The sequence below is a fragment of the Miniopterus natalensis genome, chromosome 13 (assembly GCF_054644295.1).
Source record: "Miniopterus natalensis isolate mMinNat1 chromosome 13, mMinNat1.hap1, whole genome shotgun sequence".
In the NCBI taxonomy this organism is placed as follows: domain Eukaryota; kingdom Metazoa; phylum Chordata; class Mammalia; order Chiroptera; family Miniopteridae; genus Miniopterus; species Miniopterus natalensis.
The window spans coordinates 37,812,626-37,884,524 of NC_142093.1; the positions used below are offsets into that span (position 1 = coordinate 37,812,626).

Consider the following 71,899-nt stretch of genomic DNA (forward strand, 5'->3'; position numbering starts at 1 on the left):
AGGTCTCGGGTTTGATTCTGGTTAAGGGGCATGTACCTCGTGTTGGTTGCAGGCACGATCCCCGCGCGGGAGGCAACCGGTCGATGTGTCTCTCACATCGCTGTTTCTCTCTCTCTGTCTCTGTTTCCCTTCCCCTCTCTCTGAAAAGCAATGGAAAAAATATCCTCGGGTAAGGATTGAAAACAAAAAAGAAGAATGACTTTCTTCTAGTTCTTCTAGGGGCAACAAGAGAGTGGTGTGAAGGCTGTGACAACTGTCAGGGAGTGGTCGCCACAGAAAGGCACCTTCGGGCAGGCCTGCGTCTCACCAGGAAAGCCCGGATCAGACAGAGGCGCTTGGGATGCTCACAGATGCCTGCAGACGAAATCCTAATGTTTTTGTGAGAACCTTGGGTGATAAAAGGGAAACCCCCTAAACCAATTTCCCCCCCAGACAGCTGATAAAGTTTGACAGCGCAGAAGAGGAGGCAGGATGTCCGTGGCAGGCTCACAGGGGAAGGTCTGCGTTCTGCAGGCCTCACCCGAGTGCTGTGAAACGGCCTGAGATGAACAGAAACGCCGGTGGAGGACATGATTTTATGACAGAGTAAATTCTCAATAATTTCCCACAAGTCAGCAGTTCTAAACAAGACATTGACATTGATTTTTTTTTTTCCATTTATGTGTCATAAATTTTAGAATCATTTCTTTTGTCAAACCATACACATTTTAACAGCGTTGCAAAATGTCACAGCAATGGAAATTTTCATATATTCCACTACTCTCAATTATATGACATAGGAGAAATGTCATAAATGTTTTGCTGTGTCATTTTTTGTTTCTTTGCAGTGTTTCACCTGCACATAATTTCCCCTTGCGCTGCTAAGATACCAAACACTTGGCCGATTCCTAAGAACTTACGATTCTTCTTATTTTCGGTAGTTGAATTTTCAGGTCATAGTCTCTCAATTCCCTCCTACTGGTTAGAGCTAGAGATTCTTTACCACCTAAGAAAGTATTCTTCTATTCTGATAATTAATTTTCTAATATAAAACAATGTTGAACTTTATCAAATATAAGTTCACAATCTTTTGAAAATGTATGGCCTTTAGTACTTTTACCTATTGATGCCACATCATTTACTATTTTTCCTAATATTAAAGTATCCTTGCAGCCCTGCAGTATCCTAGACACTTGGGGCGTACACGAGTAACAAAACGGGCAAGTCTCAAATTTCATGTAGTATGTAACAAAACGGGCAAGACTCAAATTTCATTTTAAATATGGTCTATTTAAAATGATCTTTATAAAATGACTTAGGAATTATTCCTCATTTTCCTACGCAGACTGTTCAGCACCTCACTGCTTCCATTATGGGTTTCTTTTGTGTGCATGGCAGCTAAATATATATAGTTCCTGTCTTTCTTATTATTACTTTATTGAGGTATAATTTATATGCCATAAATTATTTTATGGTATGTGTACAATTCAATAATTTTTAGTAAATTCATAACACTATACAGCAATGCCGGCCGGGCGTGGCTCAGAGGTTGAGCATTGACCTGGGATCCAGGCGATCAGGGTTCGATTCCCGGTCAGGGCACATTCCCCGGTTGCGGGCTGCAGCCGATCAATGACTCTCTCATCATTGATGTTTCTATCTCTCTCTCCCTCTCCTTCCCTCTTTCTGAAATCAATAAAGATATATATTTTAAAAAAAATAACATTATACAACAATCAGTACAATGCAGTTTTCAAACACACGCTGCCCATTTCCAGTCAATCCCTGCTCTCACCCTCAGCCCCAGGCAACCTCTGCTTTCTGTCTCGAGGGGATTGCCATTTGTGGGTATTTTTTATACGTGGGCTCATAACACGCTGTCTTTTGCCTTCATCTTCTTTCACGTAGCATGTTTTTGAGGTTCATCATGCTGTGGCCGTGTCCGCCCTTCATTCCTTTTTATTTTTAGGCAGTGTTGCGCGGCCTAGCTATCTGTCGTCGTGCTTGCCCACCCACCAGTTGCTGGAGTCTGGACTGCTCCGTCACGTTTGACCTCTGTGAGTCCCGCTGCGGGGGACATCAGCATAGACGTCACGCGGACCCGTGTCTCACTTCTCACGGATAGGTTCCTGGATGCGGGATTGCTGGGCGGAGCGGTCAGCTTTTACATGGAACGTTTAAGAAGCGTCCAGTTTAGGGAGAGTAGCTCCCTCTCTGCTCAGGGAGCTTCTTTTTTCTTTTTGGGATAGCCCCAGGTTAATTGGAAATGTCCCCCCACCTCATAGGTACAGCCAGTCACTCGGTGTGGGAGCCAGGAGGACAGGGCCACCTCTGTCTCTGGCTGGACTCTCAGCACCTGGGGTAAGCTGGCAGTCACCTGACCCCGCCAAGCCCCTGTTCTGTGAGCTCTTCCAGAAGTGGCTCTTGGGATCTCCATCTGTCCCCCGACTTCAGCACCGATGCTCCTTTCTAGATGTTGGTGCAGATTCTTTCTGGAACATTCCACCCCCCGCCTCTGGGGCAGCTGTTCCCAGTATACACTGAATTGTAAGTTGGTCAGCTCCTCTCTCAGGTCAGCCTGCCACCTGAGATCTTCCCAGCAAATAGCACACAGACAGCATCCTTCTGTACTTTTACTTTTATTTCCCCTTTTCTTTCATTATCCTGATGTAATTCTTTGGTTATTTCCATGGAAATTTGGAAGTGGAGCTGTTACACATTGAGGTGAAACCGTGTGGAGCTCCAGGTGGCTCTGCCTCCCTAGGCATCCTCAGAGCAACCCCCGCGTGCTCCCTCTGGCATCCCCACCATCCCTCCCTCTTAGCCCCCAAGACAAGGCCAACATTTCCATGGTCCTGTTTCCTTGGCCCCGAAGAATGTGGTCAGGCTCTATGGTTTCTGTGATGTCTTGGTTGACAGCTCCAAGCTATACTAGTCTTTTCCTTCCCTGAGCACTTTCTCTTATATTTTCTTTCCCAAATAATGAACCCTACATTTCTGTTGCCCCTTCTCTACTCGTATACTCTGCATACATTATGGAACAAGTAGAAACTGTTAGTATGCAGAGAGAGAAGAATCGGGGGACTGAGAGGGCCTTAGCAAGCATCTTCTTCAACAACCTCATTTTATATCTGTAGAAACTAAGCTCTGCAGAAGTTACTCTTGTTAATGACAATAATAATAGTAATAAGCAAATCTGTACCCACTTTACATTTCATAAAATATGTTGTATCCAATATATTGTATACACTATATTGACGCTTATATATTGTATCCTGCTGGCGCCCTGTCCCATCAGGCACAGAAGGGTGATTTGCCCAAGGTGACAGAGCCAGCTCTCGAAATGCTCTATTTCAAAACTTTTGGAATTTGCTTTGGTTTAGATTCTGCAAAATCTTCCTAACATTGGGATAGATTCCTCTCAGTGATGTCCTCTTTCCTGACTCACTTTAAGTCAAAATGTTTAGATTGGGAGACTCAGACTTCAGGTTGTTGAAGAGAAAACTGACATAGAGCTTTTACAAGTAACTATTTTTAAAAAATGACAGCAAATAGAAGATGGAAAAATTAGCCATAATCCCACATCTCTGGAAAATAACCAGTCGGGTGTGAATCTTGCCATTGTGTTGTTCTGTGCCACACCGCATATGTATCTACACTTTTCCGACGCTGTAATATTTGTGTATATGTGTATATTTTTAATAAAATGAAGTCACCCTGTATATACTATTTTGGAAGAAGCATTTCTATATCTTACTCATAAATTCAATGTGTTCTTATGTCACTGTAAGCCAATGAAGAGTCATTTTTAAGGGTACACGGTATTTTACTTTATGGGTATAGCATACTTCATTTGACTGACTCCGTGTTATTGGACATTTAGTTGTTTACATTTTTTTACACAATGGTACTGCAGTGAATACCCTTGTAAATAAATTTAATATGCATGTATTATTGCCTTAACTAAATTGCTAGGAGACTTTCTTGTTAAAAGGGCATGGATGTGTTTGTAATTTTGATATATAAAGTCTGGTTTAGAGTTGGAGAGATATACCCAGAAGATGATGGATCTGTAATATTTGAGACCTAAGATCTTATGCCAGAATAAATCAGCCATACAGCCTGTTGAGCTGTCGGTTATAGTGGCTTTTGTCTTTCTACCTCTCACCCTGTGTTATTACTGAGACTGCTCAGGGGATCTTCTTTAGCCTAATATGAAAATTCATAAACACTCTAACCAAGAACTTATCAAATCATCTTGTTTAATTAAAGTCACCTAGAGTATGTCTTTTGCCAAATCTGTTTTTTAAAATCAATTAAATGAATGCATCTCTAGAGGTGTATGCTCTTGGTATAGAACTGGAGTCCTGCGTGAGCTGGCAAATTAAACTTGACATGTGGCACCTAAAGAAGGGTTAGTATACAAAGCAGTTAGCTGAAAGATATTTTATAGGTCAATCAAAAAATTTAGAGTTGAAAATGCATTCAAGATGATTTATTTCCATCCCTTCATTTTACAAATGAGGAAATAAAGGCTCAGAAAGACCAAGGGAATTCCTCATCTGGCTTGTGTCTGAGCAAGAACTTGAACCTGAGTCTCTTGATGCCCGATCAGATACACCTTTCAAGGCACCATACTACCTGCCTCTACCACTGGGCCAGGGCAGCTGTCATCAAGTGCTGCAATGGTGGGTTGTGGGCTATCACCTCCTCCAATTTTGTCATTGCAAACACTGATAATCAGTCACTCCATTCTCCCAGTGAGCCCGTATGGGCCCCAGATGTCCCAGACGTTGTTCCCAGTCAAAAGGAAATGTCATGGGAGACAAATCCTCTTTGCCTTCCTTGTAACTGCTATTTTTCAAGGTGGGGCTGTCCACTCCTCCTTTCCTTACCCCGAGGAATCTCTCTCTCTCACTCTCTCTCTCTCTCTCTCTCTCTCTCTCTCACACACACACACACACACACACACACACACACATCAACACCACTGTTTGAAGAAAAGTTGACTTTACAGGAAATACTATCCATAACTGGAAACATCAGGAGTTCCTCGGTTCTTCCCCTTCATTAACTGATAAAATGACAGTGGAGGGGGAATGGAGGGGCAGGATCTGTCCCGGAGCGAATGTGTACGTGTGTGGAACAGCATCTGCACAGTATCATTTCACTGTGTTCAGAGGAGTCACTAACAGGTCTGGAAATGCAAGCCTGGGAAAACAGGCAAGTTGAAGTTCAGGGCGATAGCTGATGTGTGAAAAAAAAGCCTAGTAGAATCTTGAAAAAGAGTGTTTTTATTATACACATATTTCAAACCACAATACGGAGAATAAGTGTAATGAACCCTCATGTATATCTATTTCTGAAATTCAACATTATCAAGGTTTTGTCACATTTGCTTTATCTATCACTTTCTTTTCCATTTTTTAACTTTTCTTTGCTGAGATATTTTGAAGTAAATCCCAGCCACTATGTAAATTTATTCTATGAAGAAGTATGCATCTTTAAAAATACGAAAATTTTATTTTTTTAATTGTTATTGGTGGAGAGAGTTCCACATATTCACTGGTTGCTAGTGTGAGTGGGCTTCTTTTGATATCCTGAGAAAAGGAATCTTCTGAGATTCCTATGGCAGGATGAGATATTGTGGGAAACGTTATTTCTGTGGAATCAAACCCCTAAGTTTTCAAGTTCCCAGTTCCCTCAGCCCCACCGTAGAAGAAGCCCCATTTTGCTTTCAGAAGAACTAAAATCAAAGCCAGTGTCCAGAGTCTCCGTTCCATGTTAAGGCGTAGTCCAACCCAGCATCAGGCTAGCTTAATTGGAGTTTCCGGCTGCAGTTTCATCAGTCTGTTGCAGGTGGGGTCCACAGGGCCACATGGCTATGGAGGTGACACAGGCAAATGCAAGGAAGCAGGAACAAAACCAAAGTAGCCAGGGAGCCAAGAGTCACAAGAGAGTTCCTTTGGGGGATTATGTAGTCCCAAGTTTTTGTGCATTTGCAGTGGCCATGCCTACTCTAGCCAATCTATGGCTTCCCAGGCTGACTGACAAGCAAGTACCTTCCCTATGTTATCCCAACTCACTACTCATGTGCCCATCTTCCCCTTTGTCCAGTCTCTTCCCCCAGTAACCTGCAGGGAATGGGTTGGCGGTTCCCTGGGGAGTATGAAATTGCAGTTTCCTGGTAAAGCTGCCCAAATCACATGCTTAAATACCTGGCCTTCTCTTTGCTCCTTTCTTATTATTAATAACTAGTTAATTATAATGGTATCATAACCACATTGCCTGATCACACTTAACACAACTAATTAATAATTTATTGGTATCATCTATCCTCTACCCATAATCTAATTACCTCAATATTTAATAGAATCTTTTTTAACAGATTGTAGAATAAGAGAATCATATTATGAAGCATGATAGGCCCATCCCATTGAAAAAATTATTCCTGGTTCACGCTCTTAATAGAATTACAAGGTTAAAGATCACTATTTCTGAAAACCAGTGAAAACCCTAGGAGTAATGTCTGTAGGAAGGGTAATGGCTTGTAGCCTCGTCAAGGCCAAGGGCTTGATCATGGGTGCAGTCCCCTGTGCATTGCCCTACCTAGATTGCCGCTGTGAAATACTGGGGCCACAGAATTCATCTGAGGGTATAAAATACAAATACTTTAAGTATTCTTTAAGTATGAATGTTAGTGCCTAAGATAAACCTCTGACCTAGAACAAATGACTAGCTTTGACAATGGAAAGGTCAATGCTTCAAATGCCCTCTTGCTTTAGCACACCACATTACCACAGAGATAGCACCCTGGAGTCCTCTGTGATGCCACATCCTTCCGTAGTTGGATGCTGGGAAGGCAGCTGGCTCAATCCACAGTTAAACAGCCACATCGTCTACCAGTTGCCAAATCTCCACTTCACCTTGTGCTGAGGAATAGGCAGACCCAGCAGTGTTCAGGAGGAAGCAGTCACAATTCTGTAAGCTTCTTGTTATTATGCTTGGCTTCCTGTTATGCAAAGATAGGCAGAGGGGGCCAGTGAAGTGTTGCAACTGAGAGACACACACCCACAAGAAGCAACCGTGCTGGAAATTCCTGAGGAACACACAAGCTCCGAACTGTGCCCACTAGAGGGGTGGCCCTGGAAGGCACCCTAGGTTGATTGAATTTGCAAGGGTGCAGAAGACCTTGCAAACCTAAGAAGAAACGGAAAGCCAATTCTTTCTCTCTCCCTTCCTTCCTTTCTCTACCCCCACCTTCTCTCTCTCTCTCCTTCATATTGCTACTGAGACCACACTTTTACCTCTTCCTGCAAAAGACATAGCTATGTATACTAAGTCCCTTTCCAAAGCAGAATTTGCTCTTTGAGGTTGAAATATTTGTCAAACAATGAAGGACATTTCTACTAGCTAGAGAACACAGGAACATTAAACCTGCTTAATTCCTGTGAATGGAAGCAAGCAGCCAAGGAACAACTTTCAAATCTTTCTTTCAAATCTTTCCCCTGAGAGTCCCGGGGAAGCCTGTGTGGTTGACTTGCCGGTGCACAGAGCAAGCCCTCTGCTGTCCTCAGTCACACACAGCTTGTTGCCTTTGGCAGGGGGTAAAATTTTTCCTACCAAAATTAAAAATGAAACTTAGAATTAACAAAAAATCCAGGACAGTAATCACAGGATAAACTTATCCTCAAGTCAAAATGCCAGGTTTTGAAAGTGCAAAGACGTTAAAAGTTCCCTGCCCTCCTGAATGATGGGTAAATTAACACGGAGGGTAGTTTGTCCTGGAGAGGGGGAAAATGGCATAAAGAAAGCCAGACTGGAGATTCTGAAGTTAAACGACCTAGTTTTCTCCTGTGCGGCCCATCTTCCCAGTGCGGTAACTGGACGGAGTGAGCTTCTGTATGTGAGTGGTGTGTGGGGGACGCCGAGTGTGGGGATTGTGTGCGTGTGTGTGTGTGCGTGTGTGTGTGTGTGTGTGCACAGGGGTAGGCAAGGGCGTAGGAATCCCTGTTTATCAGGGAGGCAGTGATGACGGACGGGCCTGCCGATTTTCGAGTCCCCTCGCAGCTCCCTCCTCAGCTGGGGCGGGGCGCTGGCTGCGAGTGCTGGGCCCACCTCGGGTTAGTTCCACATCCCACCCTCCCACGCCTCGGCCACATTGGGCTTCAGTCAGAATCCTTAGATTTCTTTAAATGAGCTCAGGCAGAGAGCTGGTGAGACATCGCGGGTCCGCCTAACATGTCCACTTTCCTGTTGGGGTGTCAGCACAGCCTCTGCGATGCACTTGAGGTTTCAGTGCTGTTGTGTCACTGTTTTTTTCAAGGCCTGCTGAGCATAAGTTGGATGAAAAAAATAGCACAAAGTTTTTTACATATAATATTAACGCAAAATGGGTGGAGGCTGAGGCAGGTGCCTCAGGTGATGGATTAAGAAGTGGCTTTGTTCCTTCCCCAGAGGACAAAGGGTGCCGTCTCTCCTTCACCTCACTCCTACTGTCTAACCCCGTGAATGAGCACAAAGGGCACATACCTGGGCTGCAGGTTCACTCCCCGCCCCAGCAGGGCCCCTGTGAGAGGCAACCAGTCCATATGTCTCTCTCACATCAATGTTTCTCTCTCTCCTCCCCTCTTCCTCCCTTCCACACTCTCTGAAAAGCAATGGAAAAAAATATCCTCATGTGAGGATTAACAAAAAAAACAAAAAAGTCCCAAGGGAAATAGTAACTTTTTATGACTTGTATCTAAGCTCGTCTCCAAAGCCTCAGGTTAAAAATGCTTCCCTCTGTGCTTCCCTCTTTGGTTTCAGAACATCTATTGTTACATCTATTGTTACCTTTCAGATCTGAGATTTTCATGGCACTCACATTGCCTGGCTTTCCCTTGCACCTCCCCCCGCAAACCTCTTTCTTAATTCACAGGCTTTACTGTCAAAACCAGAACTCTGGGGAAGTCTAAAGCGCTCCGTGCAACCTCACATTTCATCATGACCAGAACTGGACTCCCTACCTGTTCAGGCCCACCTTGTTCTCTGGCTTCCTTCCCAGCTTCCATGAACAGGTCTCCCGGGTCTCTGAGCTGCTCGGAGGCAGGGCTGTGCCTGGTTGGTCTTATATCCCAGAACCTGGCACGGATCCTGGTCCATGCCAAGTGCTTAGCCAATGTGCGTCCAGTGAGTGGTCAGAGAAAGCTACCTTACCTGAGCCGCTCAACCCCTACATCTCACAAAAGCCTTTGCCTCCCGGTCCTCCTTGTTCAGCCAGTTGCTGAGGTCGGGTGGTCGGCCTCACTGCTGCTGCTCCCGTTCTTTCCTTTCCCACTGCCAACACCCCACTTCAGGCCTCTGGAGTTGCACCTGGACTATTGTACAGTGTCCAGCTAGTCTTCCCTTTTTCCGTTTCTTCCTCTCTCCCTTCTTCATCCTGTCTCTCTTTCATCTCTTCTTTCTTTTCTCTCATTTAACATAAAATCAAGTCCGACCTATAATAATAGTGCTAATAATAATAGCTTAATGTAGAACGGTTATGTTTTTAAAAGCAGACATTGGCTGGAGCCCATCCACTTATCATTACTAATCCTTACAGATTAGCCACACATTGTTATCACAATTTCACAGAGGAGGAAACGAACCCTCAGAGGTAGAACACGACTCCCTGAGGCCGCGTATGTAAAAGCCGGTGCCCTCTTTCGCCTGCCGCCTGTCTGTCAGGAGCTGTGTTAGGTGCTGGGGACACAGGATGAGCAAGGCCAAGCATCAAGGCAGAACCCCTGTCGTCTTAGAGTGTGGTGGGGAAGGAAGACTGTAAGAAAAAAGGCCGGGCAGGAAGATAAGTGTTTTGATGGACATTTGATCCCAGTTAAGAAGGAACAGAGCCCAGGGAGTAACTGAGTCTGGCTGGGCTGAGAAATCTTCCATAGGAGGTGTGGCCTAGAAGGAGATCTTGAAGGATGAAGGAGAGCTTTCCAAGGGGTCAAATTAGGGGTGGATGGGCCTGGATGGGGAGAATATTCCAGAAAGGGAATGGCATACTGTCATGGATGAAGTTCAGGATGGGTATGGAGAAAGCAGGGAATGCAGAAGGAAAACCACAGAGGACTCTGAACCTCATGGCAGGGAACTCAGCCTTTTAAGACAAAGATGTTGGAAGGTCATCAGAGGCTTCTACAGGCTCCTGCAGGCAATTGGATGGATGAGTCTGCAGCTCAGGAGAGGGTTTGTGGGGAGACGCCAATCGATTCTACTCCCTTTTCACATTTACTTAAATGTGGTTCCCAGACTAAGGCACTGCTCATAGTAGACGTTCATCCAGCTTTGGATGAACTATTCCCATCTCACCCACAATTTCAGAGCTATCTAAAATAGAATCTAAACTGAGGCAAAGTTGAGAGCAGAACAAAGAAATATCTCAAAAGTAAGCCTTAGAAGATGTGATTGATTGTTTTTGGGGTTAGAGGTCAGAAGACGGGAAGATAAAGAAAGGAAGTGATAGCGCTTCCCAAGCTGACCTCTCTGTCTATACTTCCTTAATTGTCTCTTGCTCCAACTTGAGGCAAAAACAACTAACTTCTGCAGAAACCACATTCCTGGGAATGTGCTCTTCTTCTATTTCTCTTCCTTCCTTTCTGGTGCTCTTGCTCGCCTGCACGTTAAAATTTAGCCTATGACTTGTCTATATTTTATCATGGGCCTCCCTTGCTGAGGTACATGAAATGGCTCCCTATTATCTCCTGTTAGATCGAGCTTGAACTGCTCACTCTGCCACTTGAAGCTACTTTTTCTCTGGGCCTTCCAGCTTGATTTCTCTATTTGATGAAATGCTGCCCAACCTTTGTGGCCTATTTTGTCCTGTGTTTAGTAACGATAACACTCAGATACTGGGAAGTGCTGACCAACAGAACTTTCTCTGATGATGGATCGCTCTCTGTCTGTGTTGTCTACCACTCTAGCCATGAGCGACGTGGGGCTACTGAGCACTTGAAATGTGACTGGTGTGACCAAGGAACTGAATTTAATTTTTTAAATTCATTTTCATGTACATAGCCACTCACGGCAAGTGGCTACTGTATTGGACAGCACAATGCTAGGGGCTGTTCTTTCTCTCTCTACTAGAGGAAGGGTGAATTTCTGACTTCATGAGGCCTTCATTTACCCCCTGTCCAGAGTGTTCTGTAAACACCGAGCAACTGTCTTTGAACTTCCCACCTTGCCTCCCTGGTCTGCCTGCAGCCCCCTCTCCAGCCCACAGCCTGGTTCAGAAATCCTTCCCCAAAAGCTGGGAGCGTGCAGTCAGTGTGCAATGACTGGATCACAAACGGAGCTTATCACAGTTATTATTTTCATTATGAGAAATAGCTCCATAAATAGTAACAGATTTCTTTGTTTACTTTATTTGGGAACAAGTCACACCCACAAAGAGAGACTGTTTACAGGAACTAATAAGGAAGGTTAGTCAAAATCAAGTCACACTCAAGGCCAAACAGGCTTTCGTCCTTGATGTGTCCATCACCTCATGATAGGCCTAGCTGATGAGCAACACTGATGGCTGAGGTGGCTGATGGCCTTGACATAGGACAGAAAGTTCCCCGGCTTAGTCATTAGTTCCCTGGAGCCCCAGCTGCCATCTCCCCCGTGTCTGGGCCTAATTTTAGCCGTGCAGATGTTTTCACTGAGCCATCCACACTCTAACTTGTAACACAGTGACCACAGTCCTACCACTTATGCTGGGGATTGTCACAGGCACTCAGGAAACACGGGGTGGATATATGGGCAGACCGCATCATAGCTAGAATAGAAAAGATGGTGAGTCAAAGGTCTTGACAATGTGCGGGCAGACAGGTGGTCGCCTACTTGTCACACGGGCATCTAGACCCCTCTTGGCTGGGCCTAAGAACCTCAGATCCCCTCCCACCCCTGCCTTTACCAGGCCATTCTGCAATGTACAGACTCATCTAGAGGGAGGTTTTGGTTTTGAGGTGTTTGTTTTTGTCATTGTTGTGTTTGCCACAACAGAGCATAACACATTTCTCAGGGTTAACTGTAGAATAATATCCCAGCAACTGAGTTCTTTGCTGAGTTAATTCTCTTCAATCTACAGTGTCTTTTTGGCTCCTGCTCCCCCCATCCCACTTCTTCAGTGCTGTTGGAGACCTTTAGTTTCTCCTGTCTCCTGTAGTGGTTCTAACAATTTCTGTGGATCCCTGGGTATAGTCCCTGAAGCCTGAGTCCTCATAGTAACCAGGTGGCACCTGTCTGTTTTCCAATTCCCTTGAGCTGTCTCCATATGGTGATATGATCACCCAGAGCCAAGTGAAGACTCCACATTATGCCCCTGCTGGGAGGGGTCACTCCCTACCAAGTCTAACGTTGCTTCAGCTGCATGGTGACAAAAGTGATACTGGGCTGGGTCACACTGAGGCTACTGAGGTGGGGAGAATCTCCCAGCATCTGCTACAATGCCTCACTCTTCCATTGTGTATGTGTGATCCACTTTTCATCTCTCCCTACTATTTGCCCTCTTTCTAGGACAGATATTAGTCTTTGTAAGTTACAGTCTCAGATATAGAGAGACACAGAACTGTATGCAGTTCTTCAAGTTCCTTCCTCCCCATTGAATTCCTGCTGAAACCCTCCTATGGTTCCTTCAGATCACTTATACAGCCTAAGAGTAAGTAATCAGCCCCATGTCTGTCCTGTGGGTTACAGATGAAAGATCTGGAAGATAGCAGTTCACTAAGGAGCAAGATCTGAGAAGAATTTTAACTGGGGTTCCAGGACACACAGATGTAAAGCAAATCCTTTGTAACCATGCTGCCAAATTGTCATCAAAATGTCAAATTTCTTTTTACTACAGTTGAGTATATGCACTTTTATGTTAATGTCTGTCCCATAGGTGGTTGTTGAATCAAATACATATGGTCCCTTGTGTACAACATAGTAAAACCTCTCCAGTCCCTGGTGGGAGGTAAGGGGGGTCTGCAAGCTGGCACCTGGGAATGAAGGAATGAGATAAGGTGACAGATTCCTTGTGAGGGTTAAGGGAGCCCAGTGAGGGCAGAGTCCTCATCAGACAGAACTATGGGATTGAAAGACGACACATGTAAACAGGGTGATTACTACAGATACAATTAGAGCCAGTGGGAGAAAAATTCTCTAACACCATACACAATTTTGGTATTTGAAAGTATGCCATGAACATAGATAAAGGTTGAAAACCATAGGCCTAGAATGAGATAGAAAGAAAGGAATCAAAAGCAATGGGGAAAGTTGTCAATTCAATGCACTAGAAATAGGAATGAAGGAAGGGAGAAAGCTTGATGATGGAGCGACATTTTGAAATGAAGAGGGAAGTCTGGGGAGCTCTCAAAGCTGATCTCCACCCTCGAGTAGGAAGCAAAGTCACCTGTTGGTAAAAAAGACTAACATTGCTATCTTAGACCAGGGACTGTGCTAAGTGGTTTACATACATAAGCTTGTTTAATCTCCACAACTCCATAGAGTAGGGACTAGAATTATCCTAGTTTAACCAGAAAGGCATGGAGAAGCTGCGTGATGGACTCAGGGCGAAAGGGCTGGGAAAGGAAGAGCTGGTGTCTGACCAGGTGAGAGGCACGCGGGGAGGGTGGAGTGGCTTAGGTCAGTCGTGGATGTTCTGGAAACCGAGGAGAGCTGAATATGGGCATCGTAAGATGGTGACTTTCTCCAGCAAGCGGAGGAATGCAGGCACTAGGGACTGGCGAGTGTGGCGCACAGTTCAAGGTCGGGGAGACGAGGCGCTCCAGCGTGGTTTCAAGGGCACTGTCGAACTGTCTGGGAAAGGAGGAAGCTGAGGCTCAGGGGACAGGTTGAATTGGGGCCACGGACAGGGTGATCCCTCTCTGTGGCGGAAAGAAAGGACAGAGTTGTTCTGGATGGGAGTCACTGTGAAGATAAGCAGTGGACACCTGGCCCTGGTCCAATGACAGGCAGAGCTCTTGTGTAAAAACAAAAGCCAACAATACGATGCAGTGGGTTGGGGGGAGAGGGGGTGTCTGGATTCAAATTCTGCCTCTGTGTTCAGCTGGCAGATCCATTTTCCTTTCAAACGCTTGTGTGCTGTCAGTCACATAGGAGGGACAACCTGACCGAACAGGGAGCAGGAAAGCAGCTACAGGAGCCCTTGGTCCAGTAGAAAAGTAGAAAAGTCTGTAAACACTCTCAGTGGGCAGGGGACAGAACGGCGCTCGGTGGCACTGGTCAGGAAAATGCGGGAGGTGCCAGCTTCCTGCATGCCAGCTGTGTGGACAGGGCCGGGCTTGGGGCGTCCGGGTTTGGGGGTGGGCTGGGGAAGGGCTCTATCTGGCAGTGAGGCCGGAGGGGCGCACGGGCCCCTCCCGGGTGGAGGACGGCCGGCAGCCTCGGGGCCTCTGCAGCTGCGTGGGACTCACCCCGCACCCTCAGAGCAGGCACCGTCCCCTCCTCTCTTGTCAGATACCGACTCCCACGCAGGAAAAAGGAAGCACCTTTTGTCAGATGCTGCGGCCACTTCCTCTTCAGAAGGCTCCAGCCAGCCTTTCGCTTTGCAGAATGAGGGGGCCGACCCCAGCTGCCGGGCGGCGACCTTCCAGGGCTCGCAGCGGCCTGGGCGGCAGGCGGCCCTCTGGGCCCCGGGGGGTTTTCTCTGATCCAGATCTGGCCCCCTGAGCGGGATCCGGCTGGGGCCCGGCCGCCTCTGGCCCCTCCGGGTTCCTGCCTCGCCTCTCCGCCCACTCTTGGCACTTTGCTTCATGTCCCTCAGTCAGTCTGCCTGTCTGCTCCTCTCCATAGCTCGGTCGAGGAGCGTGATGACCGGCGAGCAGATGGCAGCCTTCCACCTGTCGTCCGCCCCCAACCCGCTGGAAAGGCCCATCAAGATGGGCTGGCTGAAGAAGCAGAGGTCCATCGTGAAAAACTGGCAGCAGAGGTACTTCGTGCTGAGGGCGCAGCAGCTCTACTACTACAAAGACGAAGAGGACACCAAGCCGCAGGTACCAGCCAGGCTGTCTGTCCCCGTCCCCAAGGCCCTTTCCCCGGGCTCGCAGAGGGAGGGAGGGCACCCACCTAGATCCCTGCAAGCCCACAGGGGCCTTCTTACTCGGACTAGACACACATTTATCTGAGAGGAGGCCACCCGCTCCTTTTCACCATTTTCTAGACGCATAACCTGAATCACAAAGATGGCAGGGTGATCTTCCCCCGGGAAGCCCCAGGGTGAGCACCGGGGACCTTCCTAAACACAGCTCTCAGTCAAGGCTGGCAACCTGGTCTCGGGAATGCTGCGTATGAGGGCACAGAAAGGGTGGATTTGGGTTAGGAAAATTGATTTGGGGCTTTTGTGTATTTGTTTGTTCGATCGATATTTATTGAGCATCTGTTATGTGCTAGACACTGTTCTGGGTACCTGAAATAAACCAGTGAGTAAACTAGGTAAAATTCTCTGCCATGTAGAGCTTAGAAGATAAGGGGAAAGGTAGAAAATAAACAAAATAAATAACAAAATTTATGAAATTTATGTAGTTGTGTTAGATAGTCACTAGTTCTGTGAGGGAAAAATAGAATGGGTTAAGGGGAGTTAGGCCTCTGGGGGAAGTGTTATCATTTAAAAAAGGGTAGTCAGAAGGGTCTTTTGATCATTTGAGCAAAGACTAAGGAGGAGAAACAAGTAGTCAGGCAGATCTCTGGGGAAAGAGACTTCAGGCAGAGGCAATAACCAGTGCAAAGGCCCTGAGGTGGATGGAGCCTGTCTGACATGTGGGAAACAGCAAGGAGGTCAATGTGGGATCAGCAGAGCGAAGTACTGAGAGAATCCGAGGGGATGAGGTCAGAGAGGTGGGGGTGTGTGTGAAGGATTCGGACACAGATTGCAAAGGACATTGTATGCCATAGTATGGACTTCAATGTTTACACTGGGGATGTTGGGGAGAAAAGGGACATTCTTTGACTTGCGTTGTAAAAAGATGGCCCTGGATACAGTGTTCAAAATAGATTCAAAGCCAGAGGAAGGAGGCGCAAGGTGAGAGGTTATGATGTTGAGAATCTCAGTGGGAGTTGTGGGCTGGAGGAAAATGATCTGACTCCTGATATACTTTGAAAACATAGCAAACAGGATTTCCTGATGTAGTGAATGGGCTAGAGAGGGCTTTGATCCTAAATCTTGGGCCTAAACCTGTTTCCCCTGCATTACTGATTCCTCGTGGCCATCATGGTGCATGAGAATGAAAGGGGATGTTTTAAAAATTACCCTCAGGCCCCAGTTATAAACTCCATGTCTTGGGGCAACCAGGACAACTGGTCACCCTATCTAGAGCTCATGTCTCTGGAGGTGGAAGAGTGGGCTCGGCCAGAAAGAACTTATTAGAGAAGACAGACTCTAGAACCCTCTGGGGAAGAAAATGCCCCAAGAAGGGCGAAGATATTGGGAGTGCATAGCAGGGTATTGTAAAGAAAGGAGATGATCATTTTGGTAGAGGACGGTTATCTTTAAGGGCAGACTTAAGGATCCACAGTGCATCCCCAGCGCCTGGTTAACAAAGTCCTCCGCTGAGGGCTGAGTGTCTGTCACTGCAGAGGCTACAGAAGGGCCAGAGACCACACCACAGACTGAGTTCCTGCTCAGTGTCCTGTGCATGGAGAGCAGACTTCCTTCACTTTACGAACAGCCCAGTTCTATCAGAGCGAAGTAATCACAGGCCAGATGGTGACTGGTGCCCTGATAGCTGATGCTGGAAGCCTTCCCATCAGCAGAGAGCCAGGGAGATGGCAGCGGGAAGGACAGCCCGGTGGGGGTTAGTCTGTGAGGTGCGGAGGGTGAGAGGCACGTTATCGCCAAGCCTGTGTTCTTTTCCTGGCTCTACTACCATCTGACCGTGTCATTATTTAATTTGCCTGGACCCCTCTTTTTGTTTTTTTTCTGATAAATTAGTCAATCACACCAGGCCTGCATTTGTCACAGGATCAAATGATATGAAACTTGTAAGAAAATGCTGTTTCGTAAAAGTATAAACTGAAATCAAAAGGTGAAATAAATTATCCAAGGTCCTAGCTTCTCTCCCTTATTTCTGGAGAAGGAAACCCAAAGTTCTCTCAGAATGACATTAGCCTGAGATAATTAGATAAAGCTGCTTCTAAGGTGACAAGTAGGGTTTATTTTGTAGGAAACTTCTTAATATAACACATCGGGTGAGTAGGTTGAGATCAATAAGTCAAGTGAGAAAAACCACACAACCTCTGAATCGATGGCTGAAAAAAGTATTGGGTAAAATCAAATACTCATTCAGATATAAAAAGTTTTTTTTAAGTCTTTAGGAATAAAATGAATTTCTTAGAAAGAATATTTTACTTTATGTGGATATGTGTATTTTGATTACAAAAGCTATATGTGTACATGGTGGAAAATTTATAAGATGTGGAAAAGCACAGAGTAGGAAATAAAAATTATCCCATCAACAAAAATAGCCACCCAAACCCTCACTTCTTCAAGTTTCTTCTATATATATACACTTAGAAACTTGTCTATTCTAAAAGCAAAATTAGTATAATAATATTCTTTAATTAAAAGATTAACAATATGTTGTGAATATTTTCCAATGTATAAATATTCTTCTACAATGTAATTCTTAATGGTGGTGAAATAATCTATTGTATGGACATTTTATAATTCATTTAACTAATTTTCTACTGGGAATTAGTTGAGAAGTTGAGCTGATGTTTCTATATTATTATTACAAACAAGAATTAAAAGGATATCCTTGTAGACTTTTCATATATCCATGGTCGTTTCATTAAGATAAAGAAAAATCTATTCAAAATAGAGTGTTTTTATTATGCTATCATTTAACATTGTTCTGGGATTCACAGACATTGCAAATATCTAAGATAAAATGAAAGTAACAGACATGAGCTAAATTCTTTGGAAAAAGTAAAGGTATAGCACCATTCATGATTCTGTATGGATTAAAGACTTAAATGTAAAAAATGAGTTAATAAAAACCCTAAAAGAAAATGTAGTTATCCTCATAATCTTTGGGAGGCAAGTGTTTTATAAGCATAACAACAAAGGCAGGGCCAGGAAAACAAATTTAATTGCATAAATTAAAATGTCTGTACCTTAAGAACCAACATAATAAAGTGAAAAGACAAATAATAAACAGGAAAAATTGTTTATAGCAAACATATAGCAAACAAAATAGTCTTAATATTTAAAGTATAAGTCTATAAGAAACAGCTCAATAAAAAAACGAGCAAATGACCCAAATGGGTAATTTCCCCAAAAATGTAATAGCCAAAAAGCATATAAAATAAGTTCAATCTTAGTAATAATTAAAAACATGCAATGTAAGCCAATGAGATACCACTGTTGCTTTATCAAATTGGCAGATTTTCTACTCATTTCAGTATCGTAGGGAACAGAAATTCTCATGCACAGCTGGTGGAAATGAAAATCCATACGACCTTTCTGGAGGGGAATATGCCTTTTAAAAATGCAAACCCATAATATAATTTTTTTTTGGGGGGGGGAGGCCATTTAAAACAAATGGTGATGTGTATATTAATCTCATTCTTGAGGGGAAAAAAAATTCTGAATCTATTTATGGGAAAAGGCTTGGGAAGAAATACACAGAAGTGTCAACTGTGGTTATTCTCTAAATACGAGAGTTACACATAATTTTTATCTTCCTCTTTTAGGTTTACTTTCTAATATTTCTGACAAAAATGTAAATTCACTGTAAATTTAAAAATAACACAGGCACACTGACCCCTGAAAACTCAGAAATGGGAGATACCCCTAAAATCTAAGAGCAGTCAGATGAAAAGACCTTCAAATGTACTGATGATGTGTCTGTAAGTTGGTGCAATCTTTATACAGAGCAATTTGGCCAGATTTCCAAGAGCCAAAACAATCTCACCCCCAATCATTCTGGTTTTAAGAACCTATCCAAGAGAAATAATATATTCAGTGCTATTGATAGTGAGAAACATTGGACCTAATGTCCAACAAAGTAGAACGATTACATTAGTTATGGATCGCTAAGGATGGACTCTTGTGTATCCACTTTTAGGAACCTCTACGCTTGACAAAAGGCAGCCTGTGCATGTTTTTCTTCAAGTTCTCAGAAAAGTCTGTCTAGCTCTCACAGCATAAAGCATGTAACTCTATGACCTAATTTTATATAACTCATTCCAAAAGGTTTCTTGTCAGGGAAGTTGTTTAAAACAGAATCTCAGCAATTTGCCCTCAAGTTTCGGCTACAATGATAGTTTTCCATAATTCTGGCCTAGTTGTCCCATGGCATCGTTTCCTGCTTTCTGTGAAGTTGCCCAGGTGTTTGTCTATCAGTGGTGCGCTGGTAAATGTCCTGGTGGGGGACAGAACATTCGGATGCAGTATTTGCCAGTTTCTGTGGTGTAAATACTCCGACCATGGCTGATTCAAGCTACTAACATGACGTCACTGAACACAGAGTTGAGAAGAGATGCGCAGTAGCACAACATTATACAGAATTTCTACCATACAGATTAAGTCTGACTAACCACAGGAAGAAAAATCACGGTTCAATATAGGAAATAATTAGAAAGCGATGAATTCTTAGTATAATTCCCTTTATTTTTAGTAGAAAATATTTCATTGTAAGTTTCTGTAATTCAGCTTTTAGTAATGGCTGTGTTTCACAGTTGGTTCACAGAGTGCCTGAAAATGCAACACTTTTAAGCCAACGTAAGTGGGTTCTGGCAAACCACTAACATACCTCTCTCCCCAGCATCATTGCTATAGGGTTTGTGGCCTCTGGTATAAACTTCTCCTTCCTTCCATCTCTGTACAGAGTTTACCCCAATCAGCTTGCCAAGTAGGCAAAAGCAGCCGTGAGTAACTTAGGTCCTTCCTTTTCCGGGACAATACTTAACTTCCCCAGCACTGTTCCCACCCCACCCCCACCCCACTAATGTCTTTTTCACTATTTTCTACTCTTCCTCTCTTGTTCAAGGCTGTCCTGCTCAATATGAGGAAACGGCTTGCAATTCTTCCTTTGTGTCTTGGCGTGATTTAGTTTAACTCTGATCATTACTTCTTCCAGCGAGTAAGTGGGACCTGTAAGTACAGCCTTACTTGTAATCCTAGAATCCCACTGACCAAGGTTTAAATGACAGCTCTCCTGTTAACTAGCTTTGTGATCTTGGATCGGCTAACTAACCTCTCGGAGCCGTACTTTCCATCTCGCCAACGAGGAGAATATCAGCCACCCCTCACAGAGCTCTTCTGAAGATGAGATGTGATATATTCAGGGCATTTCGCGCAGAGCCTGTCACCTAGTAATTGCTCAATAAATGGTATTTATATATTTGTTATTTTATTTTTACTGCTTTTGGACAACATGATTTGGGGTATCAGTAGTTTAGAGAGGCACATGGGAGAGGCAGGTACCCCTGTTTTTCCCTTCCTACCAGGCAGTGCTCCCTTCTATCTAAAAACAACGTGGCCTTTATTTTGGTGCCGTACCTCACCCAAAGCGGCCCAGCAGCACAACCTCAAGGGCATTTTCTTCTGTGGCCATTGCTATTTCAAGATGGTGAGGATCATGTAGGTGGAGGTTATTTTTAAGTAATAAACTTAGAGAAATGTAAAAAAAAAATGCAGAATTCCCTTTTACAGACAACTTTCCCCCCTCTTCTCCTCCCTCTTCCTCCGTTTCTTCTTCCTTTTCATCTACTTTCTCATTTAATCTTAGACATTTTAATTTCTAGACACTCAAGACCCATTTATTCTTTCAGGCTCCTGAGCCAACCTGGGAGTTCCTTCAGACTTGCCTTCACAGCTTCCCCATTGCCTGTCCTCGTCGCCCACACGTGGTTCTGGAATAAAGACACGCACGTCTACTCAGCTCAGAGTCAGGCACGCTGCCCCCCACAGCAAGTGAGGTGTAAATTATGAGCCGTGAACTCTAGGACATATTCACTGTGTCCCTTTGTGCAGTCACTTAGGCTTTCAAAGTGTTGGTTTCCTCACTGCAGAGTAGAAGTGGCACATCTTGCTGTGCTCTTGATGGGAGCCATTGTGAGGATCTGATGAGACGGGCATGTGACAGCGCACTGCGAATGGTAAAGCGTCGAGCATACACACGGTGGAAGTGACTTGTCTCCTAATAACATATTTGTGTATAAGTGGCTTTGAACTCGCTTCTAGATGAATTACTGTTCTGCCACTTACTAGCTCTGAGACACTGGGCAAATGACAGAACCTTTCTGATCCTTAGTTTTCTGCCTTATAAATGGACATAATGATACCCTGCCTGGAGGATTGCTGGAAGGACTACATGAATAATATATTCAAGGTGCTTAGCAAGGGGGCAGACTCCATCTCTTTGGATGGCTGCCTGTGGTTCAGTCCTCAGTGCCCCCTCCTGCAGCCCACCAAGGAGTGGGGTCCACCCAGTCTCAGCATTGCCTTCACAAAGTTCTGGTGTCTGGTTTGGCCAGGAATTGGGTCCTTGGAAAAGGGGGAAGAAGCAAGTGTTGGTGATGATGCCTCTTCAGCTCATTTTCCTGTCAGGACCTTGTCCTAGCTTGCCCTCAGATGGTTACCACTTAATTTGACTGAGGCCTGAGCAGCAGAAGGGCCCCATTCAAAGGTAGTTTTCCATGTTCTTCTGCATCCCATCAGTATTCTGTCTTCCAGTTTATTGTCAGCTAACAGGTGATAAAATTGCCGCTCATCTTAAAGACCTGACTTTTTAATCTTTCAGGGTTGTATGTATCTACCAGGAAGTACAGTCAAGGAGATTGCCACAAACCCAGAAGAAGCGGGGAAGTTTGTCTTTGAAGTCATTCCAGGTAAGCGACAAAAGGTGGGATAGAGGTGTATTACAGAATACATATCCAATGCGTCTGTCAACAACTAACCAACCGACCCAATAAGAATGCATAGCAGTTCTGTATATAGTCAGTGAACCTATACTAGTTCAATAACTAGCAAGTGAACTAAGTGGGTGCGCATTCAGTTCAACTCTGAACACATTTCATGAACATGGACTTGGAGCCAGGTGTTCCACTAGGCACTGGGACTCTGCTCACTAAAAGAAGTTCAGTCTAGGAGGTGAGTGGGACATTAAAATTAATGGTTAAACTTGAAACTGAACCATGTGAAATTGCCATTTTGGTAGATGGAAAGTGGTCGACAGGAATCTCCTGTGGTTCAGTGTGACCTAACAAGAAATGAGAGCTCCGACTTACTGAGCACTTAGCATGTGCCAGGCGCAGTAACTCACCTATTGAACACTGGAAGGTGCTTTTCCCAGTCAGGAGTCACTTTACCTTCCTCGAATGCATTTGGGACAGGCAAAAATTTAGGACAAGCTTTCCTCTCCCTACTTACCTCTAGCAGAAAAACTGTCTGTTCTCCCACCCAAAGGGAATCACCAGGGATAAGGAGGTTATTCCTTCTGTTGCATATGTTGCCTTGAATTCTCATACCATCTTATTCTATGTCATTCACTTATTCAAGAAATTTACTGAGCACCTGCTATGAGCCAGGCACAAAATAGCCTGCATACAGCCTACGTGGGAGGAGACTGGCAAAAACAAAACAAAATAAAACACAAATAAGTGAGTAAATTGTATAGTTTTTGTGATGGAAAAAAATTAAGCAAAGAAAGAGGAAGTGCTGGTTGAGGTGGGGATGGCAGTGGTTTATTTGTCATTTTAAATAAAGTAGGCAGAGTAGGCATCATTGAGAAGATGACCTTTGAGGAGCGATCTGAAGGAGCTCAAGGAGTGAATCAAGTGCATGCACATCTGAAGGAAGGGCATTCTAGGAAGGGTAACAGTCAGTGCAAAGTCTCTGAACCTACTTCAGGAAAACATCAAAGAAACCAATGTGGTTACAGTGGAATGATGACAGGAAAGAAGAGCAGGAGATTCAGTCAGAGTTGAGCACAGATTTCACAGGCACTTGCAGGCAATTGTAAAAAGTTTGGTTTTTATGCTATAAGAATTGGGAAATTTTGAACAAAGAAGTGGCATGATCTGACTTATGTTTTAAAACTCTTTTGAGTTGAGAATGAAAAGGGACAAGGGCAGAGCAGGGACACCAGTGAAGAGACCATTGCAATTATCCAAGTCAGAGATGGGAACAGTGAAGGGGTGAGAAATAATCATTTCTGGATACATTTTGAAGGTAGAGAGGACTTCACTTGTTGATGGATGGGATGTGGGGAAGAGGAGTCAAGGTTGCCTGCAAGGTTTTTACCTAAACAATGGGAAGGATGCATTTGCTGAGATTTGTGCATCTAGTAAGCTTTGAGGGGAAGATCGGGGCTTTAGTTTGGGACATATTAAGTAATTACCTAGATATTAACTATAAGGAAGCCAATGTTCACGATAATTTAGCTACTGCTGTGAGAGAGGTAAGGGTAGGATGTTAAGGGATTTAGAATAGGGACTTTAGCTTAATTTGCTGTGGGGAGAGACTATATTAAGAAATGGTCCCTAAAGAAGATGACATTTGAGCTAGGTAAAAATGGATATAGGAGTTCCTTAGGCAGGGGCAGAAAAGAAGGGAGCTCATTTCTAACAAGGGAAACAGCCTAATGAGACACATGTTGAACAATCTGCCTAAGTCAGAGAAAGTATGTTCCTAAAGGCAGAGTTTCTATTCATGGGTCTTGTATTAATGTTAGGCAATTTCCCCCAAAGAGAGCCCATCCTAGCACTTCAATGTGACCAAACATTTTTTTTTATAGGGCAACGAAAGATTTTCCAATTTCCTTTGATTTTGGTTTTTTGAACCTGTATTAATATCACTGTGCCTCACCTTCTTCACCCAGTGGGATGGCCCAGTTTTGAATCTATCTCATCATTGGTTCATCAGATCTTCTGACCAGAAGGGTGACTCCATGGAAGCTTTGGCCACTCAGAAACATCTTGAGAGTTGGATGTTTCTCAATGGGGTTGTCATGACCTAATTAAGGATCTTTCAGGAATCAGGGTAAACTGAAAAGGCATGTTCTTAACAACAGAGCAGATTGAAGTGTAGGCATAGTGGGGAAGGACACCAGATGAATTTTAGCGAAAGTCAAATTGGAGCAATATGGGCAAGTAGAAATTCTTTTTGGAAGAAAGGAGACCAGTAGCCTTGCCCTGAGTTTGGCAACAACTTACTGGGTACCAATGAGCAGGTGCCTTTGCATTTCTGGGCTTAGGTTACATTATCTGTAGAGTGGAAGTGATACTAGAGCAAAGGGAGATTGTGATTTCTATGGAATGTTTCAGTTTCGCCTTGAGAACTTTTTACTTCCCATTCTACTTTTAGAAACACCCACATCTCAGGATGTTCCTGAATAGCCAGGGCTTCTGTGGACTGACACTTCTGGTTAGAACAGCTGATGAACCCAGTGAGAAGAGAGATTCAGGGTGAGGTCATTACAAGAGGTAAAAAAGATGAGGCTTGGTGACATTAAGATAGGGTCAAGAGACAACCAGTGGGAATTTGAAAGTCTTTTGCTTTCCTGCAAAAAAATATAGGTCTGAGCACAAATGTGGTGCTAAAACAGGCTCTCTCTCTGAGGGAAATGCCCTGACATTGAGAGAAGAATGGGCTCATGTCTACAAAGGTGCTTTGAAATTTAATAATAGTATCCTGTAATTGAAAGGGAGTTGCTATTATTTTCTTGCCCTTCCTAAGACCCATGTTTGATGCTCTTCTCCCTCCCTATTTATCTCTGTTGTCACTTTCTCTCATTCTTTCTCTTGGTCTCTTCCCCTACCCCCCAGCCCGACCCCCTATCATTTTCTCCACCCTTTTGTCCATTTGAGAAAACCAATTCAGGAAACACTACATATATCCATTTATAATCATGAGTTTAAAACTAAAATGGTAAAGAAAGTCCTAACAAACTTCATTTGTCCGTTAAATGTGTATTGAGAACCTACCATTTGCAATGTCTTATGCAAGCAGGAGAGCAGTAATTTTGAAAAGGAAGCTTCGATTTCATGAGAAAGGCACACACACGTTTATTTCCCTCCCCCCTGAGTTGCTGTTCCTTTCCCCACCCCCACAACTGTGTTCAAGGGTAGCTTAGGAAAGTATCTATGATTGGCATGATGAATTGCAGTTTTTGCACTGTATGAGCCAGTCCTGTCTCCTCTAATACTGAAACTGCCCCATGAGCTCCCTCTTCCTTTTTGGTAGCAAATGGCTTCTGTCCTCCACAGGAGCAACTCTCAGCCCAAGTCATCCCTATTGCAAACCACTATGGTCAATGGTTTGTCCATAGAATTAGAGCTTCAGCAAAAACAATAAGGGTGCTCAGATATTCGGTGCCACTGAGGATAAGTAGATCATCTTTTGGCGTTGTTTGACTTGCTGTTTAATTGAACCAAGGAAGCCACTCAGGTTCAGCTTCTCTTTGCTTCCGCCTGCTCCAGCCCCTTACCACTCTACGACCTTCATTAGTGTTACTTCTTTCTCTAGCCTCATGGGACCAGTGTCGCACTGGACAGGACTCCTACGTCCTCATGGCCAGCTCCCAGGCGGAGATGGAGGAGTGGGTTAAATTCCTTAGGAGAGTCGCTGGCACACCCTCTGGAGGTAAGGACCACGGCATTCTTTTCTGGACAGGTGTCTGTACCATCTCAGGGATGGGAAGGAAGTAGCTCTAGACATGATCTTTCCTTGAACAGTGTTCAAAGAAGACCAGAGGACAACTCTGAGGCCATGCTCATTGCCAAGCCTCTAGCTTCCCTCCCCAGGTGATCTCAGCTGCTGTCTGGAGTCCACTGGTGAACCCAGGATCTGGGGCAGGGAGGCAGTTCTGTGGCCTGTGACCTGCCCAATGGGGGCTACAAGAAAAGAAGTGACTTGGATGGGACGGCCAAAATCAAGAGTGCCTGTCTTAGTCATCCTGAACAGTGGCAACCTATGACGTTTAAAAAAAAGAGTAGCATAGTTTCATTAACCATTTCCCAAGTCCCAAACACAATAGTTTTTACGGTACTAATCAGTCTGAGATGAGGCTTTTATTTACTAAAGCTCTATTATATGCCTCCAGCCCAAATAAACTTAGCTGTGACCTTCCTCGTTGCCCTGGATTGGGAAATGGTTGATGTCTTCTGTTTTCCCCAGCCCGGCACCTTAGGCCGCCCGCATTGGCAAGGGCAGGGGGTGTTGCCTAATCATGTACCTGCTGTGAGTCAAAATACCGCCCATGTGCTGTAGCAGCGTCTGTGCCCCACGTGCTGCTCGGCGCGGCCTCGCCACCCTAAGCCGCCACCCTCTGACCTTATCCATGTGGGAATGTCTCCCTCCCCCACATGGGACTGCTCCCCCCCCCCCCCCTCCCCAAGGCCACCACCCGGAGAAGCAAGTCAAGCATAAGTCCTGTAGGCAGGGGGAAGTCCAAGGGAGGAGGAAGGAGAATGCAGCTCTATTTATTTATTCAGCGAGCAGGCTTTGGCTCTGATGTGGCATTTCAGATGTTCTTTAAGCCTCTCACTGAACCCAAATAAGAGATTTCAGGATGAGAAGGCATTTGAAGACAGCACAGTTCAGTCTGAGGTCCCAGGGCAAGACAGACATTTGTTCCTCCTGTTTGTAAGTCAGGAAACTTTGGTCGTGGACAAGTAAATAATGTGTCCAAGAGACCCCGCTGTGGAGGAGCGGCGCCGGGGCTCCCGCCTCTGTAGGCCCCTCGCTTCCAGCTGTAAAGCCCCTGGGTCTGCGAGCTGGGCAGGGGAGTAGGCCCTCAGCCACGGGCACGTCTCTGAGAGCGCTGCCGCCTCAGTGCAGGCCTTTGTGAAGCTTTCTATGGCATTTTCCACCCCGAGCCTGCCCACTGCTCATGACCTTCGCTGCTCCCATCCTGGCTGAGGTGCCACACTGTTTTGTCTGAATTAGTTTGTTTTCAACAGAGCAGCCAGAGCAAACCTGTTAGACCTGTCTGTCATATCAGGTTCCTTCAACACTGTCCCATAGCTTCTTTTCTATCTCGAGGAAAAGTCAAAACCTTATAATGACTCATAGGGTCTGCCCCCCTCCACTACCTTTGACCTCGTTTTCCAGAACCTTCTCCAACGCTCATTTCACCCCAAATTTACCAGCCTCCTTGCTCTTCTCCAAACACCTTAGAAATGTTTCTGACTCAAGGTCCTTGCACTTGCTGTTTCTTCTGTCTAGGATTCTCTTTCTCCAGGGAGCTTTAGGGTTTGGTCTCTTGCTTTCTTCAAGTCTTTGCTCAAACATCTCCTCAGTGAGCTTGCGCTTGACTAACTCATTTAACATTGATCCCTTTTCCCACCCTGCTGCCAGCCCTCCCTCTCCCCCTTTCCTGCTTCATTTTTCGGCTTGGCATTTGCCTTCTTCTAACATGCTAAATATTTTACTCACTTGTTTTGTTTACAGTTGGTCTCCCTTCACTAGAATGAAAGCTTCAATCTACTTTGCAGGAGTTTTTTCCTCTGTTTTGGGCAGTGCTGCATCCCAGAATCTAAACACTGTCTGACAGAGTAGGTGCTCAATAAATATTCATTCAAGGAATGGGTGAAGGAATGATCCTCTCTTCCCACAGCAGCACTGTGCTCTACTCCCTTCGGCTCTCCTCTATATTAAATGACTACCAGCTTATCTGCAAAATATTATTCAGTAAATGAGTTGCTCTCTCTAGAATGATCTCTCTTCAAGCACATTAATGATGAGCTTCAGTGAAGTTCTTTAGGGTTCATAGGCCCCTTAAAGAATTCAATAAAAGCTTTGGATACTCTTCCCAGGGATATGTTCAGACAAAACGATTTTGAGTTCAACTGCAGGGTATTTTCGAACCCCTGTCATCCATCTATACACCCCAGGTAATGAATCCCAACTTTAAGTTTTGAAGTCACTCTAGTGACAGTCCTGCAGAGCTAAGACCTCTTTCTGTGTCAATCCCCTTCCTGGCTCCCTTTCTCCCTTGATGGGAAAGATGCCCCACGTGGTTTGCACAGCACGTCCAACTTCTTCCCCGTGGCTCCTCCCGCCGTGTAGCTGGCCCTGAGCATTCCTCTCACCTTATCTGATTCAGGAACCAATTCCAATGTGGGTGTGTGGATGTTTTTTACACGTCATAGACACCAGCTGGGAGTCCTAGGATCTAACTCAGTTCTGACATTACCTACCCAGATAGCATCAGATCCCGCAAGGTAAGGGCTCAGAACTGAGCCCAATCACGCACGCACTTCAGATGCCAATCACAAGTCCAGGTTGTCACCTGTGCTTCTGGACGACTGGCTATAGACGGGAAGTTCCAATGACCTCCTCCCTGGATTTGATTAATTTGCTAGAGTGGCTCATAGAACTCAGGAAACCAGTTTACTTACTAGATGCCAGTTATTATAAAAGGATATAACTCCGAAAGAGCCAGATGGAAGAGATGCATAGGGCTAGGGAAGGGGGAAGGGACATGGAGCTTCCATGCTCTCTCCAGGAGCTCCACTCTTCTCACACCTCCATGTGTTCACCAACCCAGAAGTTCTCTGAATCCTGTCCTTTTGGGTTTTTATGGGGCCTCATAACACAGATACGATTGATTAAATCACTGGCCATTAGCAATTGACTCAACCTCCAGGCCCTCTTTCCTCCTCTGCCTTCTGAGATTAAAAGGTGGAACTGAAAGTTCCAACCCTCTAATCACATGGTTAGTTCTCCTGGCAACTAGCCCCCCACCCTTAGGTGCTTTCCCAAATATAAAAGATACCTTTATAACTCTCATATAGGACATTCCGAGAGTGTTAGGAACGCTGTGCCAGGAAAGGAGTCAAAGACCAAATATGTATTTCTTACTGTCACGCTATCACATCTTGGAGAGCAGCCCCTTCCCCAGAAGTTCTGGATACAATTCCAGGTTTTCCCAATTTAAGTAGGAGAAAGGGAAGAGAGAGGATCACAGCTCCAGTCCCAGCGACTTGTTCCCAGGCTCACAGCTGCCAGTTTTCTCCAAAACTCCTCCCCCTTTTAGTAAGAGGGCTGGCTCTACCTTCCCTGGAGCCCCACATTGAAACCTGGTCTCTGTCCCATCCCCAGGGCACAGGCAGTTCACATTGCAAATTGTTACTCAGTTGGGACCTGTCCTGCCCTCTTCCTCTGGAGCCTGGCCATCTGAGGTTTTTCTCAGGCCATTGCTGGGTGCATAAACACTGCACTAAATTGTATGTAGCTCTGCTCAGCCCAACCAGATTATAGGACCCTGGGGTAGGTCCCATGTGTTAAGGGTCTTGTGTGTTTACCAACACTAGGCATAGAATATATAAATATTGAATTGTTAAGTGCCTAGGTTCCTTTGCTTCCTCTCATTTTTGAAGTTCTCTGTGTCCTTCAGAGCATGATTTCACAATCTGTAGCACAGTGTGGCTTGTGAGAGTGTGCTGTTTCCGTGATTCACTGTTATTCCATGTGCTCTGGTTCTTTCTCTCTAGCTAAACTGGACATTAAGAGGGATGATTTTTACTTATTTTCGTTAATCCCCTCATTCTCCTGCCCCCAGATTCCAACAGCAGACAGATACAAATTTATTCACTTGCTCAACAAATGTTTCTTGAGCATGCGTCCCATGCCAAGCACTTGTGCTAGCACCAGGGGTACAACAGGGAGACAGAGAGAGAGAAAGAGAGAGAAAGGAGGAGGAGAGGAGAGAAAAAGAAAGACTAAATCCTTTCTCTCAAGGAGCTCACAGTATAGTAGAAGACACAGAAATTAATTAAAGACTAAAAACCAAGAAAACCATAAAATTACAACTCTGTTAAGCACCACAAAGGAAAAACACATGATAGCATGTGGGGGGCAAATTATGTTTGCCAAGAAATTCAGGGAAGCCCTGAGCTAGTGATGATTAAGCTTAAATCTGAAGGGCTAATAGAGCCTGCCTAGGCAGAGAAAGGGGAAGAGGAAGTGCCTCAGTCAGAGAAATAGCATGTGCAAAGGTCCTGTGACAGAAAGAACAGGCTCTGCATTGAGGGGAAGGTGGTAACAGTGGAGAAGGCCTTGTTTAAGAGGTTGGTCTTCATTCTAAGGGAGCTCGGAAGAGGGTGGTGGTGGTGGACATGGAGAGAAGCTAATAGGTTTGTGCAACATTTTAGAGGTAACATTTGCCAGGATATGGGAGTGAATTCAACGTGAAGGGGAGTGTGGTGGCCAAGATGAACCCTCTGTTCCTGGCCTAGGAGTGAATGGAGGGGTGAACACTTGGCAGCATCACACTGCCCAGGGCCTTTGTTGGCAAACCTCCCTGCTCCTGCCCATCAGCAGCCCCCACCACAGCCCCCACCCCCACTCCCTATCTCCCACCCCGGGGATGCCAAGAGTCCATTTCAAGTCTCCTGGGCCTGCCTGGTAGGGCTGCTGCACTATTTGCTAAATCATCTCAACGGGAGGGGGAAAATCATCTCAGTTCATCCAGCAAGCCACCTCTAAGACCGCTCTCTCTGAAGGCTGACCGAACCACCTGCAACTGTGAAAGCATTTCCAGAGAAGGGTGGGCTGGCTTCATCAGCGCTAAGTGAAATCCTGTGTTCCTGCCAGATGCTTTGATATATGGGGCAATGCTGGTAAGGGCTTGCGTGAGGGATTTTTTTTTTTTTAACCCACCTCCGTGGCATCCCTTGAATGGCAGTTGACAATTAGCTGCTAAGTAAAAGGAGGCACTTATTTTTATTGTGGGCCCTGACAGCTTTATGTTCACTCTTTAAAAGCCAAGAGTCATGTGTGTAAAGGTGAGTGGGGAGGGGAAGTGGTGTGGGAAGGAGGAAGGGAGGGCCCGGGGCAGGTGCCTGCAGATCCCAGAGTTTCTGTGCTGGAGTCAGAACCGAGCAGTATTTACAAGCATGTGCTGGTCTGAAAGCGAGAGAGGGTGGTACTCCCAGGCTGGGGAGGAGGAAAGGCTTGAGGCTGGCCCAGCAGAGGCTGCGATTCCTCGCCGTTGCCTGCCTCGTTGCCTGCCTCGTACTCCCAGGATGCCGCAGTGGGAGATGGGCTGTGGCTTTCCCTCCCTGGCACTGCTCTTTGGCTGGAATTTCAGGAAGAAAATCCACAGGCTCCGAAAGAAAGGTATTTCTTTTCTATTTTGAGATTCAATTCTTCCACTAAAAGATACTTTGCCCAGCTTCTCTTCTTCCCTGTCTTGTCAGGGATGGGGAAGCTCCTGGAACTGAGCCCATGGAGAGCAGGTACCAGTGCTTGGCCGACAGGGCCAGTGGGGAGGGGGTGCAGCAGGGAGCAGGACAGGGGCTGTGGGGGGGCTCTCCTGGTGACCTGGGGTAGGAAGGGGCGCTTGTCCTGAACCCAGGAGTGTTTGAGTGATGATGAAGGAGGGACCAGGTTAGAATGGAGGTGACAGGGAATCCTTCCATTTTCACTTCCCCAAACCAACCCAGTGTCCTGGTTTGTTTTTTTTAGCAAAACTGGGGAAGGGTCTTGAGAAGTAAAGACTGGAGGATGGGCTGTGAGCAGAGACTGGGCAGCTCTCCACCTCTATTTCCTGCCCCTTGAGACTTGATGGTGTCTGAAATTTCTCCTAGACAATTTTATTGCACTGACTTTAAAGAGAAGGGATTAAATCACTGAATTTAGAATCATGGGGCAAATATTACCTTGGACAAATTTCTAATCTGAGTCTTGGTTTTCTCATCTGTAAAATGGAACAGTAATACCTACTTCCTATGTTTTGTATGAGGACTGAATGAGTACACATGTGAAAACTTCTAGAGCAGTTTGTCATAGAATTAGCCTAATCAAATTTGTTAATAATTATTCTATGACATACTATAATTAGCTAATCATTTAAAATTTGTATCTGTTAAGACAGAAATGTCGCAGTTAATGTTGACTGGTCCAACACCATGAGCTGTCCCAAGTGAATGAGTGGCTGGCAGAGGGCAGAAAGAGTGGCGAGCACTAGTTCACTGAAGGAACAGATGCCATGTGGGAGGGCATGGTACAGAAGAGGTAGCCTGAGTTTTGTCCCTTGGTGTCATTGGGGTGAAGAATGATCTTTGAGCACCTCCCACCCCCATCTTCTGTCTTCCTCATTCACTGGACCCTTCCTTAGTTTCATTGGGATGTCTCAGTTCATCTATTTCCCCATATCTAGGCTATTTCATGTCCACCCAGGATCAGAGGGTGGCAATCAGGACCCAGAAGTCAGAGGTAGGTAGAACTCAGGATTGGGTCTCTGTAGTTCCAGGAATGGTTTATACCAAGCTCGTCAAATAAAAGATCTCTCTAAGATGAAGAGTGATGAAGACTGACCTAGACAAACTAAAGAAAACAAGGGTGCTTTTTCTTTCACATAAGAAGGGACTTTGTTGGTCCTGCAGCGCTTATGTCTTGTTGGAGAGAATAGCTTTGGCTGATTTGTAGGCTAGAGATGTAAAGGTCAGTGTCTTCACCATAAGGGTGATATTTAAAGCTGTGAGACTTACAGAGTATGTGCAGATGAGGATAGGAAAACCTGGGACACTCAGACATTTAAAGGACAGAGAGAATGGAGGAATCATCAGAGAAGGCTGAGAAGGAGTGGCCAGTGAGATCAATGGAGAACTGAGAGAGTGGTGGACCAAAAGCCACGTGAAAACGTGTCTCAGGAAGGAGGGATGATTTGCTCTGTCACATGCTGCTGATAGAGGAATTAATATGAAGACAGAGAATGTGACCCCAGGATTTAAAAAATGTAAAATAAGCCATTGATCATGACAAGCACAAATATGAAGAAATGCTGATCAGAGTGCATTTAGGAGGAATGGGGGGCACAGGTAATAACAGCTCATTGAGAACTGATCTATCACGTGCCAGGCTCTGTGCCAGGAGATAAAAATAGGTGGTGAGCCAGACAGACTGTCGGCCTTTGAGGAACCCACAGACCAGTGAAAGAGATGTTTAAATAAATCATTGTAAAAATCATGACCAGTGATAGAATAGAGGTATATATAGGGAGCCCTATGAGCACAGATGAGAGTGATCATGTCCTTCTGAGGTGAGGGCATCTGAACTCAGGCTGAAGTAAGATCAGGTTTCTAGGTGGGGTGAAGGAGGAAAGGCATTCGCTCCAGATTTTCCAAGAGCAAAGACCATTTTGCATTCTTTCTATCATAATTTCCAGCTACCAAAGAGGCTGGCCCACAGCAGATGCTCAGTCTATATTTGCTGAATGATTTGTGGATTCCAGTGAAAGGAATTTGCATGAGACAGAGTTGCATAAGAAACCAGTACAGTAATTTTGAAAGTAGCAGCAAGGATAGAGAAGAGAGACAGTTTAAAGTGTATTTTAGAATGTACTGATCTAACTGGAGGAAAAGCGTGTGTTGCAGATCACCCAAACATGCACACTTTTGCTAACTGGGTTAGTAGAGTGCAGGTACCTAGTGTTAAAGTGCATGGGGCTTGATTGCTGGATTGACTGAGTGCTGTTGCCTGTGAGGAAGACGACAGAAGAAGGGGTGATTCATGAGTGCTGGAGGCAGGGTGACAGAGAGATTGGAGAAGACACTGGGAGAACTGTCATTTGATGTTGCACTGAATGGGATAGAGAAGAGAGAGAGAGAGGTAGAGAAAGAAATGATGAAGCTAGAGATAATAGAGATAGAGATATGGACCAGATAGGTGGATTTTAAGTTACCAGTTTGTAGGTGATAACCAAATGTCTAGAATGGGAGGACATCTGAGCTGGAATGACACAACAGGTGGAGGAAGGGGCACAGGAAAGAAGTCTGCAAAGGAGCCTACCAGGATGTGGGGATAAAATGAGAGTGGATGGTTTTGTAATCATGTGGGGAGAAAGTCTTGAGGAAGAAAGATATCAACCCCATCAGAGCCTTCAGTGCAGACCAGTAGAGTGTGGCTTAAACATAGGTCAGATTTGCCCATTAGGAGGGCAATAGAAGTTTTACTGAGCTAATTGGGTGGAAAGATGCAGGCTGATTAAACCAAATGGGGATGGGTTGAGGGACTGAGAAGTGAATGATAAGAGCAGAAGTAAAGGTTGTGATATACTGGCAAAGACTTAGACTCGTGTGGGCTAAATTTAAAACAAAAGAGAAAGAGTGAAACCCTGAAAGAGGTGAAAAGGGATGGAACCTACAGTTCAAGAAAACATCATCTTGGAGGAAGCAGAGGGTCCTTTTCTTTCTCTGAGAGAGACAAGCAGACAGACAGGAGGAAGGATGAGAGAGGCAGGGACTGGAAATGAAGGAGTTCACTTGTGATATTCTCAATTTGGGGAGGTAAGGGAAAGAGAAGACAAGGTCACCTACTGAGACAGAGAGAAGAGGGAATGGTGGTGAGCCCAAGGGGAGTGGTAAAGCTTTGGAACCAAGATTGTACAGAGATTGGGAATACAAATTTCCATGATAGATTATGCTATGTTCCTATGTAGTACTCGGTGACCTGATGAGGGCATGGAGAGGGTAGTGGAAATCAGCAGAGTGGAAATGATGGAGAGAAAAGGAGATCTGAAAAATGAGTGTACTGGTAAGAGTCACATTGAAATGACTGACTGTGGAGTATGGGAGGAAAAGAAAATGAACACAGGACAAAGCTGATAGGCTCAGAGGAGGAAAAAAGTTAGAGAACTGACTATACAGAGCAGTATACGAAGGAGCTTGATTCCAGATCACCTGCAAAATAGAGCTTCTGCCTGGGGACCTCGGAAATGCAGCTCACATTTGACAGCTTTAACGTCCACATGCACACCATCCAATTGTGTTTGGGAGCTCTTTCCTCATGGGGTCCAGTGAGCCCCTTGAGTTCAAGTTTCAACTGCTCTGAAACACATCCACCTCTCCTTTTCAAGTACTACTCCCTGGACTCCTCAAAGGGAATTTTACAAATGCCATGTGGTGTATATTTTAAGTCAGATCAGTTCAATTATTTCCCTCCAATTTGGTGAAAATATATCCAATTCCTTTCACAGATAAATAGGAATCTAATTCTATATTGTACTGACATTCTCTGATTGTGTTTCATTATTTTGTGTGGGGTCTTTTCATTTTCATAATTTGATGGCAAACTAATTAAACATAACCTTCCCTTGTCTGTATAGCACCTCCCATGTGGCCTGCTGCTGGCACATGGCAAGATGTTCAATAAATGTTAGCACAAAGCTGAATTTATCCACTGAGGAGATCTTGACTAATGCTTAAATTAAATAAATGCCAAAATTATTATTAATGATAGAAAGCATTTGCTTGAAGATGAAATAATTCATTAAGTAATTTAGCAAAATTTATTGACTTTCTACCTTGTGCCAGGCCCTGTGCTAACCCTGGGGATAAAAAGAGACCATCTCCATATTTCTAGCATCAGGGAGTCTAGTCATACAGAGGGCACAGGGACATACAAATAATTATAGCACAGTGTGGAAAGGGATTGGGATATTCAAGAAGGATATGGCTACACAGAGTAGAGATGGAATCTCTCAAGCTTGGGTCAAGGAAGGCTCAGCAGAGGTGACAATATTTGAATTGGGCCCAGGAAGACAAATAGAATTCCAGGAGACAGGGAAGGGAGAGAGGAACAGATTAAGCTGTGAGGAAAGACCATCCAAGGGCATGAAGACTGGAGAGCACTGTGGGCTTTGGGAACACCAAGGTGAGGTGCCTTTGGGAGTGTGGCAGGAAGTCAGACCAGAAAGGTAGGTGGGGGCCTGGCTGAGTGCCAACCTAAAGAATACCACCCCGGCTTCCAAACGTTAGGCACAAAAACATTTAATCAGTCTCACTGAAGCACAGACAGGAGCCCAGCCTTGTTGGGAGTAGGGAGAACAGAGACCCACCTGCTCAACTGCTCCTAGAACCTATGCCCTCCCCTCTCAAGCACACATGTGTGATGAGGAAAGGGCTTCAGAGGAACCCCCTAGGACTTTGAGGGGCAATTTGAAAAGCACTGCTGTAGCAATTTGGGAAGAAGTAGATGACTATTAAAAACAGGGGGGAATGTGCTCAGGTAGACCAGTGGTTTAGAAAGGTAAGTAGTAGGAAGGCTTTGAACATATTAGAAGAGAAGAAACACAGTCATAGGTGAGAGAGAAGTCCAGCCTGGCCTGGCCTAGGGCAATAGGTGAGAGTAGAAAGGACATGGGAGATTCAAGAACTCTCTACAGCTCTTTACAGGTAGAATCCACATTAATTACAGACTGATCCAGGGGACCAACCAGAAAGAGAATCACAGGGAAAACCCGAGGGCTTTGGGAACCCTTGTCCATGGATTGAAGTGGTTGGTGCCACAGAGCCCTAATTATAACAGAGGGAAACTCAGGCAGGGCAGAGCTGAAGCCATGACCTGTCTTCTGAACCTCTAGGCTTGGTGGGAAAATAATGAGTAGCCACTGATTATCCTGACTTATAAACTGACCTTGTTACACCGCCGGGGTGGAAAAAAGCCAGAGCCAAGTGCTGACAGAGCTAGGTGGAGCTGGTCCACACATGCTTTGCTGGAGGCACTGTAATTTGGAATGGTATTTTTGGAAAGCGATTTGCATGCCATCGAGTGATAAAAATGTTCAAACCATGTGACCTAGTAATTTTACATGTGGGATTTTGCCCTAAGGAAATAGTTCAAAAGAATAAAAAGCCTCTGTTCATCCATCCAAATGTCAAATAATTAATTAAACAATTAATTAGAAAAAATATATTGTAGTACGTACATTCTAGGAGCTCTGCTCAGTGAATGAATATGCCTCTGTATGGCAATGTTAATAATAGTGAAGCACATTCAAAATGCCACAGTGGTTTAATATGCTTGGAGACATCCATGTGACAGATTTATGCTTTAATGCTAAGTGACACAAGGAGAATATTCAAAACGACCTGCTTGCTGCCATGGTTAAGGGCACATTCCCTTGCGTGTATTGCCAGGGCTTGAATTCTGACTGCACCATGCCCTGGCACCTGACCGTGGCAAGTTCATCAGTGCCTCTAAGGCACAGTGTCTTAACAGTAAGGCGGTTATAACAATAATACCACTTCATGGGATTGCTGTCAAGATTAAGTGAGGAAAGATGTGCAGAGTGCTGAGCACAATTCCTAGCACACAAGTACTCAGTAAAAGTGACTTGTTATTTTAAATGTGTAAAAATGTGTGTCAGTAGAAAAAGACTGACAGACTGCCCCAATTTCCAGTCCCAGGGAATATTGTGGGTGATTTGTTTCCTCTATTTTGTTGAGCATCATTTACCTAAAACCTTTGAGGTTATAGGCCACACAGAAATTCAAGAACTAGGCAAAGCACTTTGACATGTCAATTCATCCAGGGGAAGACAGAGTGATGGGCAGGTCCTGTTTTTCTCTTCCCAGCGGTGTTTGGCCAGCGTTTGGATGAGACCGTGGCCTATGAGCAGAAATTTGGCCCCCACCCGGTGCCCATCCTTGTGGAGAAGTGTGCGGAGTTCATCCTTGAGCGCGGCCTGAATGAAGAGGGCATCTTCCGACTGCCTGGGCAGGACAACCTGGTGAAGCAGCTCAGAGATGCTTTTGATGCAGGGGAGAGGCCCTCCTTTGACAGGTACACCATCTTCACCTCACCCTCCCCTCTGCCTCATTAGCGAAAGAGGAACTCTCTCTTCCATGGACACTTCCAGGAGCCCTGGCTTGCAACAGAAAGAGCCTTTTGTTTTGCTCATAATTCAGAATTTGGGAGTCTGGAACACAGGCGAGCATGGTGATCAATGACCTGAGAGAGCTGTGAGCTAAAAGGAGAGCCTGATGGGCAGAGGCAGGAGATGTTTCGGGTATAGGGGGAGGGGAAGTGTGGAGTAGGAGAGAAAGATGGGTCCTGGCTCCAGGCTCAGCCTTCAGGCCAGATGAGGAACATAGGGCTGAGTTTCCTGTACAACAGACTGGGCATGGTGGAGAACACACCATGTCTAGATCCAAGGGCTCCAGTGGTCTTCCCCAGCCTTCCTGAAGTGGCCAGAACCAGGACTTCTCAGTGTGGGAGAGCGCAGCGCTATCCAGCTCTGAGCCTTCCTGGAGGGAGTGCATACAAACAGCTCGATAGCCTGGTGTTCTCCCGAGTCTCCTCCGTGGAGTTTGCCCAGACCTGTTTGGGGCATATCAGGTGTAGGGACATTTCTCCCCCCATCTCCCTCCCGCCTACCTCCTCCAGCCCCCCAGCGGGGGCTTTCTTGTCTGCGATTCTCAGCTAATACAATGGCTACCCTGGCATTGCACGTGCTCTCCTTATTGTGCAATATTTGCCTTGGTTGCCTGCGTGCACTTGTCCTGCTGGCAAGAAAGAGCCTTTATTCTTTCCAAATGAGCAGCCCATAAACCAAGATTTAGCAAGACGGGCCCGAACACTATCCAGTTTCCAAGGGTTGAAATTCTTCACAGGCTTACTTAGGACTGAGGGGCAGGGCTGAATCTGGGGGAAGAGCAAATAGCTGGGTGTCATGTCATGTGGACAGTCTCACTGCTCACCTCTCACTCCAATCTCCAACGTTGTCTGTTCTCCCTCCAAAGCATCTCTAAGATGCATCTGTTTCCATTCTCACAGCCACGGTCTTAGTTTGGAACATTGCAGGTTTGTCTTTGGTGCCCTTGGCATGTAACAGGTTAATTTAGCAAAGGTGCTATATTTTAACAGGAAAGCAAGGGATAGAGTTATTACTGGAACTATAGCAGGTTATGGGCATGAAATTTAAGGACCTTTCAGCAACACCATAAATTACTTTTCGTGTTATCAGGCACCTGTTCAATTAAGCTCAATGCCTTTATATTTAGTTTTCTTCTTATGTTTTTAATTAGCTTTGAGTTGATCAAAAGATACGGGTGGGTTGTTGCAAAAGCAATGTGAAGTCAGCCAGGAGGCACAGAAGTGATTTCAGGGGGTTGCCAAATACCTGCCCTAGTCTGGAGCTTATGCATCTATAAAATCAGCCTGGGTGGTAGAGTCAGTCTTAGATTCCTCTGAAATATTTGGGGCTGAAAGTAGGAAAGTTATCACACTTCTCCACCACCAGAACTGAGGAGTTCACACATCCAGAAATAGAAAGGGCTCTTCAGGGTCCTCTGAGGGCTGACTCTTGGGTCCACATGACCCTTGCAGGGACTCATCTAGGTCCTCTACATTGGTCAGAGGTACAGTTTCATCACGAGTTCCCCAAAATTGCCTCACTAGAATGAAAAAACAAACAAAGGTGCTCTAATTTGGTAGATTCTAGTGCAGGTGTGTCTGGCTCTAATTAAAGATAAAATCTGAATTTAAAAATTTCTTTTTCCAGCCTCTACTAAGGATACTGTCTGGCCACAAAGCTAATACACTCCAGTACCTATTATTTCTGTGAGAAACACATACAGACATTCTGTATTATAGGATCGGTGCTTCAAGAGTCCTCTGGGGAGCCTTGGCTAATCTCTGGTGGACCAGGGGTTGAACTCAAAAGCCACCTGGCTACTGACTTGCTCTTAGTCCTTGATTTTAAAAATTACTTAAAGATGTCTCATTGGGCTGGAGGAACAGCAAACTCAGGAAATATGCTGGAAATCTAGACTATACCAATGACATGAGTCAGCCCTGTTCCAGGGGGCACAGACATTAAACCAAAGATTTACAGAAATAACTGTATAATTTTCATGTGTCAAGTGCTAAAAATGAAAAATAGGTGGTACTATGAGAATTCAAAACAGAGGCTTTTGACATGTTCTGGTGGACTTAGGAAGGTCCCCAAGAAAATGACATTTAGCTGAGACACAGTAAACAATGATGAGGAGTCAGCCAGGAGAAGCAGCCGTATCTCCTCCTGGTAAAACGAATCGGGCAGCTTTCCGAGCACGTCAGTGTTCCAAGATGACTTCTATAGCTACCTGTAGCCTTTGGTTATAACTTTGAGGTATCTATGCTGTATCTGTGGTTATAACCCCTTTCTCTTCTAATGTTGGCTATTTTTTCTGTCTTAGTTTCTTCTGGTTAAACTGTCTAGTTGGTTGTCTCTTTTATTGGTGTTGTTTCTTCTCAAACGATTCCATTTTCTTGACATGTTATCTATGTTGTTTTTCTCATTTCAAATTCTTTGTTTTCTACATTCCTTCTGTGGGTGTGTTTTGAGTGCTGAAGACTGTGCCAGGCAAGGGACAGTGCATCGGAGAACGGAACCCTGGAGGCAGAAGGCTAGATAGGAGGCTGGGCAGAATCCTGGCCAAAAAATATTGTCCTTCTGAAAAGGTGGAGTGGAAGGAGGAGTGGGCCTTAGAGGGATTCCCATGACGTTTGGACAGCAGAATCGAGGGCATCTGGGAGACTAATTGGATGTGGGGTGAGGCTCTGGATTCTGATTGAGACCTGGGTGGACTGTGATGCAGGGACATTAGGACAACGCCACTCCTGCAAGGTGTCCGCTGGTTGTCTTTCTGACACTTTCTTGGGAACTTCTTGTGCATTTTGACAAGAGGCCTTTGCCAGGGGTATTTTTAGGCAGTGACTCAGCAGGGAAGCCTTTCCCGAATCTCCACCCTCTGTTCCCCAGGGCAGCCGTGGCGCACTGGCAGACATCTGTGCCGGCTGAGGCGCAGGACTGACAGGCTACGGAGGGAGAGCCTCTCAGACGACGGCTCCCACCGCTCACTGGCAAAGACAAATGTTAAAGAACTTACACAAAATGCCAAGACAGAGATTTAGAGTCAAGTCCTGGAGTTTTTTATTCTGCTGCTTCCAACACCCCCCTTCCCCTCCTCCTGTTCAGCCCACCCTTCCTGTCTCCAGGAGCTATTTCCTCCAGCGGAGTCTATATTTCCAGTTACTTGAAAAGGAGACACTCAGATTATCTGAACCTTTTACCACATCACAGCTTTTGAAACACTACCAAAACTGTCTCTTAAGAACACCAGTTTTTCTTGATATGAAATAAATCAATATTTCTTCACTAATGATCTTCCTGTATACGGTAGATTCAGACTTATTTTCTCCGTGGAATAAATGCAATAGCTCTATAAACCAGGGGGCAGCAGACGTTTTTAAAGGGCCACATATGAAATATTTATGTTTTGTGGGCTAGATAGTCTCTGCTGCAACTCCTCAACTCTGCTCTTATCTCAACTCAGCCAAAGACTATATACAAAAACACGCGAGCATAGCTGTGTTCCTGTAGCACTTAATTTTCACAGGCTATGAAATATTCTTCTCTTGAGTTATTTCTCCCACCGTTTAAAAATGTAAAATCCATTCTTAGCTAGCTGGTTGTACCAATACAGGCAGTGGGCCAGATTTGGTTCCAGGGTCATGGTGTGTCAATCCCTGCTGTAAACCAGAGAAGCTGAGCTGAAGACCCTTTGTCCCTTTCTGCTGGTCAGGTGATCCAATGAATGTTGTCTCAGTTCCTGCAGCAGGGCCTCCTCCCTCCTCCCTCCAGGCTGATTCATACGCTGCCTGCTTGACGCTGTAACTCCTGTCGTTCTACAGATCTTGTTTGAAGAATCCCCTATAGCTCCCAACTCTGCATTAAGTGTCCCTTTCCACACTTCCATACTATCCCAGGTCCTTGTCATGGCACTTCCCTTGTCATGGCACTAACCACACTGTATTGTAATGACTTGGTAACATTTGAGTTTGCACAGCTCTGTGGTTCAATGAGGCCAGGGGTCCCGTGTGTCCCTTGGGTTCACCGTGTGTCCCTTGGGTTCACTGCTGAAGTCCCAGTGCCTGACATAGTATCTTGCACTGAGTTGTTCCTTCAATGTTTGTGGATTGAATGAACGATTGTATAAATATATGAATCAATCCCGGAACTATTTCAAGGCTCTGAGGAATCAAATAAATCAATGGACCATGGGTGTTAAGCAGTTATCACACACAAAAAATGAGATACTAAGTACAGAATGCTAAATTGTGATGTGCTAAGGGATTGGAGAAAGAAGAAAGCAATGAAGATTAAACTGTTGAAGTTTTAATGAACAAGTAGACTTTGAACTTTCCTTTGAGGCAGTTGGGTAGAATAGATAAAGGAAAAAGTACTGGAGGTTATTATTCCATAAAGGGAATTAGCAAAAATGTTTTGGTCAGATATGCCTTTATCAGACTCTACTCCTCTGCAAAGCTCCCCTTTGGAACCTGGAATTCTATTCAGTGGATCACCAGGGGGGATGTGAGGAGACTTCTGAAGTTTTGCTTTCAAAGACCATTGCTTATTTCCTTCCAGAGATACAGATGTGCACACGGTGGCCTCCCTGTTAAAGCTCTACCTCCGAGACCTCCCAGAGCCGGTGGTTCCCTGGAGCCAGTATGAGGGGTTCCTGCTGTGCGGGCAACTCATGAATGCAGATGAGGGAAAGGTTGGTATCTCATTGAAGTTAGATGTCCTGCTTGGGAAGAAGGTGATGGTTAGTGAACACTATTCTGGTAGGCAAGTGGGTCAGGGAGTCCATGCCTTTTGGTGAGACACTTTGTCCCACAGGAACTTTCTTGGCAACAAAAGGCAAATGATGCCAATCATGGTGAGAGTCTTCATGGGATGTAACAATCCAGTAAAGAATTGGACCATAATCAAATACCCCAAGTCACTTTAAAATTAGTAAGAGAGGAAGGATGAGTCTGAGAAGGATTTCAAACTGTACGGCCTTGTTGAGACCCAGTGGGACACAAGGTCAGGCTGACCAACCTGGAGGGCAGGCGAGAGGTCAGAATGTCCTAGCCCCGTGATGACTGAGTGTCAGGCATGGGCATACAAAAAAGTGCATGTGCCAGAGAGAGAAAGGACAGATCGTTTTTCTTTGTTCCCTTCAGCTTCAGCTGCCTGTTGGGTCCCTGTGATAACTCCTCATAGTTTTGTGTGTGTTTTTCAATAACTTTTTATTTTGAAATAAGTTCACAAAATGTTGCAAAGAAATAGTATGGAGAGGCTCATGTTTTTTGCAGTGTTACTTTTTAATTTGTTATTATGCCTTCTTCTCTATGCTACCCTGAGGCATGGACTATCAACAACTCATACTCACAGTAATTGCTTAATGAATGCTTGAGATGTAACACTCCAGTAACACTGCCAAAGTGTTGCTTCTACACAGACACACCAATTATATTCCAGGGTCTCATTGCTGGCAAGTGAGCAGGCTCATTTACTGGTGTTAAAAACCTCTTTCCAGGCTCAGCAGGAGTTGATGAAGCAGCTTTCCCTCCTTCCTCGAGACAACTACAGCCTCCTGAGCTACCTCTGCAGGTAAGAGTCCCCTGGTATCAGCTACAGTTTTCAATCAAGGGGTTGAGGGAGTAGGGGATGAAGGGGGCCTAATATATGGTGACAGAAGATGATTTGACTTTGGGTGGTGGGCACACAGTGCTATATACAGATCTTGTAACATAGAAATCCTTGCTTGAGACTGATATGATTCTATTAACCAATGTTATCCCAATAAATTTAATAATAATAATAAATAATAATAGAAATAAGTTCCTGGATAGAGAAGGAAAGAGTGTCTCTGTGAACTCAGAGACTCTGGTTCAGATTTTTGGAAGGTCAACTCTATTTACATAGTTCGAGGTAGTTTCCTGTGACCACAAGTTAATTTAAAGAATCTTCTGAAAATCTGATCGGCACACAAACTGTACATGTTTCCTCCTTGGACCTTCCCCAGCTCTGCCCAGAGCCCTGAGACATGCAATAGAACCCAGAATCTTTATAATGTTTCTAGAATTATCTCTCATCTTCCTGACTTTTGGCCATAACGTATTGCCCCAGAGACATACATTCCAGGCCACCCTTTCAGTTCCCCTTCCTGAGGACTGCATGTCATCTCTGTGGCAATATGCAGCATGTGGGTTGACCCAGATCTGGCTGAATTGGGAACCTGGATCTCCGTGTCAGACAGAGCTGAAATTTACCTTAATTAAAAAAAAATTATCTATTGTAATTTTCATATTATAAAAAGTGATATGTGCAACATACTGTAAATAAGAAATAAAAATTACACACAATCTCCTCACCCAACAAAAATCACCAAGACCTGGGTGTTTTTCCTTCTAGATGTTTTTGTCTCTATGATAGATTTTTACATTCATCAATATAAATGTACTGAAACAATTTTTATACTAAATTGGAGTTATATATCTATAATATACATATATATGTATATATATATATATTATATATATATATATATATATAGTTGTATCCTGCTTTCTTTTTTGACTTAGTGTTCCATTGTGAACATTTCCCTATGTCATAAAACAAGATTATAAATAACTTCATAATATTCTGTAAGGTTTTCTCATTTGGACACACCAGCATTTATTTGATAATTTCTCTGTATTTGGAATTTTATGTTGCTTCATCCTATCCATTTAAAAGTGGTTTTCAGAAAAAGTCTTTAGAACTTCCTTTGTTGACCTGTTTAATTGTGAGTCTGAGAACTGCATGCCCCAAATGGGTAAAATTATAGTAAAAATTAATTGTTAATTATTGAGCACCTGCTGAGAATTTGGGAGGCCTGGTGTTGTAACCCGAGGATGAGAGCAAGGAGGTGCTGCGGAGTCCCATCTCTGAGATTTTCCTCTCTGGAGAGCTTGGGTGCAGTGGATGCTGAGAGCCTGGAAGATAAGCGTATAAAGGCAGGACAAGGGGCAAGTCGGTACCCATTTTTGGACCTTCTAGTGTCCTCGTAGCTGCCTGAACTGGATCCTGCCTTCTGCCAATGTGACTCTCCTCCCTGCTCCCAGACTGAGGCCACCACCACAGCTGGGCAGGCCCCTCCTGGCTTCTATTCTTCCCTGATCTTAAAGCTTTCGAGGTGAAGCTAAAGTCTTGTGGGAAGAGCAGGCTGATTCCATTCCTGAGAGCAGGAGGAGAGTTGGGATCCATCTCTGGGATCTTATTGGTACCTGGAAGCACTTCCTTCTGGCAAATTCCTGTTCCTTACCCTGGGATTTCCCGGCTGTCCACAGGTTCCTGCATGAAATCCAGCTGAACTGCGCTGTTAACAAGATGAGCGTGGATAATCTGGCCACTGTGATTGGTGTGAATCTCATCAGGTCAAAGGTAGAAGACCCTGCTGTGATTATGAGAGGTACGGCTTGTCCTGTGGTAAGACAGATACAGGGGAACTAATAACAGGTACAACACTAGACCTTATGTTTGTGCACTGATCTGCAATTTGCCATGAATTTTCAGCTGATTATCTTGTCTGAATTGTAAAATGCCCTGTGAAGTAGGCAGGGCAGGAATTTTGCCCATTTTCCAGATCACAGCAGAAGTTAAAGATTTACCTAATGGTCACACAGTACATACAATCGGCTAGCACAAATACAGTTAGCTAGTGTTTCTTAATCTTTTATTATGTTTAAGTACCCTTAGCCAGAGAGAACAAACAAGTTTCATTTTATAAGCCAACTCACAAAAAGGCTACTTGTAAAGCTGTGTTGAAAAGGCTTCTGAGGCTGTGTTTTGTATCAGTGAGCAAAAGTCCTGCCATAGAGTACTGATGTCTGCCATGGATTTGGGGAGGCAATATGCCTGGCACGCATTCACTGTGTGTGCAATGAGAAATCAAATGTCACATTGAAGACCACTTTAGGAGAGACAGATGTCTTAATTTTCTCTGCTGCTAGGTTGCTAATTTCCTGATTAAAGACTGATCCAGTGGCGTATAAGCTGAAAATAACTCTCTTTCACGCCAATCCACATCATTCTTCTACCCATCCCTTTCACCACGGTCTCCTACCCCAAGCAATGAAGAAGAGTCCTATGAGGAGCAAAATGAGGTCCTTTGGGGCCCTGTGGTTTTACAGCTGCTTTTGGTAACATCCCATAGGTAGAGACCTTTGAGGACTGCCTGCCTCCTGCTCCACGGTCCAGCTCTACAAATCTCTTTCTATTTCTTTCAGGGACTCCTCAAATCCAGCGAGTGATGACCATGATGATCAGAGACCATGAAGTCCTCTTCCCCAAGTCCAAGGATGTACCCCTGTCACCCCCGGCCCCCCAAAATGACCCCAAGAAACCTCCAGTGGCTCGAAGCTCCGTGGGCTGGGATGCCTCTGAAGATGTCCCAATTTCTAGGACGGACAGCTTCAGTAACACGGTAAGGTGCAGAGAGCCTTCCTCCTTCCATCCAACTCTTCCTTAAATCCAGGTCTTCCATGACGTAAGAGCTGCCGTGGGTGGCAATTTGGGGAGTTTTGTGGATGCCGTGGTAGTGGGCGCAGCTGGTAAAGACTCATTTGAACGCATCTTGAAAGCTTGGCTTCTTTCAAACTGGAGTGTCTGCGTCCCGGAGGTGAAATTACTGTCGGGTGTGCCAGTCACCAGATGACTGAGCAATGGGACTGTCCACTGAAGCCCACTCCAAAGGGAAACACTGAAACACGGCCCAGGAAAGGTCAATGGGGAAAAAGATACACTACCTTATAAATGTTTTAGTGACGGTTGTTGAAATTCTGGGTCAAAGTCCAGAGAGAACTGGTTTCCTGCTAACCCATGAAACGTGATTTCTTTCTCAGAGTATGTGATGTGTTCGTGTAATATTTCTCATTCCCTGATAAACTGTCTCAGCAATGTCACCCCCCTCATTTGTACTGAAGGCTTGGGCCTCACGTTCTTAATGTCAGAAAACTCTGCAGGCTCTGAAATTTAGACTGTTTGAGGGCAACAATTTACAAAGGTCACATATTTTTAATATATTTATAAAAACAATTTTTTTTTTAATGAAAGGACATATTAACTTTACATAACAGCCTGATTCTTCATGTGTGACCGAGAAATGAATTTTAAATTTCGGGTTGACCTGGTAATGTAAGTTACCTTTGGTACTTCTGGGGTTTTTTTTGTTTTGTTTTTTAAAATATATCTTTATTGATTTCAGAGAGAGGAAGGGAGAGGGAGAGAGAGAGATAGAAACACCAATGATGAGAAAGTCCTCACTGATCAGCTGCCTCCTGCATGCCCCCTATTGGAATCAAGCCCGCAACCCGGGCATGTGCCCTGACTGGGAATCAAACCAAGATCTCCTGGATCCTAGGTCGATGCTCAACTGCTGAGCCACGCCCGGCTGAGCAGTACTTTTAATCTGGTGGGTGACTGGAAAGGATTAGAAAAAAAAAGTCGGTAGTGGTAGTGATGATGATGTTTCTTAGGTGAAGTCTGGACACAATGCATCTTACTAACACTCAAAAATTAAATTAATATTTAGAAACACTCATACCTCATACAATGGCATCATCCTAGCTGTGCTTGAGACTTGCCACTCTTATGCTCATTGGACAGGTTTCTGCTATTGATTGTAACAGTGTGGGCAGCTATGGGCAGGCATTGTGCTGGGAAATGTAAACAGATCGCCTCTGGAGTCCTCACTGTAACTGTGTAGGGCAGAATTTATCAAGCACATTTTATGTCTGAGGACCTGAGGCTCAGGGAGATTGACCAGATGGCCCAAGGTGGCAACACTGGAATGATATAGAATGCGATTTAGACCTAGTTTTCATTTCAAGGCCCAGGTACTTATGATGCCAGATGAGGTTGCTGAAGCAGCTGATTAACTAGAAGAGCTAGAAGGAGAGCTTCAGCCCTGATTTTCTGATTTTACTTTTAAGGCTCATTTTTTTTTTTTTCTGTCTTTCTCTTTCTTTTTCTTTTTAATTTAACTAAAAAATATATAATATATACACACATCCTCTATCTCCACCCGTTCCATCCTTCCCTGCCTTTATTAGTTTCTTATTTATTTTTTCTATATGCAAATATAAGCAGATATGAATGTAAATTGTTATTTACCTCCCTTTTTACACAAACTGTAACATAATCTCTCATGCACACACTCTCTCTACACACACATACACACTTTCACACAGACACACACACTCCACTCTGTATCTTGAATTTTTTCACTTAACAATATGTCCTGGAGACCTTTTCATGTCAATACATAGAGAGCTACCTCATATGACCTTATATTTTTGCAAGTGTATAGTGTTCCATTCTGCACTTGTACCATAACGTACTTAACCAGCCCCTGTAGATAGAGAGGTGGTTTTCATTCCTTTGTACTACAAATGAGGCTGCAATGAATAACCTTGACCATGCTTCATTTTATATGCAGGCAGGTGTATTTCTGGGCTACATTCCCAGGGCTGGGATTGCTGAGTCAGGAGGTAAATAGAATTAGAATGTGTAATTTTAATTAAAATTATCAAATGAATTTTGTGCCATTTTGTAATTGCAACAGCAACGCATAAAATAACCTGTTTTCATATAGTTTCACTAGCAGTGTATTGTCAAATTTGGGGTTTTTCTTGGAGGGTGTCCTTTTGATAGGTGAGAATGGACAGTTCGGTAATTTTAATTTGAGTTTCTCCTATTATAAGAGAGTCCAAACATCTTTTCTTATGTGTAAAGTCCAGCTACATTGTCCTCTGTGAACTGTCTTATCTTGTCTTTTGCCCTTTGGTTATTGGTCTTTTTCTTTTCACTTGGTTATTTGTCTTTTTCTTCTCATTGATTGGTTATTGGTCTTTCTCTTCTCAATTTTTACAAACTTTATATATTAGGAAGAGTAGCCTGTTGTCAGTGATACGCATTGCAAATATTTTTGCCAGTTTGTAATTTTTTATTGATTGAGCATGGGGTGATTTCTTTGTGTTCATTTTGTTCTTTTTAATTTGGGGGGTCATGCCATAGAGGTTGGATTTATCAAATATTTCTTTTATGGCTTCTGGATTTTGAGTGATAGAGAAGCCTCCCCATTTTAAAGTTATAAAAGAATCCTGGTCTAGAACTCTTTTACCACAAACATACAATGTTTTTAGTCACTATTTCATCTTTAGAACATGAGTTCCTTCAAGTACAATGTCCTTTTAGAAAAAAATGCCAGTCAGACTATCAACTAATGTGACAGATGCATAGATGATCTTCTAATGAAGAATTTCATAGACATACAGCCCAGAGACACTTTCTTTCAAGTCTCTAATTCTTTTATTGGGAACATGACACATGTGGGAAAAACCCATGTAACTTTCGTGGCCGTTTTCTTCTAGGCCAGTGACTCAGAAGCGACCAGCCCCACTGAACGACAGCTGAGCGATGTGTGTCTAGAAGACAGCAGCAGAGCTCCCAGGGACAAGCCGGGAGAATGGAAGCTGCAGTCCCGAAAAAGGACTCAGACGCTCCCTAATCGGAAATGCTTCTTGACGGCAGCTTTTCAGAGTGCCAACAGCAGCAAAGTGGAGATCTTTAATAATGAGTTCTGGTCATCTTCTTCAGAGGGGAAGGCAGGGGAAGGGCACAGGAGAACGATGTCTCATGGTGTGCAGAACTTCTCTGACTCCCAGAGGACTTCCACCTATGATAACATCCCTACCCTGCCAGGGCCCCCTGGAAATGAAGCAGGCGCACCCTCTTCCCATGCCTGTGACTCCAAAGGAAATGCTCCTTCGAGCCCAGACTCTGAAACTGGGCCTGGGAAAAAGAACTCTGCAGAAGAGGGACTTGAATCTTTGCAAAAGATGGTCCAAAAGCTGCAAAAGGAAATAGAAACACAGAAACAAGTGTATGAAGAACAGATTAAAAAGTAAGTCACATACGGTGGGGGGGGGGGCACTCAGCTTCCATCTTTAGAAACAACAGGGATTGTTCTCATCTGCCAACGAAGGAACATTATAAACCTTCAGTTTCGAGAATACAGTAATCTATAGCAGTTAGGCCAGATACTGAAAAAGGTAAAGGAAGTAATGAGACGACTAAATTAGTGAAAACTCTAAGCTTTAAATTAAATTCATGAAAAGTTATGTAGCTTAATCAACTATTTCCAAATAGTGATTCTTTAAGGATCAACATGACTTAATTGAATTAAGAGGAACTTAATTTTTTTCTCTCTTCATATTAGTGTGATTTATCTATTCTAAAAACATTTATTGAGCACCTCTTGTGTGCCAGGTACCATCATCCCAGGTATTGGGGAAAAGCACTGAACAAAATAGACAGAAGTCCCTGTGCTAGTAGAGCTTTCCTTCTAGCAGGAACAGACAGACAATACATTAAGCAGTGAAAATATATGCTATGCCAGATGGTAGAAAATGCCACGGAGAGAAATAAAGCAAGGCAGGAGGTTGGGGGAGTCAATAAGGTGGCTCCAGTGTTAAATAGGGTGGTCAAGAGGGTCTCACTGAGAAGGTGGCATTAAAGCAAAGGACTGAAAGAGAAGAGGGGATAAGTCAGGTCTACATATGGGGGAAGAACAGGCCAGGCAGAAAGACCAAAGGTGCAGAGGCCAGGGGAAGGGAGCAGGTCTGGGGTGTTCATGCACCAGAGCATTGGTGGGCTAGAGCAGAAGAAAGTAACTGAGAGGGGAGGGCAGAAAAGTACAGGAGGCCAAAGTACAAATCAATCATTTGTAGAACTACAAGACTTGTGTGACACCTTGGCAGTGACCAAAGCATCCTGGAGAAGACTCCCACTGTCCTCTAAAGTGGTGTCATTGACAGGGTAGGGAAATAACTGGCTGCCATGGAGGTGGCCACTCCTCCTGAATGGAACAGTCTTCTAAATCCACTGTCAGCCACCTCCCATCCTTGGCGGAGGGAGAAATAACAGTCCACAATATCTAAGCTTCATGCTTCATACACCTTTTCATTTAATCCACACAGCAATCATTTGAAATAGGTAATATCCCCCATTTTACAGAAGAAATGGAGGCTCAGGAAGGAAAAAGACTCCTGAAGATTGCACCACTAATTGGTGGGGCTGGAATTTGAACCTGGGTCAACCAGCTCCCGAGCCCACTTCGATCTTACCTCCCCACTGAAATCACTGGTCAGGATCTAGCATAGTGTATCATTTGCGATGTGTCCCAAAGCAAAATGTATATGGAGAATTCGGAGAAGAAAACTAGATCTGTAATGGGAGAACCGGAAGGGATAAGACTAGTTTTAAGAAGCAATAGGCAGTGATAGACAAAGGCACTGCATGCAGAATGGGGCAAAGCCCTTGAAGACAGAAGGCAGGCATGGGCTCAAATGGGAGCTCCAGTCTCCATGACAAATGGTCAGGTTGTTGGAGGAGCAGGGAGGCAGCACCTCTCAGAATGAAATTCTGAAGTGAATTTCCAATCTTTCCGCAGGTCTGAAATTCCCTATTTTGGCTTTAAAAATGTCATATGTACTCTCATTCCTGAGAGTTAATTCAGCACAACCTGGGAGGAGGCACCTGGGACTAGACTAGGGTTTTGGCCCGTAACAGTGAAAATCCTCTGAATTCAGGAATCCAACAGATTCTTCACCTGGAGCAGGGTTCAGAAGTGAGGGTGGGAGTGCCAGGACTGCTGCTCTCAAAGGGAAGTTCCCTGTACTTCTCCAAATCTTGATCCCTAGGAGGCCTTGATAACAGAAGGCGCTGGTCCATACTCACCATTGAAGCACGTTGAGAAGGCTCTCAGGAGTACAAAGGTGTTGGCAATCTAGAATATGGGTGGGGCTTCAGCAGTCAATCAACATTTCTATTGAGCAGGACTGATGCAAGGGGGTGGTGGGGGGGGGTTGAAATATACATAATTAGACATGGTCCCTTCTTTCAAAGACTAGTACTTGGTGGAAGATACAAAACCTAGAATGACATGAACAACGTCAATACAAGGGATGTCACCAGATGGTGCTAAATGACAAAATAGGGGCTTAGACATCTCCGGGAATTCAGATTTCCTAGGAAGTGCTCATGTGAGGGTTGGGACATAAATAAGCAGTAAGGCTGGGTATGGGTCTTGTGATGTGCAAAAGAAAATGGACAGAAGAGGCTGTGAGAGGGGTGAAGGAGGAGCCTAGAGGTAACACCGAGTCTTTCATTCCTTTCTTCCTGCCTTGCAGCCTTGAGAAGGAAAATTACGAGGTCTGGGCGAAGGTGGTGAGGCTCAGTGAGGAACTGGAGAAGGAGAAGAATAGGTCTGCGGCCTTGGAGATCAGCCTCCGCAACGTGGAGCGCTCCCGGGAGGACGTTGAGAAGAGGAACAAAGCCTTGGAAGAAGAAGTCAAGGAATTTGTCAAATCGATGAAGGAGCCCAAGGCCGATGCATGAGACCCCCAGGAGTACAGCGGAGGCAGCCCGCAGAGGCCCAGCGCTGCCCCTTTCTCCTCGCTGCCTGAGGGCTGGGAAGCAAAATCACTCCCTAGGAGGAGAGGACATCTGGGGAGAAAATATCGCATTTTCCAGTAAATAAATCAGTGGAATTTGCAGGAAGATAAGGCTGAGCAGGGACATATGTGGATGGCCATGACTGCCCGTGGTTGAATTCAGAAGGATTGCATTATTCCAGTGTGGCCCCAGGCTGAGCGAAATGCACCCTTCCATGGCCGGATGGCTCTGTCCAACAGAGGCGTTTGAGCCAGGCCGCCTCCCGGGGCCCAGGGAACAGGCTGGCCCCAATCGAGGCTGGGCTGAGGCTTAGTACTTTGCTTTCTGTGTGGAACAGCTCACCTAGTCAGATGGCCTCGGGGCGTCTATGAGACAGAAAATAATCTTCAGCTTCTGAGTGCTCACCGTGGTTTTGAGGGGCTGTGCCTGCTGAAGCGGGAGCCTCATTCTATCACTCCCATAGTGAGGCCTTCTTTAGGAGCTGGAATCTCAAAATTATTATTAGACTAAGAGAAAATGAGCAATAAACTGTATTTATGAAAGCAAATTCTATGAGAAAATTATATTCAAATAAAGCAAAAAAACAAACAAACAGGGCTGTTGATTCACACACCTTTGTGGGAGTTAGTAAAGGCCCCCCTTCCCTGGGGGAGAGGCACCCCTCTCCGGGCCCATGGCTTGGTGAGTAGGGCACAGACAGGATTCCAGTCCCTACTTGTCTTTTAGTGGCCACAACTGTATAGGGCGGACCCACTCTGATATGACATCCTTAGAGGCTGGTTGGGGGTTTAGATAGTAACTCTCATAGTATGTAATAATAATTTTCCTGTTTCACCAAAATATAAGTGATTTCACCTTTTAAAGGGACATGAGGCACTAGAGCTTTCCAGACAGCTGACTTTTCCTTCTACATTAAGCCAGCCTGGCAGAGGTAGTGGTGAGGCCCCAGGCCTTGTTAGGTGGGATGGTAGAATCCTTAATGGTTTTCTAGTTAAGTGGTCTCCAGGCTGTTTCAACCATGTATCCCATCGGTAGAAAATATTTGAGCATTCACCCCCTAACGTAAGAATATTTATTTATTTATAAATTATATACATATCCAATTACTATATTGCTATGTCATATATATATTATAAAATATATGCAGAACAGAAATCAGATCATCAGATAAAAAATACACAAATAGATGTTCTCAAGTATGCTTTCAGCTCTGGACACCACTGGCCTAATTTCCCAGCAGGTATTACCTGCACTGGTTTTATGTATGTCATCCCATTGCTCCCCTAAATGTACTTGAACTCTTGAAGCCACATGGCTTAATCAGTGGCTTGAAATCAGTGATAGTTCAGCCTTCCCAGCACCTGCGTGTTCTCCATTTTTCCTTTCCTCCCTTCATTCCCTCACATTGTCTCCTCTTCTCTGTGTTCCTCACCCTGGTTAGCTTCCCCTGGCCTATAGCCCTGACCTGTCACAGAGCGAAAGGTACAGCTTGGGGGCAGGGGCAGTGTTTCTCAGTCCTGCTACTCAGGCTCTGCTCCACCCGCCCTCAGCCCCCTGAGGGCCAGACTGATGGGGGCCGAGGACAGCACCTAGGGCATTCTCTCAGAGGCCTGTTTGCAGAAGACAGGGAGGCAGGGGAATGATTTGGAACACTATTGAGTAAGGCAATTAAATACTTAATTTCCTGGGGCTTATTGTTTTTAAATTACAGTGGAACCAACATGGAAAGACTCATTGAACACCTAATTTACATTGATGAGTGTGTGCAGTTCTGCCAGGTGTATGGTTCCCTCCTATGTTCTCCCATGGGGTCCTCACACTGATTCTTTGCGTGCTAAAACCTTGAAAAAGGAAGTAGCTGGCATCACAATTCCAAAGAGAGCAAGCGTTTGAAGATGTGAAGAGGAAGCCCTGGAATCTGTTGCTTAGAGGTCTAGGTTATAGGGCCTTGCTGCGTCTTGGAGTGGGAGCTCAGGCTGAGTGGAGGGGCCACATTTGAAATCCAGTTCCCTCCTGGTCTCACGATGCCTCTGGTGCTATGCCTTCCACCAGTACAATGAGCCGCCCTTCCAGCTTCAGAAGCTGGAGTGTCAGTCCCTCTCTGTGATCAAGAGGGAGCCCTGCTTGCTTAAGCTGCCACTACTTACTCCTGTGCCACCTCCCATAAAAGGGGAACACAAGAAAGAGTTTTTCCAGGACACTAGGACCACATGAGTCCAAAGAAAGGCTAAGAAAGAAGATCTGGGTCAGGTGCTATTGTTCTCAATGCCCCAAAAGGGTATGTATGGCAAGGTGGCTTCACCTGGACCAAGGTGCCAGTTTCTGGAAAGCAGAACCCAGAGACTGACTTATGTCATCAGTTCTCTGTTGGACCCTGGGGCTCCCACCTTCACTTTCAAAGCCCTTCCATGGGCAATATCTACTAAATCTGCCTTTTTCCAGCTGCCCATCGCTTTCACCTTATCCCACTCTTCTACCTGCACAGAGACTGAGAGTCTAAAAAGGCCTGCAATGTGCACTTTAAAACCCCTTGCCCTTGTCCTATCAAAATCCTTCATTTCTCTCACAACCTCAAGCCTGGCACATATTAGGCACTTTTCTTCTGAGCTTGAGGTAGATCTCATAGTTTTCTAGTATGCCTATGCCCTGGAGAGGACACTTTGCATTAAGGGATTGGCTGGGATTATTCCTGCCTTGGTCTGTTCAGGTTACTAAAACAAAAATACCCCTGAGTGGGTGGTATTTATTTGTCACAGTTCTGGAGCCTAGAAGTCTAAAATCAGGGCCAGGTGAGGGCTCTCTTCCAAGTTGTAGGCTTCCCCTTGTATTTTCTTGTGGTGGAGGGGGCTAGGGATCTCTGTGGAGTCTATTTTATAAGTTGCTAATCCCATTCAAGAGGGCTCCACCCTTATGATTTATGTACCACCCAAAAGCCCCACCTCTAAATGGGGGTTGGGAACAAACACTCAGACCATAGCAATTCCCTTTCAAGGCTTTTGGTCAGAGCCTGAGGCCTGGAGACCCCCAGTGTGATGTTCCCAGTAAGCAGCCTGCTCCAGAGGATGTAAGCAATAAACAGTTTTGTTGTTGGTTTAACTGATTCCTTAAGCCCTGCTCAGAGGCCCACCCTCAGAAAAACATGAAGCAGGAGACTCTGAGGCAGCCCAAGGCCGCCAAGCTGGGGACAAACAAGGAGCATCAGGGCACAGCAGCGTTGGCTGCGCTCCCCGGGCTCAGGCAGGAAGATGTGCACCCACTGTCGTCATGTAAACTTCCACATTCCACCACTTCCTCTGCAGATACCGTCAGCGGTCAGGCCATGTGCCGGCTGGGGAGCAGAGAGATCACTCAGAGGCTGCCCTGCAATTCAAGCGGGCGGCCTTCACAACTCTCACGGAAGCCTGCATCCTGCCGGACAAGACTGGGTGGAGGGAGGTTCAGGATGGGAATCCAGCTGCCTCTCACTCGAGGGGCCCAGGCTGGCGTGCGGCCAGCATCAGAGAGAGCTGCAGAGTGACTTCAGGCAAGGAATGAGCGGAGTACCAAAGCGAATGTGCAATGTCAACATCTCTTTCCTCTAATGCTTGAGCACTATCTGAGGATCCGAGAAGAGCAGCCCTGGAAGACACCCTTGAGCTTATCTAATCTAACCTGCTCATTTAATGTCTGGGGAAACTGAGGCTCAGAGACCTAAGCTGAATTGCCAGTGCTCACACAGCAATCAGGAAGAGAATTAAGTTTGGATGATTTTTGAGGGCTCCTTTCACCCACCATTCAGTAATTCTTACGATTCTTGGTTTTTATCCAAGTGTTCTTTCCCCTAGATCATGATTTGAAACCCATTGAACCTCAGTTGCTGAGACCTTGCAGAATATAGAGCTGGGCTCATCTCTTGGTCACAACCAAGACTCACCTTATATGATGCCATTTTCACCTACTTTGTATCACTGATGCTGTTCTAAGACTGGTTTTCAGTCTTGGCTGCACAATGGAATAATCTTCAGGAGCTTTTAAAAAAATTCTGATGCTTAGATCCTACCTCATATCAATTGAATAAGAATCTTGGAGGTGGAGCCTAAGATTTTGTTCTTAAAAAGCTTCCCTGTTAATTTGAATATGCAGGCAGTATTATTAAACATGGTTTTAAAACTGCTAAGTTTGGCTCAAGTCATGACTAATGATAATATTAAGTCTACCTACTCTCCTTTCACATGTCCAGTCAACACAACTAAACCCCTGTCCACCCTAATTGCTTACTTATCATGTATTCACTCATTTAGGATAAGAGAGGCCTAAGAGGTAGAAAGTGGATCTATATTGTATACCCATTTTGCAAATGGGGAAAACTGAGCCTGACAATGTTACCCAGAAATCTCGATATAACAGTGACTTAGTCATGAACAAATCCATGGAATTTGAGGGCTGCTGGAGTGGCTCACAGAACTCAGGCAACCCCTTTACTCACTAAATTACTTTTTATTATAAGAGGATATAACTCAGGAAAGCCAGATGGAAGAGATGTGTAGGGCAAGATATGGGGAAAGGGATGTGGGGTTCCTACGCTCTCCTACATCTCCATGTATTCACTAACCTCACAGCTCTCTGAATCCCATCCTTTTGGGTTTTTATAGAGGCTTCATTATGTAGGTATGATGGCTTATATCACTGGCCATTGGTTATTGAACTCGATCTTCAGCCCCTCTCCACTCCTCAGTAAATGACAAGGCCAAGGGTATGGACCACTGAATTGGTCCTAGTGAATGCTAACTATCTCCTTTTCCTGGCATTCCCATTTAAATTGTTATTTTTTATTTTTCACCTAGTGTATAGTTTAATTCATATAATTTAAATGCATGGGTGAGCCTGGCCGGTGTGGCTCAGTGGTTGAACATCAACCTATGATCAAGGAGATCTCAGGTCAATTCCTGTCAAGGCACATGCTCTGGTTAGGGCTCAATCCCCAGCAGGGGGCATGTAGGAGGCAGCAGATCAATGACTCTCTCTCATCATCGAAGTTTCTATCTCTCTCTCTTTCTCCCTTCCTCTCTCTGAAATCAGTAAAGACATATTTAAAAAAATAAAACCTGAGAGCTGACATTTTTAAAAAAGTAAAAATTAAAAACAAATGCATGCATGAAATGAAAAATCTTAATTGCTTTAGTGGTGATAATCCCTAACATTTATTGGGTGCTGAATATTGCCTGCCAGACTGTTCTAAGTGCTTTATTTGTATTAACTGAGTTAATCCTCACAAACCCCTGAGCTAGATAGCAGTATCCCCGTTTTACAGCCAAGAGACTTGCTTCTGCTTTTGCTCCTGCCTTTTACTGTGGTTCTGCAAACTCTCTCATGTCCAGAGAGAAGCTGTTTTCTGACAGCTTCTGGGGTTGGAGATGGACGTGGGGCACGTGAGGGCAATGCTAACACTTCATATGATCTACAGTAATTGGGCAAGTTGCTCATCTGACAAATTGGTTTTTGTGCAAATTAGTCTGCTCCCGCATATTAATAGCCAAGCCTGGCCACCTGGAAACAGATGTACTGCAAACCAAAGTGAGGCAAGAAGGGAGGCCACAGCATAAGTGAGACTCGCACCTGACAGGAAAAGAGAGTTCCAGAGAGCACAGCCCGCCGAGGCCTCTTCCTGGACCACTGAGCTGAAGATCAGAGCTGGGGTGGGGCGGGGTGGGGCAGCGGTTAGGAACCCTGCAGAGGGGACAGGGCAGAGGGAGCTCGCCTTGTGGAAGTCTGGGGGAGGGAGGTGGTGAGTGCTCCTGCCTCTTGGCTGCCACGTGCAGTTGTACAGCTGGGGGGGGGAGTAAGCCTCCAAGTCAGCCTGCCCTCCACGCCTTGCACCCCGACTGCCCCCCGGGGGAAGGGGCCGTGTCTTCCACACAGAGGAAAGTGCCGCAGCGCTGCACCCGCCACAGCGAGCACAGCTTGCAGCTCACACCAAGGGAGCTGCCAGGGGACTGTCCCACAGGCGGTGCCAGTGGGCAGACATGGCAGTGTTGCGCTTTGAGAATGAGGGAGTCGGGGCGTGCCACCCTTGGGACATGTAACTTGGTAAAAACGCAGAGATGGTGGGGATAAGAAGATTCTCGGGTCACAGGAGATTTCCCAAGAAATCCATCTTAAAATCATTATTTATTAGTAAGTGAAGCTATTACTATTATTATTAATATTGTTACTACTTATGGCAGATGAGAAGCTCGTTTTGTAGATAAGGGAGTCAATATCAAAAAGATTAGTAATGGAGAGAGCCAGGAGGCTGCAAATTTAGAAGTACAGACATCCCATTCTAAAATTACCTCCTTGCTCTGGTCTAGGTGGTGGGTGGTCCTGGTCAAAGTTAAACAGAGGTATTACTTTGGGGCAGTTATTGCAAGTTTGTGATTTTTTAGTCTATTTCAAGGCACACTATATATCTAATAGGTCTGTCAGGAGGCTCTGCACCATGAACCTCTTTGCCTGCCAACAGAACCAGCTCCAATACCTTCACTCAGTGTGGTGGGCACCTAGAGAGTGGCCAGGCCAGTGCCCCTTTTGTAGTGCCTGCCCCTGTCCCACCCTTCGTGCATGCACATGCCCTTGGTCCCCGTCTTACCCCAGGTTCCTCAGCCCAGCTCGGCTGTCTTTCTTTGGGGCCCAGGACAACCGCCAGGACAGCACTGCCTCAGGACCTGTACTCAGCCGTGTTAAGGGTGTCTCCTCAGTATACATCACCGTGTCATTCATCTCACTGGCAGTGTAACTGTCCCTCATAATCAGCTGTGAGACAGCACCTTCCTCACCTGTAAACTGGGGAATGGTGAGAACGATTCCACCCACCGCACAAGGATGATCGATCCCCAGTTCACAGGTGAAATAGCCATATAAATGCAAGCTCTTAGCCTGAGAAATAGGGTGTCCTGCACCTCAAGACTCCTGGAATGAAGAATTCTCCTTAAAATAGGCTTTGTGATCCATTTCCCTATTGGCATGCTGGCCCTGCCACCATGTGAGACCTGCCACCATGCACTACAGAGGGTCCCTCCTTTTCCCTGGGAGACACTCTAAGACCCCCAGTGGATGCCTGAAACCAAGGATAGTGCCAAACCTTATATAAATACTATGTTTTTTCCATGCATACATACCTATGATAAAGTTTAATTTATAAATTAGGCATAGTACAAGATTAACAACAACTAACAATGAAGTAGAACAATTATAATAGTACACTATAATAAAAGTTATGTAAGTGTGGTCTCTCTCTCACACAATATTTTATTGTACTGTATTCGCCCTTCTTGTGATGATGCGAGATGATAAAAAGGCCATGGGATGAGATGAAGCGAGGTGAACCATGTGGGCACTGCGATGCAGTGTTAGGCTCTACTGACCTCTGACATCCATCCGAAGGAGGAACACCTGCTTTGGACGATCCTGGATCACTGAGCCGTGACGATGTCCATGGCTGAATGTCAGGAGCATATGGTGGGGAAATTTAATATTTTAGGACTGCAGTTGACCACAGGTAACTGAAACCATGAACCATGCCACCGTGGATAAGGGGTGACTGCTGTACTCTCCCGGCAGAGATTCTTCCCAGCACCTCTGAGGACATGGGCTGTGGGGTGAGGATTCTTGCCGACAGTGAGGACATTTGGGGGTCCTGATGTAGCCTGAGAAAATGGACTGTTATTGTTCATAAGGTCACTACGGCAAGTTTTAAGTCCTTGACCCAATGTGCAAGAAGGTGCTTACACAGCTGACGCAGGGACCTGGCTCCCGATTTTGTCTTCCAGGAACCATGTCCACACCCGAGCACTTGGGAAATGCCTGGAGGAGATGCAGAAGGTGGACTCGGCCTTCAGCCGGAAGCCTCATGGGCTAGGACAGAGGGACGAAGTGACCCTAATGTACTTACTCTGCCACACCACTTAGAAAGCAATCTTTCTCTAAAAACGAAAACAAAAAACACACATTTCCCTCCCAAATGTTTTTTAATAGTCATTGGAAAGCCATTGTTTCAAAACAGCCCAAGGTAGTGAAGATTTAATACCTTCTTTCATTTACATAAGGACTCCGGAGTGAGAATTACCTGAATTTGAATCTCAGTTCTACCTTATTAAATAATAATATTTGAAATTCTGCATCACCATTAAAATGATCAGGAAAACCCCTAACCTTATTGTATTAGTTTTCTTGGACTGCCAGAAACAAAAGACATTTATTTTCTCAGTTCTGGAGGCTGGAAATGCAAGATAATGTGTCGACAGGATTGGTTTCTTTTGAGGCCTCTCTCCTTGGCTTGTGGATGACCACCTTTGCTGTGTCCTCAGGTAGCCTTTCCTCTGTGTTGATCTGGGTCCTAATCTCCTTATAAGGACACCAGTCATATTGGATTGGAGCCCATCCTAATGACCTAATTTTACCCTAATCACCAACCGAAGGCCTTATCGCCAAATGCAACCACATTCTGAGGCGCTGGGAGTTAGGGCTTCAACATACGGATTTTGGAGGGGAACGCAGTTCAGCCCATTGCACTTGGGAACCTTTGCAGTATGGTCACTTGGATCTCTAATGAAGAGGGATCCCATCTTTCAGAAATTCTTTTGCACATCAGTACAAATTTTAATATCTTCACAACTAGAAACCATGGGTAAAGATTTCATTTTGTTTAAAATTTCCTATCAGAAGAGGTGAATAACATCAGAGGTCTAAAACTTTGCTGACCCATGGATGCGGGAAAAGGGCAATGGATGGGGGTCAGAAAACCTGGCTTTTACTTGGAATATATAGCATTTTAATTAAATTATTGTTAAAATATATCTTTATTAGTTAGGTGTGATAAAATAGTATTTAACTTGACCTAAGAACCATGAATGCCCAAACCTCTACTCACCCAACTATTACAGTGGTGGATTTGTGGGGCTATGCCAGCCAGCTGCACGTTCTTTATTACTATAAGATTTTGCCCCAAACTACATTTCAACTCCTCAGTGACCTGCTGTGGTAGTAAAGGGGCCCTTTGCCCCTGGGCTGGCTGTGAACTTGCGCCCTTCATGCTGGGCGCCCCCAGTCTCACCGTGCTGACGCTGACAAAAAACAGGAGAAGCATCATCGACGAAAGGGGAGGAGGAGAGTGTTTTTCTTAATCCCTGTGTAGAACTCTTCTAAAGCCACTCCTTCCAGACTCCCCAGCAGGCCTTCTGTCTCCCAGCTGGTAGAAGGCAAGGATAACCTGTAACGATAAGCTAATCGTGAGTGTATGTGTGTGCGTAAAATTCGCATCTCTTGATCCTGAGCAGGCCTCCAAAAAAGAAAGAAGTGAGGGTGGGGGAAGGTGGTGGTAGGAATGAGGTGACTTCACACTTCCCTCGTAGTAACTGAGGCTTCGGGGATCCACAATGATAGCGATTCATAAAGGCCTGGAGGCATCTTTGTTCCCTGCCCGTCCATGTTTGGATGCTTCGTGTAGACAGACCATAGGCCTGGCTGTTAAACCCAATGAGAATAAGGGACGAAACACATGGGAAGTCGAGAAATGGTTGTGGCCCACTCTTGCCACCAGTGGGAGCTCCAGGTTCATGCCTCGCCATCAACCCTAGACTGGGCTAGAACGTCGGGAGGGTATTTTTGGTGGATGGGCCTTGGACTAGGGCAGCGATTTTCAATAGGTATGCCCCAAGAATTTTTAAAACATACATTCAATGCCTGACTATTTAGACAGCGGTACTGACCCCTTTTCCCTTAGGTTGTCAAATAAAAAAATGGCAATAGCCAACACAACAATAACCGTCCAGTGTGAATGCCCTGTCTTGAACCACAAATATATAGGTCATATCTTACTGGTCATGTCACTTAATAAGGTTGCATCTGATTAATTAATTCTTGGTACCAGCAATCCTTATATACAAGTATAGGCACCTGATTATTTAAAGCCACTTTGGAGCAAAAAGGGTAGGTAATTACTATTATTATGTGTTTTTTGTAAATCAATCAAAATTATACCTTCTTTTGTCATATGGGCAAAAACTATAATATATTTTTTGGTGTGCCACAGAGTTTTAGTAACTAGTTTATGTGTGCAATGAGATGGAAAAGTTGAAAATTGCCCTACCAGGGATGAGAGGCTGAGGTCAAAACTGTCCACCAGACGTTATCTTCTGAGTCTCGTTACTCCACACAGCTAGTGGCAAGAGAGGCCTGAGGCCTTGCCCCACCTCTTCAACTCTTCACACACTGTGAGTTCTTTAAAAACGGGATCTACAGATGAGGCTGAAGGCCCAGGGCGCAGAGGCCCAGGGGACCAGGCAGCCTGCTTCTAGGTTGTAAGCGTCAGCTTGCCCAGGACCTGGACAAAAGGCATCCATTCTAAAAGCCCCAAGTCACTCACCCTGACCCAACCTCTAGGATTGATAGCACAAGCATTATTGAAGTAAAGTGGTCTTTCTTGGAGAAAGAATATCGTCACCGGGGGTAACAAGATGACAGTGAGGTAGGTATGGGCTTCTTTGACCCCATCTGGATGCATCTCGTGATGACTCACATGGTTATTTTTAATTCTTCAGATTTGGATTTACTGGTTTCCTTCTTTGTCCAAGTCATTGTTTTAGGAAGGATGGCTCTGAATACAATTGAAGGTTTGTGGCTGCCAAAGGAAATACCTGCTGAGAACAGAATGCAGATACGGTGCTGCCTCAGGCCTGAGAACAAGGTCCCTCTGGCATTGTGCTGGTTTCACTTCATTCCACTATCACAGCCTGTAAGAATGCGTGTTTAGGTAAGATGATTTATTTGATTAATGCTGGTCTCATCCACTACCCGTAAGACTCATGGGGCACAGGCCGAGTTCATCCATTAGACCCGTGCGTAGCAGAGTTCCTGGCACACAGTAATTGACTACTCCGGTGGTTCCCAAACTGTGTGCTGAGGCACCCCACCCTGGGAGCTATAGCAAACTCACAAGGGCACCACAATGGTTTGCATTTCCAAGGGAAACACAGCAATTCCCAGCATCGTTGGGATTCAGAGTGGACTACCAGCTTGAGGTAATTTACAGCTTCAGTATTCAATCAACTGCATTCCTTTCAGTGACAGCAAATCTATTGAAGCTGGGCTTTTGTTTGTTGCTACGATAAAAAGCAAGAGTCTCATGAAAATCAGGAAATGAGAGTGGCAATGTCCAATCTGATTCCAAGCTTTCAGAAACCATGCAGTGCCCAACAAAAGAACATATCCCGTTAGTAATTGTAGTTATTAATAATTTTTAATCAAGTGCATACTTCATTGTGTACAAAATTGGAAAAGGCAGCTATTTGGGGAAAACTCTTGCACTAACACTCTCTCCTTCGAGAGCTCCTTTTATGTTGTTTTAAAAAGGAATAAAAAGTAGTAGTGTTTTTATTTTTATGTATATGTACTTTTTCAAATGGCTACTAAATTATTAAGACGTAAATGCTTACTGAAGTGTTTAGACTCAACTACTTAGTAAACGGTGTCATTAGGTATTCCTGTTGGCCAAAGGATGCCACAAACCACTTACTGAGAAACTCAGAGCACTGTGAATTGAGAAGGTTTGGGAACCTCTAGCTTCATTAAAATTTGTTGATTGGCAGACTCAGGGTCGCAATTCTGTGCCTAATAACTTTGCCTACAAAGTAATTCAAACTGAACAAAAAAACACCCTTGGAGGAAAAGCCTCCCTGAACTCCTGCTTTCCTTTGCAGAGAAGACGGTCTGTCACTGAGCTCTCTTTTTGAGCAACTTACTCTTTATTGAATACTTAGCCTTTAGCCAGGCCCTAAGTTTTTATTTATTAATATTTTCACAGATCCTCACTTGCTCCTCGCAGCAATCTTTTGAAAGACATCATTCCACAGAAGGAAAACAGCCCAAAGAGTGTTAAGTGAAATTTGGAGAAGCTGATAAATTAGAATGACATGAAGAGGTAGGGGACAAGGGATCTGGGGTCTTTTTAAGTCCAAGAACAGGTAGAGTCCATGACAGTAAAGGACAGGAAACCAGTAAAGAGCAGGTTTACCTCATTTGGCATATGAGTAAAATTGTTTACAAGTTTCCATTTTCCTATCAAGATATATAAATTCCATATATTTATTTCTATTATATTTTCACCAATGTGTTCCACCTCCCAGCGCATGACCAGCAGCGTGAAGACTGACAGTGCAGAGACCTCTGCCTCCTCTTGGGTCATGCTTATGGGTGAGTCTTTAACTGGGGCTGGGCCAAGTCTGGTGCCTTGACCTGTGTGTCTCCTACTGAGGCCACCACTGCCACTCCCCTAACCCTGTCATGCTGACCCAATGACCACAGGCACAGCAGTCACTTATTGAAAAAGAGGGTGCATCCGGTAGCGGTCTCTACCCTGGGATCCCAAATAGAGACAGGTAGCTGTCTATGAACACGGGCCATCTGGTGGTGATGTGTTGGGCCATCTTCCAGTTTCTCACTAGGGGTCTTCAGTCTTGACCTTTCTCTCATTTACACATCCATACTTCTAACTGCTGGACACATCCCCTGCAGGGGTGGCCATCTCACACTCAATAATTTTTAACTGGAGCTCTTGGGTTTCCCTTTCAGACATGCTCCTCTCTTTCACCGTCCTTAGTTAATAGTGTCACCATTCAACCAGCCATCCAAGCTACAAAACACTGAATCAACTGGAATTCTTGACATCCTGCTCTCTGTTCTCATCACATCCAAGCTCAGGTCATTCTATTTCTGAAAATATCTCTTGAATTCTCCCTCTTCCCTTCTCAAGCACTTACGCTGCCTCAGACCAGGTCTTTTTTTTTTTTTTTTTAATATGTTTTTGTTGATTTCTGAGAGAGGAAGGGAGAGAGAGGGAGAGAGAAACATCAATGATGAGGCAGAATCATCAACAGGCTACCTCCAGCATACCCCCCACCGAAGATCGAGCCCAAAACCCCAGCATGTGCCCTGACTGGGAATCGAACAGTGACCTCTTGGTTCATGGGTCAATGCTCAACCACTGAGCCACAGCTGCTGGGCCAGGTTTTTTGTTTTTTTTTTAATCAACTTCCTTGCTTGACTCCCTACCTCTCATAACCCTCAACTAGGAAAGAGAGGAACCCTGGGAACCCGTAACCCTGCTGGAAAGAGATAGACAAATAGCTTAAGTCACAGTGAGTGGCCACCGGGTCTGAAGAGTCAGTGACCAGCTGTTTCAGCTCCTGGAAGTAGAACAGCAGGAGACCCTGTCTAGACTCTGATAGAGGCTGCTGATATTCTTGCAGGCATTGTTTCTGGATTGGAGCAGAATAAGCCAGGCACCTCCAATCCCTATGACTGGGTCCCTACCACATTCCAGGTCCTGGTCAAGACATTAGAGATATCGGTCAGTGAGTGAGATGAACACGAGTCATGCTTCGTGAGGGAAACTTACAGTCTGTCTGTAACCCAGACATTAAGCAATGTGTTGAATGTTACAGAGAAGAAGGGCAGGGTCCAGTGGAGCACAAAACTAGAAGATTTAGCCTAGTCCAAAGGGTTCAGGAACCCTTTCCCTTTGAAAGTGATAAGAAGATTATACAGGTCGATGGAAAGGGGAGAAGTTGTGTCCCAGAGAGATGAACAAAGGAGGCAATTTCCTTATTCATTGATTTCAAAATACATTGGACTTTGGTAATATATAGAAAGATTTTCAAATGAGGCATATGGCCACAATATAGCTGCTTTTTTGAGACACCTGGTTTTAGCATCTTTATCGTTTTCTCAAATGTTTCCACTGACATATCCCTCAGGCCAGTGCAAGTTAAATTTTTTGATGAAATATATTTTATTTTTAACATTTACTTATTCATTCATCTAAAAAATATTTATTCGTTACTTACTATGTCAGGCACTGTTCTGAGAGCTGGGAAACACATGATACATGTGATATAAACAGTGGTATATGTGATACGAAAATTGTTTTAAGTATTGGCCTTGGGGTAAAAACTGAAACTCAGAAAATGCCCCAGGTTGAATCTTGTCACTTTTGTGTACCTTGTGCACATAACTACACATCTCCAAGGGAGCACATGAACCGCAATTTCATGAACCCTGGAATAAGTAGTAGAAAAGGTATGGTTCTCGACTCATTCCTGCTATGAAAGAAATTTCTGATCTAGGAAATTCATGTAGCCTCTCTGACTTTAGCTTTCATGTCGAAAATAAGATGAATTCAAAGCCATTGCCAGCTCTACAAATATAAGTCATACATTTACAGAGTTGGAAGAGACCTTAAAATCATTTAGCCAATTCCCTATCAAGTACTTAAACTGGTCATAGGTAGAAGCTTCAGGAAAGAGTGGCTAAGTTTCCAGGCCACTTAAGAACAGAAATAAGAAACACAGACCCAGAAGCTCCACTCGAGAGTGTTTATCCAGAGACACACAAACATATGGAAGCTTTACCATGAGGTCACCTCCCCTTATCTCTGCGGCTGATGAAATAGACTCATCTGTGAGAATTCTTCTCAAAAGCCCAGGAGCCAGCCGGGAGGAAGCCAAGTTGCAACTAGTTGCACAATTAACCCTGGAGGCAGGTAGCTTTACTTTCTTCTCGCCCCACCGCCCTCATTTCTCTGGTGATGTGAAAGTGAATATTCCCTGGATCCTAAGGGAGAGGGGGTCCAGCAAAGAGCAAAATGGGAAAGTCTGAATCAGTCTCTTTCTTTCTGGAGGAAGGTAAGAAAGAAGATACGACCTTGGAGTGAAATGCCAAATTTAGAAGAAGAACTTCTCCAAGATTCACCTCCAAACCTTTCAGATGCTTGCTATGGAAAAGTCCTGGCAAAAGTCATCTCTTTTATAAAATCTGGAATTTTCTTCTCAGTATTCACTGCAGTTTTGGCCTGTATCTGTGGGACTTTCACGGCCAGTGGAGATGGTTTCAGATTAGCCTCATTGAAAAATGTGTGTTCCAAACCCCTAAAATTCTGGCATGCCAGCTCTATTGGGCTTTGGGAAATTTCTTTGTCTTCCCTTAGAATGGACATCAGAAGGGCTCCCTGTGCTGAAGCCATCCAACGTTACAAGATGACACTTCCTCCTATGATAACCAACATCCCACATGCACACATAATACTATGATAAATTCAGCTTTATGTTCAGCCTTATGGGAACAGAATGGAAAATTAACAGGGGAAGGTGAGTGAAACATCCAAGGTGGCCCAAGGTTTGCAGTGGAAGGGAGCTGGGCTTCATGCCTTTCCTTAGTAACACTATTAATGGGCATTTATTGCTTCCTTACCCTTTGGCACACGTTATTCCAAGTACTTTGTGTGCATTAACACATTTAATCCTCACAAAGGTAGGCGCTTTTATTCTCATTTGGCAAATGAGGGCACTCAGGGAGGCAGGCTGGCTCAGCAGCCAGGCTTTTAGCCACTTGGCCACATTGCTCCTTCAGGAGCAGAAAGAAGCAGAGCTGGTTGAGGGCTGACTTCATGGTTATCTGTATGTTCCCTGAAGCTCGGTAGCCTAGGGAGAACTTCGTTCTTCCCATCCACACCTCTGATCAGCAGCACAAGTGGATGTGCCAAGCACTAGCCACTATGAAAGATTTCAAGAATCCTAAGTTTGTAAAAATGTGGCCAAAAGAATGCGAATGTTCCCCTTGTTTCTATTTCCCCTTCCTGCCCCTACTTTAGCTCTTCTAATTTTGTTACTTTCCATGTCACTAAAGTATATTTATATCTATAATACCTATAGAGCAAATATATTTATATCTATAATACTTAAAAAGATGCATACACATGCATATCAAAATTTTTAAAATATGTTAAATTATTCTAATAGAATTAGCTTCAAAATTGGAAGAAAACCTAAAATTTATTTAATCCAATAGGTCTAAACTGGAGGGACTATCACCCTCCAAAGCGTTCTCTTGAGGGTCTGAGTATGTCACAGTAATTGAACTGGGTAGGCACTACTCATGTTTAGTGGAAGAGCCAGGGATGTTAAATATCCTATAGCACAAGGGACAGTCCCTCACAACAACAAAGTTTTCTGCCTTGATTGCCAACGATGCCCCACTGATGAACACTGAATTGAGTTCCAACCTTTAATTTTACAGTTGAGGAACTGAGCCACAGGAAGGTGAGGAAGCTTTCTTAAGATCCCTGAGCTAAGTTAGTAGCACAGCCTGAGGTAGAATCCAGATCTATATATTTCTAGGAAAGGGCTCTTTTTGCTACACCAGAGGGCCCATAGAGGTCAAAGCTATTTTCGTAATAATACTAAGACATTATTTGCTTTTATCACTCTCATTTTCTCCCGGAGTGTACAATGGAGTTTTCCAGTAGCTAAATGGTATGTGATGATACTATATAATGAAATGTGTGTCAGCATTTAAAGATCTGTGAATAAATAGTTTTCAAATAACAAACGCATAATGTTATAGAGTCACTCTTGGGTAAAAGATCTTTTAAAAATACAAGAAGACAAATAGATTTTAATGTAACTAAATATTGATTTAATTTAAGATTTCACCTAGCACTTAACATTTAAGAAACCATCACTCCTTGAGTTTCAGTGTGGTATTAGATAATAATATCTACAATTATCTGAAAAAGCTACTAAAATATGTCTCATTTTTTCAGCTACATATTTTAAGGTCACATTTTCTTTATCTACTTCAACCAAAACAACATATGGCATTAGAATGAACGCAGAAGCAGATAGGAGAGTCCAGTTGCCTTCTTTTAAGCTAGACATTGAAGAAATATGCAAAATTTTAAAGTAATGCCAATCTCCTATGACATAAATTTTGTTTTGAGAAATATACTTATTCACAAAAATATGTTATTCATATTAATGCACAATGAGTTTAATTTTTAAATGATTCATAAATATGTTTTATAATTTTTCAGTTTAAATTTCTAATATAGTAAATATAAACAGATATAACCCATAAAAACACTCTGGAGTCCTTAGTAATTTTTAAGGATGCAAAGGGGTCCTGGGAATTAAACATTTGAGAACTGCCACCCAACATCATACCCTTCAACTATATCTGATTCTCTCAGGTAAGACTAGGGGCTCTGTTTTAAAAATTATTCCTCATATGATTCTGATGCCCAAACTAGTTTGAGAACTATTGACATAGAGTTCCTTTTTGTTGAAGAAATTCTCATTCTAATGTTGAACTGTAGGAACAATACCAGGATCCAGGGTAGGCCTTAATAGGGCTGTTGGGGACTTCAAGGATGCTGTTGGCCCTATATCACCAAGGAGCAGAGACAGAGTCCCCTGAACTGGAGGCTAGGAAGTACTGTTCCCAGCTCCTGATCCATCTTGACCAAGAGAAGCAATTGGGAATCAAACAGAGAGAATGACCCTCAAGAAGAACTATTTTCCAAATCTGAACACAATGACCACAACTACTGGCCCGGTGGGAAAAGTCATAGTCCTTGTCAGGAGGGATGTGATTCTCCCAATCTTCCAACAGACCTCAAGGCCTCAGAAGGTGAAGAAGTAGCTTATGGGCCAAATTTGACTCACAGCTATGCATTGTTTGTACTTTACAGAATGAAGACACTTTCTGGAATCAGATGGAAAAAATAAAAAAATTTTAAATTCCAGATTTCTAATTTATCTTAAACATTGGAAGATCTGGCACACATGGGCCTAAACTCTACTATGGCAACTATCATCTGGAACTCCACAGCTGTTGCTGCCAACAGCTGGAGCCTGAGCCCTCTGGTGGTCCACAGTCGCCAGGCCACCTTACTTGTTTATGTTATTTGTCCGGTCTGTGGGAGGTTGCCATCCACTTCTAGACTGCTCAAAGAGAATGATTGAATCCTTTGATGGTCTGAGAAGAAGACAGGGACAAGACGGCCATGCAGACTCAGAATGGCATGCCAGAATCTGCAATCTGGAATTGGGACTTCAGGTTGTTCTAATTTGCCTGAGCACAAGAGCTAGAGACCAACAGTTTGATCTTTCTATTGTTAATTTTAAATGATTGTGCTAGTAATAGCACTAGTTTTAGCTCTAAAGGGCTCAAATTAGCTTTAGGTGATTGATTAAATGCATCTTACTGGTGAATATCAGAGCTCAGAGTAACAAGTATTCTCCATGTAGTGTCTTTTTTGTTGTTGTTGTTGTTGTTAAATAAATACAGAATGCTTCATGAATTTGTGTGTCATTCCTGTGCAGGGGCCATGCTAATCTTCTCTGTATTGTTTCGATTTTAGTATATGTGCTGCCAAAATGTCTTTTGGACATCACTTGTATAATCATAAAAAGAGCAGTTATAATAAAATCCCTAATATTCTCCATATGGAAATCTCTGCTGTGTTGCTGAATTTTCATATTCACTCTTTGTTTGTCAAGCCAGTTAAGAAATACCACATCCTCAAGTGTCAGCTGTGGATCCAAAAGCATCTAACAAAGATAAGCAGTTGTCATAGCAAAAAACAACAAACCTAAAGGTGATGGATCATGGGACTTGGTTACTGTACTTGCTTTGTGAATCCACACTGCCTTCAACTTTGACTTAACTCCACACGTAGCTTTTCAACACCATGTCCTGGGTTGTCTCAAAAGCACTTTGCTTCTCACTTCGCGGCTCCTCAAGCCAATGGCATTCAACCACATTAGGTAGATCCCTAAGTACTAAATAATGTTTCTCAGTAGTATTTGTTTGCTAAAAATTGGCTTCTGTTAAAATACATTCATGAGTGCTTAGGAACGGAAAAGTATAGTCTAGCAGGATCTGCAATTTGTTGTTGTTGTTTTCTGATCATTAAAACAAGTATTGAGGCAAACCTTAGGATATTACTTCACAAAAACATCTTGATGGCATCAAATTGAATCCTGATACAAGAAGTTGTGATATCTAGGTCTTGTGATTAATTCTTCCACTGACTGATTAGATGACTTTAGTTAAGTTGCTTAATTTTTCTCTGATTCTTTTGTCCAAAGAGCAAGAATTCCCAGTAGAACTTTAATATCTAATTTTAAAAAGGACTGAAAGAAGTGTATAGTTCTAGCTTAAACATATTGCTTGGTCATCTTGAGTTTTAAAATCCTATTGTCATTGACTTAATTTAAGAAAAATTATTTTCTTATTAAGGAAATATTTTCCATGCCTACAAGTATTCTTCAGAACTTGATTTTGGTGACTAGCGACCCATGTGGACTGTATTCTCATTCACTGAGACTAGCTCTAATCGCTGGGAGTTAGGGGTGGAGGAAGAATGCCTGCTCTTCACTTCAATGCAGTAAGAGCTGCTTCAAACTGTACCCCTCAGAGAGTTTAGTATGTGTTTCCTATTTCTGTGGGGCAGGACATCAAGGACTCAAGCTGAGACACACCCAGGAAATCCAAGTTTAAGAGATGAGCTGGTGACCCAATCTGGTGGAGGAGTGGCGAAGAGAAGCTACTGTTGAGCAGGGATGAGCTGGCTCTCTCAGGTCAGGCAGGGCGAGGAATACTTGCGTGTTTCTCACGGACCTGGCATGTGCTGTGCACAGAAGAGAGAACTGGCTTAGAGATCTCTTAGATACTATCTATGGGAATTTTAAAAGATGCCTGAAAATTTATCAGTACACCCCTCCTTCAGAGGATAGAGTCTAATTCCCATCCTGTTGATGATGGGCTGGCCTTGGGGACTCACTCCTACCAAACAGAATGTGGCAGAAGTGATGCTGCATGTCTTTGAAGGCTAGATAATAAAAGGTAACCCAGCTTCTGCCTCACTAGTGCTCTGGGACACACACTCTGGCAACCTTCTGCCGCCATAGAAAAAGTTCAGTTAGAGAGGGAGAGAGGGAGAGAGGGAAAGAGAGAGAGAGAGAGAGACTCAAGGAGCCACTGACCAGGTGCCACATGTGTGGGCGAGAAAG

General features: G+C 44.4%; 1 protein-coding gene and 1 non-coding gene across 2 annotated transcripts; one reads left to right on the top strand and one right to left on the bottom strand.

Annotated features, from left to right (window-relative positions):
• Window positions 1-14,741: 14,741 nt before the first annotated feature.
• Window positions 14,742-52,581, top strand: ARHGAP25 (Rho GTPase activating protein 25). The gene is made up of 10 exons (XM_016224182.2): window positions 14,742-14,981; window positions 21,732-21,819; window positions 25,457-25,573; window positions 37,294-37,501; window positions 42,132-42,264; window positions 43,072-43,145; window positions 44,867-44,988; window positions 45,806-46,002; window positions 48,950-49,482; window positions 51,770-52,581. The coding sequence occupies exons 1-10, from the start codon at window positions 14,742-14,744 to the stop codon at window positions 51,975-51,977; spliced, it is 1,920 nt and encodes a 639-aa protein (XP_016079668.2). The 3' UTR covers window positions 51,978-52,581.
• A 17,581-nt stretch (window positions 52,582-70,162) lies between these two features.
• LOC148091652 (U6 spliceosomal RNA) lies at window positions 70,163-70,266 on the bottom strand. The gene has a single exon (XR_015715587.1). It is a non-coding gene; the product is annotated as a U6 spliceosomal RNA (small nuclear RNA).
• Window positions 70,267-71,899: the final 1,633 nt, after the last annotated feature.

Excerpts from the sequence above, each read along its gene's own strand:
- ARHGAP25 (XM_016224182.2), top strand. The coding sequence starts at position 14,742 with ATGTCCCTCAGTCAGTCTGCCTGTCTGCTCCTCTCCATAGCTCGGTCG. Across the intron at positions 25,574-37,293 it reads CGCTGGCACACCCTCTGGAG|CGGTGTTTGGCCAGCGTTTG; the intron begins GTAAGGACCACG and ends TTCTCTTCCCAG. Across the intron at positions 43,146-44,866 it reads CTCCTGAGCTACCTCTGCAG|GTTCCTGCATGAAATCCAGC; the intron begins GTAAGAGTCCCC and ends GGCTGTCCACAG.